Source organism: Alnus glutinosa, chromosome 11, assembly GCF_958979055.1.
Source record: "Alnus glutinosa chromosome 11, dhAlnGlut1.1, whole genome shotgun sequence".
NCBI classification, from domain to species: domain Eukaryota; kingdom Viridiplantae; phylum Streptophyta; class Magnoliopsida; order Fagales; family Betulaceae; genus Alnus; species Alnus glutinosa.
The window spans coordinates 16665454-16737542 of NC_084896.1; the positions used below are offsets into that span (position 1 = coordinate 16665454).

The following is a 72089-nucleotide window of genomic DNA, read 5'->3' on the forward strand; positions in this document are numbered from 1 at the left end:
CAGCGGAATAATTTCTATCATTTTTTTATTTTTGTTTTTAAAAAAAAGAAAAAAAAAATGATGTTCAATAAATTGAGGGTGTGTTTGGTAAACTCTTTGTAGTTTTTTTTTTTTTTTTTTTTTTTTTTTTTCCCCCTTCTTTTTTTGTGTTTTTTAATAGTAAAAAGAAAGTGATTAATGTGATATAAATTAAAAAGAAATTTTGAGTTTTTAAAAAGTAATTGATGCGATATAAAAAAAAAAAAAAATTATTAAAAAATAATTGATGTGTTATAAAAAAATAAAAAAAAAGAAAAAAAGAAAAGAAAAGAATAGAAGTGAGGAAGGGTGTTTTATTTCTTATAAATTAGGTAGAGAGGAAAAGGACATGAGGTCTGCCCTCAATTTCATGTTTTTGGCCTGTGGATGATCATCCCATGCACCTATTAGCGAGAATGTCATGGGAAGTCGTTTCTGTCCGCTTCCTTCCCTCTTATCTACTATGCTTTTAAATGCTCTCCACAGCAAAACAAAAACATCATGCCCCAATATCTATATAACCTTCTCCATCATGTATAAATTGAAAAAGGTGGTTCACCAAAAAAAGATACGTGATCATATCATAATCTGGCCCTTTGTTGACCATTTTGAACCACCTTTTTTTCCTTTTTCTCTTTTTTCTAATTTTTTTGAACCTCCCTAGCCTTGATCACTAGAGAATCAAACATTAAATTTGAAAGATGGACTTACATCTGCTTAGATTTGATTTGTTTTTCTTTTTTAGGCAATGAAGCTCTCACAATTTAATCTCTTGATAGGAATTATCGATTTGATTTGTTTTTCTTTTTTTAGGCAATGGAGCCTTTACGGTTTAACCTCTTGATAAGAATCGATAATTCTTCTCAAGGAAACGAAAATGAAAAATGAAAGAAAATGAGTTTATGCCTTTTTTTTTTTTTTTTTTTTTTTTATAAAAATAAAAAAGTTTTGAAGTGACATAAAAGTGATTATTTTTTAATGTGTTTTTTAGAGTGTTTTGTGTATATTTGTGTATATTTGTTAGGGTTAATGTCTTTTTTAGTAAATGTGGTAAAAATCTATTACAGGCAGTGCATCTATATACATATAATAAATTCTGAAAGTACTTACGTCCAAGTTTCATCCAATATTTTAACGACATGCCACATCAAACCAATTAGCAACTAATATTTGTCTCATATTAACATTAAAAAATTAAAAAAGCTAAAAAAAAATAGAAAAAAGAAAAAATGTGGGTAGTTTTGAGCACCCCCATTTGGCCATTCAGGAGTGGCTGAACCACACCCAATAGCCATGAAGAAGTTCAGCCACCCCTGGCTTGCCAAAGGGGGGGCTCCTAGATTATTTTTTATTTTTTTAAAAAAATTTATACTTTTATTTAAATTTATTTAAATAATATTAATACGACATATGGGACATGTATCACATTCTGAAAGGTGTTGACATGGATCGCCATCAATTTTAGGTGTTGAAATTGCTCAGTTTAATAATGGGCCTTACAACATGTTTCTTACATGCATTTAACCCTATTTGCTAATGTTTATTTTTATTTTGAGAAAGAGAAAACAAAATATAAAAAATAAAAAATTTAACCAACAGAAATTGCTTAGTGTCTTTTGAACAGTAACGCGACATTAAACAGTTTGTGTCGTTCATTGTTCAAGCGACATTAATCTGAATAATTAATTAAAAAAAATTCGATGAAGAAGAGAAATTGGTTTGGATGAGCCAAAAGCGAACAATATTATGTCATTGAAGGTGGGTTGTTACAAATGTTTTCAGAGCCATTACTCAGCCTGAGATTGGGGAACGTACACAAGCCGTTGAAACTGGTGTTTTGATTTTGAATAGTTGTGATTATTGATGATCGATGAAAATGTAAATTGTTGTGATTGTTAATGAATTGATGGAAATGTAAATTGTCTATCAGGTTAACTGCCAAAAATTTAAAAAATATATTCAGCAGAGCAAAATAATAATAATAATAATAATTTTTGCTAAATTTAGTGTCGTGTCATATTTTGACACATCATTAAATTTAGTGACGTGGCAGTTTTTGTCATATCACTAATTTGGTGACGTGCCAAACCAAATCCCTTGTAGTGAGGAGCAGATTCTTCATGTGGGAGACACATCATTATTGACATGCACGTAACTAAAATTTAATGACGTGTCAGACCTCCTGACACGTCACTAAAAAAAAATATATTTGTAGTGCCATAATACGTAACATTGGATATTTCTTTTTCTTTGTATTTTTTTGGAAAATGCCTCAATCCATTAGGGATTTCTAGTCCTGTGCAGATCGGCCGCCTGCCGCCCACCGGCCGCCCACTGTCCGTCACCGCACCGACACCAAGCCGCCACCGACAACTGGCGGCCGGAAGGCGATACTAATTTTACCTACCGACGTCGGTTCGGTCGGTAGGCGAAATAGATGCCGAGAGGTTGATTTTCGCACCGACCGAACCGACAATATTATTTCTGTAAAAAAAAATTATTATATAATAAAACCGACACCGTTTTGCATTTACAAAGAGTAAAACACACGCCTTCTGAGGACTAGAAGTTCTCATTGAACTGAATCAGAACTTTTCTCACTGTATTCGGCCTATATATTCATCACACTTAGAAGTTAGAAAAAACTCAAAAACCTAACCTAACCTGAAACTTTTATAAACACGCCTTCTTCGTTCTTTCATTCTCTCTTGCGGTTGCCAAACTCTGAAACTCATTCTCTCTCAGATCTCAATCTCTTGTCGAGCGGTGACGAAGTCTGAAGGTAACAAAAGCCTTCTTTTATGCATGCTTTATTTCCTCTTCTTCTTCTTTTTGTTTTTTTTTTTTTTGAAGTTTTATGTCTTATTTTTTATTAACTTAAAACACACTTACACACGTCTTCATAGGCTCATAGCTGTTGCCACACTTTTTAAGACTGACAAGCCTTATGCATAGGAGTTGAACTTTCCAATCTAACTTTTTCTTTGTTATTGTCTCATTCACAGTACAAAGTAATGTTACTTTAAAAACCAAAAAAAAAAAAGAAAAAGAAAGGAAAACTATGCAGCAAAGTGACTTTATTAATGGTGAACAAAGGAAAACTATGCACACTTTTTAAGCTGCCAGCAATGTTTGACTCGTCAAGACCATGACTCTAAAAACTTTCTAGTCTTTTACTTTTCTTTTCTTTTCTTTTAATAATACATTAACATTGATCATCATACACAAGACTCCCACGCCATCCTCTTTGGGGTTGTGCGACGTGGTCGACTCTGGACACATGCAAGTCTCAAAATTTTTTTACTTTTCACGCAATGCCAATCCCTCATGCAGTGTGTCAAATTGTCAATTTTAATTTTAATTTTTTTTTTTCTTTTTTTGGTCATGAATTAACTATGAACTAACTATGACTTTGTGTTAAAAAGCTTAAAGCCGTACATATTGTGATATTGTATTAAAAGGCTTAAATATTTTAAATTTATTGTTAACCCATGACTTTGTGTTAAACCAGTACGACATGTTTTAACAGTAAATATTGTTAATCAATATTGATCTAATGATTTTTTATTTTTATTTAGCTTGTATTTTATATAGCTTTTATTATTATTATTATTTTTTATATTTTTTATATTGCTTATTTTAATGATTTTCTAGTGCATCATCTTTCCTTATGTACTTAACTGCGCTTTACATTTTTTAATGATATTTTTCTTACTTACAAAAAAAAAAATGTGTATTAGGTTTGTTCACCGTAATAAAAAATACTATTAATTTTTAGTTGTTAATCAATTACAGATGGATTCACCTCTAGGCACACCTTCATTGGATAGTGCTTCTTGTCATTTATCTTCTCCTTTGAACACTCCAGTGACTCACATAGAGATTGACGACACTCCAATGACTCCAATAGAGATTGGGGATGTAGAAACATCTGCTACTGAATCTATGCCAGTTGGTGGTCATGGTCGTGGTGAACGACCACCACTCCCTAGGAAAAAAAGAAATGTTTCAAATATATCTGCAGCATGGGACCATTTCACTAGAGATAAAAGTACCCCTGATGATGATCTCGTGGCACATTGCAATTATTGTGGGACTTCCTATAAATGTCTTCCAAAAATCAATGGCACCTCATCTATGCTGTATCATGTGAACTCATGCCAAAAGTACAAGAGCCTAAAATCTAAACAGGATAGGTCTCAATCTAAGTTCACTTTTGGGGCTGGGCAGGGTGGTAGTGGTAACAACCTCATGATTGCCAAGTATTCTGAAAAGGTTATTAGGGAGGCACTTTGTGAAATGATTATTATTGATGAAATGCCTTTCATGACCGTGGAGGGAAAGGGATTTCAGAAATTACTCAGGATTCTTGAGCCTCGATTTAAGGTTTCTTCTCGATACACAGTGATGAAGGATTGTGTCAAACTGTATATGAAGGATAAAAATATACTGAAGAACACGTTTTTTACAACTGGTCAAAGGGTTTGCTTGACCACTGACGCATGGACTTCAATTCAGAATATGAATTATATGTGTATCACTGGACATTTCATTGATACTAATTGAAAATATCACAAAAGGATATTAGCATTTCGTCAAGTGGCAGATCATAAGGGGCAAACAATCGCAAGAGAATTAGAAGAGTGTTTGGTTGAATGGGGTATTCATAGGATATTGACAATATCAGTTGACAATGCAAGTGCTAATGATACTGCAATTGATTGGTTTAAAAAAAGAACTATGGCCAATAAGGAAGTTGTTTGTCGTCATGAATTTATTCATGTGAGGTGTTCTGCACATATTCTTAATCTAATTGTGCATGAGGGTCTGAAAAACGTTGACGATTCAATCATAAAGATCCGAAATATGGTAAAGTATGTGAAGTCCTCCCCCCAAAGATTGGCCCTCTTTAAGTCTTGTGCAGAAAGAAAAAATGTTGAGTGCAATGCTTCCTTGACACTTGATGTTCCCACTAGATGGAACTCTACTTATACCATGTTGGAGGTGGCAGAGAAGTACCAAAGGGCATTTGAACTTATGATAGACGAAGATGGGCATTTTTTAAACTATTTGTACGAGGATGGTGCAGAAAAAGGGGATTGGGTTCTCCGACAGATGATGATTGGTATAATATTCGTCATTTTATTAAGTTCTTGCAAGTGTTTTATGATGTCACAATGCAAATCTCTAGTTCCTTGCATTCAACTTCCAACTTATATTTCGATATACTTTGTTCTATTTATTCATGTTTGACAGAATATTCTGAAAGTAGTGATCCGTTGTTGAATACCATGGCGAACAGAATGAAAATGGAGTATGATAAATATTGGGGAGATGTTGAAAAGATTAACTCGTTGTTATTTGTGGCTAGTTTGCTTGATCCACGTTACAAGATGGCTGGTTTGGAATATTGGTTCCGGCTTAGTTTTGGGGCTGAGAAAGCGGAAAGAATTGATTCTCAATTGAAGTGGGTATTGGGTCGGTTATATAAGCACTACGCATGTGGTTCTAAAAATGTTGGAAGTGGATCTATATTATTAAATGATGAAGTGCGAAGTGGTACAACATTAGTTGGTAGTTCTAGGTCTAGAACTACTTTTTTACAGAATTTTCATTCATTTCGGGCATCTCGAAATTTGATGCAATGTAAGACAGAAATAGAACAATATTTTTTGGAGGATGTTGAGACACCTAGTGAAAGCTTTGATATTTTAATGTGGTGGAAGGTAAATTCGACAAAGTTTCCAATCCTCGCTGAGATAGCGCGAGATGTATTAGCAATTCCAATTACCACGGTTGCTTCTGAGTCAGCATTTAGCACTGGGGGTCGCGTGATAGATCCTTATCGGAGTTCCTTGGCTCCAAAAACAGTTGAAGCTCTTGTATGTACTCAAAATTGGTTAAGATCTTCTCCCATTAGTGCACATGAATCATATTTGTCTAACGTTGAAGATGAAGAGAGCTACAAACTTGATTCAGGTAATGGTAACAAAATAAATTTCATATTTTGTTAATTGTTTCAATTATTCATTGATTTTATTAATTCTTTAAATAATTTATTGTGGTAGAAATAATGTCAAATTCCATCACATATGACGCGGATTAAGGGCTTGGAAGATGTACTTTGTCGAATGATGTCTTTTTTTAGGTAATGGTATTTTTTTTTCTTCCATATTTTTATTTTACTTAATATTTAGTTTGTAGTATTTTTTGATTGATCACTATGCTTATGTTTTGATTTTTTTATAATTGCATGTATCAATTGAAAGGAAATAAGGAATAGAATGTTGTTTAGTTTAATTTGAAAATTGAAGTGATCAAATCGAATGTTGCTATTTACTATTTAATATGGGCACTAAAGTATTTATTTTATGTTTTGAGAAGTATGGATATTAAAGTTAAGTTTAATTGTTATATAGTATCTTTTGTATTATTTAGAATGTGTTTTTAATTTTTATTTTAATTATTATTATTTTTTAAAGTTTTTTTTTTTTTTTTTTTTTTCATGATAACTGTATATACATGGTTAGTTGGATAAAACCAAGTTTGGTTTGACTCTTTGCCCTCTTGTTTGTTGAGTCTTATATCCACCTAGTGATATTTGTATTTTTCTTGTTGTGAATACAAGCTCTCTTCCAAAAAAAAAACTTTTTCATGTTTTTGTTCATGACAACCGTGTATGGCTTGGTTATTTTTTTTCTTCATGTTTTTATTTTTATGACAAGAGATGGAAAAATCTTTTGTTTAGGAAAAAAACCCTTTTTAGCTAGCTGTACCTAATCCTGTCAATTGCCCATTATCACGAACGTATTTGCTTGTCAAGATCCAGCAGGTTGAAGATATAAATGAGTCTGCAATTTTCCACAATCCAAGCAACAACCTACTTTTCTCCATGATTACCTATAAAAACTAGCTACAGCCTACTTTAAAAATAAATTATAAAAATTTGTACTCGACCTGCTGGCTGCTGCATGTGTCTTTGTCTTGACTCTTGAGCCCAGATTAAAAAATTTCATACCCATTTTGCCCTTAAACCTTCATGAGCAGTTCATGCCGATTTTGCTTGTCCAAGGGTATTTGAGGGAGGCAAAGAAGCTTCTCGAAATGTGGAAATTGCAGACTCAGTCGTCTTGCATTTTCACTTGCCAAACAGAAGTACAAAACCAGTTCTCACTTCGTCTTCCTCATTTTCGTCTTTCTCATTTGCTCTTTTCAAGCAATAATCAGATCAACGAGCCGCTGCCAGTGCCAGTTCACCGCCACCGTTGCCACCACTACGTTCAGAACTAGCGACGTGGAAGCCATTTTTCTCGTCGATCTAACAGTAAAGCCTCCCTCATTTTCGTCTAGCTCTGTAACCGGTTACCGACCGTTACCTTCGCCGATTAACCGGCGACGGTAGCAGTCGAAATAGACCATGTCGGAAAGAAGTCGGTGAAATTACCGACTTCCCCGACAAGGTCGGGACGGTAGGCGAAAAACCCCCTACCGTCCCCGATTTCCCTAATACCCACCCCTAGGGATTTCTTATAAACTGAATAATTGGATCTGAATAACCTAGAGTTGTAAATTTAAGACAATGCTTACAGTGCAAACGTTAATTTTTTTATTTTTTTTTCTTGCTAAATAATTGATTAGAAGGAGATCGAATATTTGATGTTATATCTTCACCTAGGTGAAGATACCATGCATTATGGCTGTGTAAAAATCTCTAATTCTGATTCCCTTGTCGCGCGCAGGAAGGACAAAACTTCAAATTGAGAAAGAATCGGCTATTTCTCCCTTTCTTCCACTGCGTCGAAGACGGGCAGAAAGTTGCCTTTATAGCACATAAAAAATAGAATTGTATTACGTGCTGCTTGGCATGATCTTTTGCAGGAAAAGAGCTCTCATCAAACAACATTCCTAGAGAGAAAAACTCTATCAGTAACAATGTCTAGACACCTATAGCCAGCATTATTGTATCCTAAAAATATGCAGGATTTTGATCTAAATTCCAATTTATGGACTGTATAGGGACGAAGTAAGGGGAAACATTTACATCCTAAGACCCTTAGAGATTTGTAGTCTGGAGGATTATTGAACAGCTTCGGAAAAGGAGAGAAGCTTAGTTATCCTTAGTTATCCTCTTGTTTGTAATTCAAACTTAGTTATCATCCTGTGTAATTCAGATTAGGTGGTTTTACTTTCAAATGTGCAGTATTAGAGTTCAACATAAACTCTTGTAAACATCTCTATATATACAACATTAACATTTAGGTATTAACTTGAAATGAATTGAATTCAACACACCAACCCGTTTTGCTAGCCTTGGCTGTGGGTGAGTCACTACCAAAAAATCACCTTTTCTTGAAGAATTATACTTTTACAAACGGTTTTATCAAAACCGTCTGTAAATTTAGAGACGGTTTTATAAAACCGTCTAAAAATTAATTTGCAGACGGTAAAAAAACCGTCTGCAAATTTAGAGACGGTAATTTTCAGACGGTTTTATCAAAACCGTCTGTAAATTTAGAGACGGTTTTATAAAACCATCTAGAAATTATATCCAAATTAATTTAGAGACGATTTTTTTCTCTAACCGTCTGTAAGTCATAGACAGGTTACAGACGATTTCTTTGAAACCGTCTGTAACATATTTTTTTTCTTTTCCTTTTTCTGTTTTCTTTTTGTTTTTTCTTTTCTTTTTCCTGTTTCTTTCTTTTTAAAACTCATCGTTCTTTTCTTTTCCTGCTGTTTCTTGCTTCCTCTGCGTTCTTCTTCGTGCTTCTCCGAAAAAACCCATCTCTCTCTCAGAGCTCTTGTCGTTCTTCTTCCTCTCTCCGGCCAGCGATTGAAGACGGACGTCGACGGCACCTGGACTGTTGGTGGGAACGGGACGCGCGACGGCATCTGGACGGTTGACTGGAACGGGACGCGCGACGAGATCATGCTACGGTTTTCGGCCGGATCTGTCGAAGGTACGCCGGTGTATGTGCGTGGGTTTGACAGATCCGGCCGGATTCGGCTGAAACCAACGCTCGGTCGGATCTGTGGTCGGAATACAGAGAGAGATCCTGCCAGAATACGTGGATTTCCGGCCGACTCTCTCTTCCTCTCTCTTTTTCTCCACCCTCCGGCCCCTCCTCGTCACCACTCTCTTCCAAACCACTGGATGGATCTAAGTGTGCTCATAACAATCTTTGGTTTTTTTTGTTGGGTTTGGATTGTGTTTGTTTTACATTTTTTGTATTTGTTTTTGGTTTGGAGTTTATGTTTGATGGGTAGTGCGAGAGGTGCGGTGGAGAAGAAGCTGATGGAGATGGAGATCGCATACGTGCGACTGTGACGACCTTCCGGTGGTCCCTTTAGCCGGCCAGATGGTGGAGATATGCAACTTGACAACCTTCCGGTGGTCTTTCAGCCGGATGGACAAAAATAGTTATAATTATAATTATATTAGAACATAATAATGATTATAATTAAATTTTTTTTTTTTTTTTTTTTAAAACAAAAAATTATTTCCTTCAAATTTTATTTTTGTCTTATACCAACACAACAATAAGACAAAAATAAAATTTCATAGCACCAAAATAGCATAAAATAGCAATCACATGATAACAGCTAATGCCAGAACCTTCATTTCGTTTCCATTGGACAACCTAACAAACAAAAAAAGTAGGTTTGTAAAGGGCTTACACTTAAACTGAATCATATAACCAATTCCAATTTATTAAAATATTACCCATATGAGATCCAGTCCAGTCTGATTTTGATATATATATATATATATATATACAAGTTGGGATGGCACATGCAATGCACGTGCTTGGTTCCCGGTGTTATGTTTCACTATAATTATTAACACTCACACCATCTTTCATTCCAAACACATCAAAAGGCATTGTAAAAGTAACTTAGAAATAACAACCTATAATGCAAATTATAGCAACCAACATACATCATTAGCATAAAAAATGATTAAGTAAAACATATTTGTTCCTAATTAACATATTCTTCTTCATTTCTAACTTGTATGCAATTGTCCAACCTTGACTATTCAAAATCCAAAGCCTCTTCTCTAGCTTGTAAGATCCACAATCATTTAGCAAGCAACAATCAGAGACCAAAAGAGGGAAACATAGCCAGACTCCAATATAAGCAAGAGTACAATCCTCTTCAACACCAGAGATGGATATTCAGTGCCAAAATTGTCATCAAATGCAAAGCCAGCCAGCAATTTAGCTTTGCAATCTGAAAGAAAAATTAATCCCAGTTAGCACAAAGAAATGTTTGGCAAGAACTATATAATGTTTCCAAGGTCCTGCTATTTCAAATTATGTGTTGGAGTACTCCTGTAAAATTGGATACAACCTGATTTTGTGCAAAGTTGATTCCAACAATATGAAAATTGAAGGAAAGCTTCTCAATGAAACTTAGATAGTTTGAACATTTCTTCTGATCCTACAACATTTCATGTAAATTTGGCTTATTCTAATGGCCATCAAAGTCACTTTTCCTCAATGATGTCTCCATGCACCTCCTAATGCAATAGCTTCTTTGAAAAAACCAATAAACAAGATTCTCTATAATTATGGCTAGAAGAGAAGGAAAAAAAGGGGGGGGGGGGGGGGGGGGGGGCTACCTCCAATCCCCTTTAGAGTGCTGCTTTGATAAGTAGATTCTAGGTCCTCCTCTTAAAGGATCATTAAACACTAACATTCATTTTCTAAACCCATCTTAGCAGCGTGTCTCACAAAATTCAGTGGTATCACCTCCATGACACAGCATTTCTATTTTCATGATTATGGCAACCGAGAGAAAGAAAAAGAAAAAAAAAATTGCAATCTAACCTATAGAATGCACAGACAGGTGCTGTACAAGAACAAACCCAATCAATTTCTACAAGGATAGATTTAAGTTTCCTATTAGTTAATGACAAATCAAAGAAACCAACTTCACTGAGCCAAATATATATATTTTAAAAAGTTTTCTTACCCTTGAATCAGCTAGTACAAGCCTCTGATATTTATTAGGGCTGTGCATTGCAGTGCGTGTCATCATTTTTTCAGCAACCACCACTTTGACCCTCCATTCTCTTGTTTTTGGAGTAATCTCCCCTAAAGAGTCGTAAAGTGTTCACATTTTACTTTGTTGAACACAAAGGAAAAAATGGACAAGTTATATTATCTATTGCAATTTGTAAAAATAATAATATGCATCTACAATAGATATTATCATGGGGAGGCATAATAAGCATTGCTCTCATAAAACCAATTCCAGAGCAATTTGTGGCATGTGCACACACATATATGACAACTGCAGTGTGTATTGAAAAAATGAAGACAACCAGATAATTTTTTTTATAACTAATAGAAGACAACCAGATAATAAGAAAGCAAGTTCTAACAACATGAAATTATCAGAAAATATCAAAGTGTAGCTTATATATAAATTTCTAGTCGTGTTCAAAGTATTCTACAAGGGATAAATGAAATCATTCACATAACAGAAAAATAAATGAAATAGGTATTTCATTTGCATGATTTTAGAAAATACCTGTATTCGCCGCCACCTTAATGTTTGAGGATTGGACAGAAATGTGTATTTCGATTATTTTGGTCTCTGTTAGAAACAAAACGAAAATCATTGACAAACAGAGAAAAAAAAAAAGAAAAAAGAGAGAGAGAGAGAGAGAGAGAGAGAGAGAGAGAGAGAGAGAGAGAGAGAGAGAGAGAGAGAGAGAGAGAGAGAGAGAGAGAGATGGACGGGCATGAGCTTTCTTCATTCACCTGGCCTTTAAATCCTTTGTTTTCAACCTCAGATGGATAATGTTTTTGAACTGCTGCCAAATCAAGATCAGGAGAGAGACCTGAGAAGGTTACCCAGGAAAAAATACTCAATCATTAAATAAGTGGTTATCTTTAAGAGAGGAAAGAGAGAATCCAAAAACCACCGCCTCACGCTAAAAATCTAAAAAACACATCAAGGATTAAGATTTAAGTGTTACCTTGAAAAACTCTTTTCTTCCTATTTCTTCTTCCCTCTCTCTCTCTCTCTCTCTCTCTCTCTCTCTCTCTCTCTCTCTCTCTCTCTCTCTCTCTCTCTCTCTCTCTCGCTGGATCTCTGTTTAGTCTCTGAAAAAAAAAAAACCGGGAAAAAGGGCAACAAGAAGAATGGGAGAAAGTGAGAAGAGGGGCGGGAGATTAAAAAAAAAATTGTGCGAAAATTTCACCTCTCGCTTATTATTTGGACAAAAAAACGATACCGTTTTATATCAGCAGAGACTTGTGTCGCCGCTAATAATCATGAATAAAATTTAGTCTAATCAAATTTATTTTAAAAAAATTAAAAAAATTAAAAATTTTAATTAAAACCTATACAAAAAAGAAGGGTTAAATATTATTTAGCCTTATAAACTAACAACCATTTTTTATGAAGCACCACGAACTAACAAGTATCATGATTCGGCCCTTCAAACTGTCAATCTGTTGATTTAACCTCATCCATCAGTCTTGCTGTTATGTTTAATATAAAATTAAAATTGACCAAAATGTTCCGAAAATACCTTTACTTTGACAATTGACAAATCAAAATTACCCTTTTATTTATTAATTAGTAGAAAAAGACAAATGGTAATTTTGGTTTTTAAATGGTCAAACTAATGATATTTTTCGAAACATTTTGGTCAAATTTGAAATGTTGCCACTGATAAGTAGTCAATAGTAGCGACATTTTGGGTCACCGTTATTGACCATGAAAAAAAAAAATATTAACAAACTAGTTCGATAAAATTATATTAAAAAAAATGGTTAAATATCCTATTGGAACTTGAGTTTTAAGCATTTTTAAATTTAGGTAGTACTTGAGTTAGGGGTAAAAATTCATTTAGTACCTCTGTTAGATTTTCTGTCCTAAAATTAATAGTTTGCCACGTGTCAACCGTTGAGGTTGACACATGGCACTATATAAAAAATTTAAATTTTAAAAATAAAAATCTTTAAAAAATTATATAAAAATAATACAATTTTTTTTTTATTTTTTTTTAAAAAGTGATGACAATTTAGGATCGATAGATCATCCAATCGATCATGATAGATCCATAGGATTGATAGATCATCCGATTGATCATGATAGATCAATAGAATCGATAGATCATCCGATCAATCATGATAGATCAATATGATTGATAGATTAATATGATCGATGGATCAATATGATCGATAGATCATCCGATTAATCATGGTAGATCATTCGATCGACATAATAGATCATCCGATCGACATAATAGATCATCCGATCGATCATGATATATCTATAGGATATATCGATCCTATAGATCGATCGGATGATCTATCGATCTTATTGGCCAATCAAGATCAATCGAATGATCTATCCATCCTATTGATCGATCACGATCGATTGCATGATCTATCGATCTTATTGATTGATCAAGGACGATCTAATGATCTATTGGTCTTATTGATCCATCACGATCGATCGGATGATTTATCGATCCTATTGATCAATTACGATCAATCAGATGATCTATCGATCCTATTGATCTATCACGATCGATCAGATGATTTATCGGTCATATTGATCAATCACGATCGATTGGATGATCTATGGATCCTATTAGTCTATCAAGATCGATCAATAGGATCGATAGATCATTCGATCGATCAATAGGACCAATAGATCATTAAATCGATTGTGATCGATTCATAGGATCGATAGATCCACTGATCGATCAATAGGATCGATAGATCATCCGATCGATCTTGATAGACCAATAGGATCGATATATCATTTGATCGATCGATATATCATCTGATCGATCGATAGATCATTCGATCGATCTTGATAGACCAATAGAATCGATAAATCATCTGATCGATCAATAGATCATCCGATCGATCTTGAGAGACCTATAGGATCGATAGATCAATCTTGAGAGACCTATAGGATCGATCGATCCTATAGGTCTATCAAGATCGATCGGATGATCTATGGATCGATCGCGATAGATCAATAGGATTGATAAATAGTTCAATCGATCAATAGGATCGATAGATCATTCGATCGATCTTGATAGACCAATTCGATCTTGATAGACGTATAGGATCGATAGATCATCCAATCGATCTTGATAGACCTATAGGATTGATAGATCATCCAATCGATCGTGATAGATCATTCGATCGATCATGATCGATTAATAGAATTGATAGATCATCCGATCGATCTTGATAGACCAATAGGATCGATAGATCATCCGATCGACCGTGATCGATCAATAGGACCGATAGATCATCCGATCGATCATGATCAATCAATAGAACCGATAAATCATTCGATCGATCTTGATAGACTAATAGGATCGATAGGACTGATAGATTATTCGATCGATCTTGATCAATCAATAGAACCAATAGATCATCCGATCGATTGTGATCGACTTGTATGATCGATAGATCATTCGATCGATCTTGATAGACCAATAGGATCGATAGATCATTTGATCGATCGTGATAGAGTTCGACTGATCAGACTTCACACAATGAAGGTTTGATCGATTAATATGATTGATAAACCATCTGATCGATTATAGTGCATTAATTATGAAAACAATTTTTTTAAAAAACAAAAAAAAAAGAAAAAAGAAAAAAGAAAAACTAGTTTTGTATTTAATTTTTTTAAAAAAAGAAAAAGAACGATTTTTTTTTTGTTGAAAGAAAAACCAAAAATTAACTTATTTATTTTTTTAAAAAAAAAACCAATTTTTCGAAAAGAATAATATTTTTTACAAACAAATTAAAAAAATTAAAGAAAAACAAAAAAAAAATGAAAAAGATTTTTTGTTTTTTGGTTTTTTTTTTTTTTTAAAAAAAAAAAACTGAAAATTTTGAAAACATTAAAAAAAAAAAGAAACCAAAAAAAGTAAAAATATTATTAGCGGCCATATAAAAAAGTGGCCGCTAATAATCAATTATTAGCGGCCACTTTTTTGGCCGTTAATAGTTTTATTATTAGCAGCGACTAATGTCACCGCCAATAACTTCCCGAAATTTTTCGCAACTCGCTGCCAAGTTATTAGCGGCCACTTATTAGCGGTGACTCAAATTTCGATGCTAATATTAATAGTTTTATGTATTAGCGGCCACAATTAGGTGGCCGCTAATAGTTTACAAATAGCGGCAACTATTAGCGACTAGTTGTGTTTAGCCGCTAATAATATGATCATTAGTGGCCACTATGCGCTGGCTGCTAATAATGTGGCCGCTAATGATCAAATTTCTTGTAGTGACTAGATTATCATTTGAATCATGCATCTTGATCTCTCCGAATCACAAGGGTGTGATGTATGCATATCTTATGTAATTGTAAGAGGCAGGATTCTTTCGCTCAAGGCATTAGAGATCCTATCTTTTCTCTTTCTTTCACATTTTTCCTCATGTTTGGTGACTGATTAGTATGGTTGGATAGTTAAAATGAAGGAGAATCATGAAGGCAAGGTCTTGAAAGACATCCTTGGTGATTATTTATGTTTTGAAATGTTTTATCATGTTAGCTATTAATACCAAGTTTTAAGTTATGAATGTTGTAAAAAAAAAAAAAAAAAAAAAAAAAAAAAAAACTTAAGGTTTAATTTGAACAAAAAAAAAAGTATTTTGGTGTAATGAATTTTCTATACAATGATCTTATTTGGTCAACACATGTTTTGTTGTAATTTATTATGCAATGATGCAGAAAAATGGACAAAATGATGCACTGGATCGCAACCATCTACATATATAATTCAATTAAACAAATATGTTGATATCACTTCATGACCACAAAATAATTATTAATTTGAAAACAAACTATTATGTACAGAGCATATATATATAGAACTCTATTGGTTGAAATGTAAACACTCAACGGATGCTCAAACACATAGACTTCCCACAAATTTTATTGTTGAAATATCATAAACAACTTACAAAGTTGAAGATTACAAGCCATATATAAAGACGGGTAGGATATCACAAGCTAAATAGGATTACAAAGTTCAGATGCCATGCATCCATTGCAACTAAAAGAAAAGCACTCCAAAACGAACACTAAACCATACATACTTCGAATCTACTCGTCGACAAGAGACCTAATGAAACTCCAGAGAGTGAAACCCAGGACAATAAGTCCAACAATAGTTGCTGTGCCTCTAAAAACATTGGTGCAATACTCTTTTTTCAGGGTTGCCAAGAAACGGTTCAAAGGGAACTCATAGTGGTCATTAAGCTTTTGAGCGATATTCTCAAAATAAGAGGGTGTAGGTGCCACGAATATCTGATCTCCGAGTTTGTTAATTAGAGTCGCCACTTCAGTGTTGCTACCGAGGCGGTGAGCAATGACCTTGTTATCAACAAGCAAATCCACATCTTTTTCAGTGTCAATAAGACGGTTCAATAGCAAAACATAACTGCAGATATAAGTTTTAGATGGATAATGACACTGCTCCAGGGCCATGAGGTTTCGGAAAATAGCTTCAGTACCGTAGTCTATCACAAGTTGTGGGACTTCTAAGATATGCATAGGAAACCACCCAAGTAAGCTTGTCAAGGATTGAAAGCCCATCAAGCAGGGTAAGCAAGCAAAGAGGCATAAGCTCGGAAAGCTTCCCGAGCACTTCCATGGTAAGCAAGCAATGAAGCACGGAAAGCGTTCCCAACACCTAAGGAGTGTTATGTCAAGTAAGCATGTATCATCTTTAACTTTAAATTTCAATCGTGCGTCGTCAAGCTTTGTGGCACAAAATTGAGTACCAGAGTTCCTTTTTTTGTTTTGTTCGCATGAATCCTGACATCCTTCTTTAGTACTGCTCCACTATACCATTTTTTTCTTCTATTCTGCTTCCTTGTGTGGTGGACAGAACAAATATCTCAGCAGATCTGTGAAATGTTTTACTTCCTCACCGATGGACTTTTGCTTTTGCTTTTGTTTTTTTTTTTTTTTCTCTGTTGAATAGGGGCTTTCGCTTTTGTTCTTTTTTTTTTTTTTTTGATGAATATGGACTTTCGCTTTTGATCATAGTAAGTAAAGTAATTGCAGAAAAGCTTGACAAAGGGAGCATCCTTTTTCCCTTCCAGGTCCTTTTTGTGTTCTGCAATTGACTTTCCTTTTTCACGATGGTTGCAACTCAAATGTAAATAGTTCTTGCAGGCGAACATATATAGTTTCTCAAGAACAAAAAAAGGAAGCTGATTCTCAAGCAATAGCAAGTCATGATATATACCATTTGCCAGCTATATTTTACGTAGAATATAATCTTCTTCTTTCGCTTTTTTAAAGATCATCTGACTCTTTTCTCCAACCTTTAAGAAGAGCTCAATTATAAAGATGGCATCTAATAGAATCATTTTTACAAAATCTCTACTATTGAGGCGACAAGCTTCTGAATAGCAAAGACGAATATCTTTTTCGTTGTCTTCAATGATCTTTCGAAGATCCTCCTGGCTCTTCTTAGTTCGATCCAAGAAATCCCTAAAATATCTCTCTTTGTGAATTTCCATGTCCCTCAATTCTTCTCGGTTGTTATGAAAGGGGCCTATTGAGATTAGCTTAGGGGTGTAGGCTTCTTCATTTACCTTGCGCAGTAGCTTGAGAACCCTGTAGATACAGCATTCGGGCCAATCCGGAGCGCGCAATTTGGTTGAAGTGTCAATTAGGGGAATGTCAATGATAATTTCTTCACCAACTGGAGGGTCGGCCATGATCTTTCGACCCCTCAAGTTTCTTTTCCTGGTGACAAATAAGCAACAATCATTGGCAATATACACTACAAAAAAACACCGTCGTTACTGACCTTTATTTTGGTTCGAACAACAAATCTCACTAATTCTACAAAAAAAAAAAAAAAAAAATACAGATGAGAAAGAAAAAGATTCTTATCCCAACTCCCTCGATCACCCGTTTATAAAAATGGACGCAACTTCTTTTTCTTTTTCTTCACACCTCTCGTCTTGCAAATATACCGCAGAGCACACGTACGTACAGCCCCTCCCTTGATTTTCTTGAGGCGTGGAGGAGAGGAACAAAAAGGAAGTGGGATCGATCATTACATTTAGACTGTCTTTTGAGTTTTGATTGTGGGTTGATTTGTTTTTGTATGGGTAATTGACGTCCGAATAGGTATGATATTTACTAGAGATCGAGGAGGTTGGGCTGTGATGAGTGTAATTGGGAAATTTGATAGTGATTAGTGGATAAAAATATTAGAGTGAGAAAATGGGTCTAGAGAGAGAAATGGGCTGAGTACGTAGGAGAGTGAGTTTGAGAGAAGGGTGAGGTTGCAGTAGAATAAATGAGGCGTGGAGAAAAAGATGAGAAAAATAAAGAAGAAGGGAGAAAAAGAAAGGGAGAACCTGAACGTGTTTGTGAGAGGGGGAGAGAAGAAGGGAGAAATGTAAAGGGAAAAGAAAAAAATAAATAAATAGAAAAAGAAAAAGAAAGGTAGATAAATAAATAATTGAGAGATTTATAGTAAAGAAAGAAATTAAGGGATGCAAATTTTTAAAAGGGATTTGGCGTATTAAACTTAATTAAAGAGTCAGGTTTTAGAATTTTTTTTTTTTTTTTTTTCTTTCGAAATTATAGTATAGTTTCGTTTCTATTCGAGCGATGCTAAAAATTTAGTGATGTTTAGTCCCAAACGACACAATTTGGCGTCGTTTGAACAGTAAATGTTGCGAATGAAAAATTTTGATCCCATATTTAACGATGTTTAACAAACATCATAAAACGGTTAGTGACCTGTTTTAAGCTTTAAAACGTCACTAAACAACATTTTTTTTAATAAAGAAAATAGGGGTATTTTTGGAAGAATGACAAAAGAAAATGACTTATTTGTAATAAAATGGTAGTTTGATGTATTAATGTGTCACACTTGTCGGGCCTTTTGTTTTAAATGGTTCGTAGTTCAGAATAACAAAAATAAGACAAAAATAGACAAAAAGACAATAAATTGTCTCCCTAAAGCCAACAAAAAGATAAAAATAACCTTAAAAAAGTTTTAATAAGACAAATATATCCTTATAAAATCATTTTTTTTTTCTCTCATTGTGATTTAATTTCCATTTGTAATTCATAAGAATCTTAAATATATACAAAAGTGAATTGACACGCTTGAGTTATGCACATATAATATGTCATAAATTCTGAGATAGATAGATTATGTAAAGGTTCTATTTGCAGATCATAGATCAAATTTAACTTTATATATATATATATATATATATGTTATTTTGAGAATAAAATAAAAAGGAAACTGCACTTAGTCCACTCAAATTTACACCTTATTTGCAATCACTCACAAACTTTAAAAAGTTATAATCTACCCCTTCAAATTACCAGCTCCATTTACATTGCACCCTCTATCAGCATTTTTCATTAACATGACGGGAAATAAGTCATGTGATCTTCACGCGGCTCAAATTATCCATTATAAGTTTATAGATTAAAAAAGTAAATAAAATTAAAAAATACCATCACAAATATTAGTAAAAGGTGATAGATTATAATTAACTTTTAAAAATTTGTAAAACATCACAAATATAGAGTAAGCTGGAAGGGGTAAGTGTAGTTTTCCAAAAACAAGACAGATTTATTGTTCTATAGTACAATGCAGACGTACAATTGGAATAAATTAAACAACACAAATGGCTTGGCACTTGGCAGCTCTATCTTTAGGATAACACAGTAAATACTAAACGACACATCACATACACTAGGTGCATGGGATATATATAGGGAAATGATAGGCAGGGGACACTCATCCGTCCCCTGTCCTACATATAATAATAAAATAATATATTATATAAACAAAAAATGAAAATAAAAAAGAATAAATAAAAAAAAATATAATATATTATTTTATTATTATATGTAGGACAGGGGACGGATGAGTGTCCCCTGCCTATCATTTCCCATATATATATCATAGGAAATCTTCTGCAATGGCATGAATCACTTCAAAGAAAACAAAAATTTTGTACCTCAGCCAAATAAGTATATGCTGATAAAATTCATCTCTAATAAATCTAAATATTTTATAATATAAATATTGAAATAACAAATGAATATGTATATTATTTTTTGTGAACTAGTGAATAGTACCTGAATGTATTTTATTATTTTTTAACAATGAATTCTATACTGATCAATGTATTAACAAACTTAACTGAATCTAAAAACTTTTTAATGAAAAAGTATATAATAAAGTGAAAGGAGCTAGAAAGTAAGAACCTGCAAAATTGGTTTGCAGGAAAAGCTGTATTATTGGATATATAGCACTAAATTCTTCTTCTAATTAGTTGCCAACACTCGGGGTTTCTTTCTATTTTTTCTTAGATACGTACCGATGATGCATCCACTCTTCTTCTTGCACTTGTATATATACTACTTGTGGTTTGTGCCTGTCAATATCAAGCCTCTTTAATCTCTCTCTTCCGATGACAAAAAAATAGGGCCAAAAATGTAAAATTAGTCACTAAAATTTTAGTATGATGCAATTAGCTTCATAGGGCATTTTATTTTAATTTACTCTTTTAGTGTCTACAGTAACTACCGTAGCAAAATGAAAGATGAATTTCTTACAAATAATTTAGTTGTCTACATTAAAAGGGAAATTTTTGAGACCTTCCATCTATTCAGATTTAATACTCAATAATTTTGTTTCTCTAATACCACATAGGATGCAATTTTAGATATTTTTATATTTTGAATTTTTCTTTATTTTTGTATTAGTGCCTACATAATAACCACTTACATATACACACATACACACATGTTATTCATATCATCAACCAAAAAAAGATACGTGATTCATATCATAATTTGACACTGTTGACCAATGTGAACCACCTTTTTCTTTTATTTTTTATTTTTTTTTTTATTTTTTTCTAATTTTTGTGAACCACACTTGATCACTAAAGAATTGAACATTAAATGTGAAAGATGGGCTTACATCTTCTTAGATTTGATTTGTTTTTCTTTTTCTAAGCAATGTAGTTCTCACAATTTAATCTCTTGACAAGAATTGATAATTCTTCTTTTTTCAAAATATAGAAGTATCAATAACCTAATAAATCATTGTTTTGAATTTTTTTTTTAATACAAGTAACGCACCATGTATATATATTAGACTTTCAAGGAAACAAAAATGAAGAATTATTGGACTTCTTTTTCTTTTTTATTTATTTATTTTATTTTATTTATTTATGTGTTTTTTTAAAGTGTTTTGATTATTTTTTTAATGTGTTTTTTAGAGTCTTTTGTGCATATTTGTTTTCTTTGTTAGGATTAAGGTCTTTCTTAGTATATGTGGCCATTATCAAATGGCCATATCGGTTTCAAAAACTATTACAGGTAGCACATTTGTATACATCTAATAAATCCAGAAAGTACTTATGTCCAAGTTTCATTCAATATTTTAACGGCATGCCACATAAAACCAATCAACAACTAATATTTGTCTCATATTAACATTTGAAAATTAAAAAAGAAAAAATGGGGATAGTTTTGAGCACCCCCATTTGGCTATTTGGAGGTGGCTGAACCACACCCAATAGTGCACCTTGGGGAGCTTGGCTACCCGGCCCCTAGCTTGCCAAAGGGGGGGCTCCTAGATTATTATTGTTTTTTAAATTATTATTTAGATTTATTTAAATAATATTAATAAGACATATGAGACATCAATTTATCACGTTCTGAAAGGCGTTGACGTGGATTGCCATCAATTTTAATGACGGAACTTGGACAGAAGTAATATATACATTTATGATGTACATATACAAGTACCACCTACGATAGTTTTTGAAATCGATCAATTTAATATATAATGGGCCTTACAACATGTTTCTCACATGCATTTGACCCTATTTGCTAATGTTTATTTTTATTTTGAGAAAGAGAAAACAAAATATAGAAAATAAAAACCTTAACCAACGGAAATTGCTTTAAGTGAGAAGGGATATTTTGAACCATTCATGTTGTGTGAGAATTCACACTGACCGTGCTTCAATCTCTCATGGCTCTTCTCTTTTTTACCATGCTTGAAATCCTTCGGTTGCTTTAACAATGTACTATGTTTCTTGAAAGTCCCACAACTTGAGATAGACGACCAAACGGAAGCTCTTTTTCGAAACCTCATGCCCTAAAGCAGTGTCTTTATACGTATATCTGCAATTTTGTTTTGCTGTTGTAGATTCTCGATCTTCTCACCAGTAAAGCAGATATGTGCGTTTGCTTGTTGAAAAGAAGGTCATTACTATTGTTGGACTCGTTGTCCTGGCTATTACTTTCTGGCCAGGATTTCCTTTGGCCTTCTGTGATATACAAATTGGAGTGCTTTGCTTTTTAGCTCTAATAGGTTGCATCTCAACTTTGTAATCCTTTTAGCTTGTGATCGCATGCTCTTGTCTTAATAGGTTTTACCAAATATTTTGGAAAGAATTTTCTTATAACCTCTGATCGTTCATCATTTTTTAAAAAGAGTACTTAAATTTTAAAAAGTATTAATTTAATTAGGGTATCAATCTTTTATTTTTTTATTTTTTTTTCCAGTTTTAACTCTTCATTAGAATTTTCAGTTAAATCCTATAAAAATTTTCAAAATATACCGTGTTTATTTTTCTAAAAAAAAAAATTTATACAAATTTTCAAAGATTCAGGCATGAGTTTTTTGCAAATTCCTTTAAAGTTTGACAAACACCTAAATCATAGCAATTTTTTTTTTCCTTTCCCCCAAAAAAAGCAGAAATGTTTTGAAAATTTTGACATGATTTAACGAAAAATTCTAACGAATAGTTGAAACTAAAAAATTGAAAAAAAAAAAGAAAAAAAAGAAAAAAAAAAGATAGATACCATAAATTGACATACACTTTTTAAAGTTTAGGTACATTTTTTCAAAAGCGATGAAAGATTAAGGGTTGTAAGTGAAGTTCTCTCAAATATTTTTATTTATTTTAGAATCCGTGGTCTTTATTTCAGTAATTAGAATTTTATGCTCTATTATTAGCATTTAGTACTAATTAGTGGCGTGTCAAAAAGTTATTGTAGACACATCACTAATGTATGGTTTTTTGTAGTGGTTGTATGTTAGATTATTAATTAAATAAATAAATTCGATTTAAATTTTTAAAATAAATAATAATTTAATATCCTGATTTCTAACACAAATGAGATAGCCACAACAATTGGCCAAGTCCTTGTTCTTTAATTTGGATCAGCCTCATTTATGAGGATGCTTATGCTGGTGTTGAAATAACTCTCTCTAAGAAATCCTCCATGCATGAGCGAATAGAAATGCCTAGCATGATGTGATGTTTATTCTTAATCTTATCTCTTTGGCATGTATAAGCTTGTGACCGGTGCAAGTGTGCGACGATGCGATACGCGTGTGTGCGAGTTGTCAGTGCTTTGCACCGGGTAAGACATCTAACATCTGTGTACCCAAAATTCATTCTAAAATAAGAGTATGATAAAGCACACATAAATCTTACACTCAATATGGGACAACGTAAAAAAGAAAAGTTGAAATATTATAATTAAAAGAAAATTAAAATTTTCATAAAATAATTTTCGACAATAATCAGGATATGAACCGAGAAGACTTTGATCAAGGACGAAATAAGAAAGAGTGGGACAAGCCCCCTAATTTTGAAATTTGGAAACATACCAGTAGAAAAATTAAATGCCTGGGTGATTGCAGTATGAAAAGGGACATTTCGTGCAATAGTAGATGCTGAGTTAGGTTAGATAATTAATAAGTTCAGAAAGATGACAATTCAAATTAAATGCCATAGATTTCATGTGAGAGACATCGATCAACCAATTAAATGTGGTTCATGGCTTTTCACCGTTGATGGAAGTATCTTTAAGAAACACTGTAACAAGGAATAGTTTAAGTACTAAAATTATTGAGTTCTATACAATTAATTAATGGTTTTTTTTTTTTTTTCAGACCAAGAACATGCATCTAGGAGCGAACCACAAATTGAAGGAAAGGATAATTTTTTTTTTTCAGACCAAGAACATGCATCTAGAAGCGAACCACAAATTGAAGGAAAGGATAAAAACAAAAAATATTTTCTAAAAAATATTTTCTGAAAAATATTTTTAGTATTTTTCGGTATTAGGTGCAATCGAAAATGATGGTCAACAGAAATCATTTTCAGTTTGATCGAAAAAACCTATTTAATTTTCGGAAAACGATTTATGGTTTTAAAAACCATAAATTGTTTTCTGAATTTAAACTCTTCATTCTTGCATGCACGTTCATGGGAATTCGCTACCACCGAACATTGGAGTTTGTTAACGGCCTGAATTTGCTCTAAAGGTTTCCAGATTTTGGGATCCAGGCACTGAAATCCGGCGACACTGTCTGCCGGATTTTGGCTACTATCGCCAGAATCTAGCAATAGTAGTTGGATTCTGGCGATTCAGGCCAATAAGCCAGATTTTGGCCAGTTGCTAGAATTCAGCTGTACTGTGCTAGATTCTAGCAAAAGTGGTCAGAATCTGACCATTTGCGTCAGATTCTGGCCCCATCACCTGAATCTGGCAATAGTAATTGGAATTCAGTTGCATTGTGCCAAATTCCAGTGAAATTGGGCGGAATTTTGCCGGTCGGTGACGGAATCCGACCAATGTTATCAGATTATCGGTGAATTTTTGTCGTTGATAATTTTTTTGTACAAGTCAAACATTCAAAAATATTTTGCATCAAAACAAACGGAGCATTATAAAAATTTTATATGCACCATCAGCAAAAAAAAGCCGACATCGGCATAGATGTGACAGAATTGAGTAGTACTTAAATAGAAAGCATAGAACTCTATTGGCCGTAGATACGTACAGACACTCCGCGGATGCTAATACACGGACTTTTTACCTTTTTTTCTTTTTGCTGAAATATCATAAACCACTTACAAAGTTCAGGATTTTACAAGCTATTAAGACGGGCCGGGGAGGAGTACAAAAGCAAAGCAAAGCACTCCAACGAAGGCTAAACCACACATACTGCAAATCTAATTTTAAAAAAAATTATAGAAGTAAAATTGTTGTGCATAAAATGGAAAAAGTGCCCAAGCCTTAATGTAGTGCAAAAACAAGGGTTTCAAAAAAAACAGACTTGAAAGCGTACTTCCAAGCAGGGTATAGTATTCCATATATAGGGATTACAAGCGTGTGCTTTACAAGGGAAGAAAACGTCTACAACTATGCTATACAATCAAATAAAGCTAAATTAGGAGAATATCATCTAAGAGAGGAAAGAAGACTAAGTGGTGAAGGAAAGATTATACAAGTATGGTAAGTGGACGTTGGTAGCAGTAGGTCTGCGTATCTGCATGATTACAAGGATGTGATCATGTTTGATTATTGCTGATAGCTTGATGCAGGGGATCGTGATCATCTGCAGGATCTTTGGGATCCTTATGGTCTATTGTCTTAACATGTAGTACATACAAAATTGAAACCTAGGACAACAAGTCCAACAACAGTCGTATTGCCTCTTTAAAAATCAAGGAAATACACAATCTGATCTTTTGAGTCATTTCATAGTAACAGCATCCAGTTTCCACAATCTGATCCTCGAGTTTGTTAAATAGAGTCGCCACTGCAGCGTTGCTACCAAGCTGGTTAACAAATGACCTTCTTATCTACAAGCAAATCCACAATATTAGCATCCATTTCTGTGTGGCACCTGTCAGGCCTCTCCCCCCCCCCCCCCCCCCCCCACATACTTCTTATCGGGTATTAATTTTTTACAAACACGCTTCAATAGGTAAATCATTCATACCTAGAAGATATTTAAAAGAGAAAGTTTTTGATATTTTAATTGGTCATGGATGGAGCAATTTGATTATAATTTTGTATAGCTGCATATGTGGCACAAGTTCACTTTTATGTTTTGTATTTATTTTTAAGTATTTCTGATTATAGGTAATGTGTTTATTCATGAGTTTTTCTGAGCAAAAATCGTAGATAAATGTTTACAATACGTTTGATACGTTAGACATCATTTTGCTGTACATTTTCAGTCATTCTCTTTTGCAAATTTACTATTGGATTTGTGAAACTCTACCAGTAAATTTTCAGCGGATTAATTTCTATCATTTTTCTATTTTTGTTTTCTAAAATAAAGAAAAAAAACATGTTGTGCAAGAAATTGAGGGTGTGTTTGGTAAACTCTTTGTAATTTTTTTTTTTGTTTAATAGTAAAAAGAAAGTGATGAATGTGATATAAATTAGAAAGAAATTATGAATTTTTATAAAGTAATTGATGCAATATAAAAAATTATTAAAAAAAAAAATTAATGTGAAATAAAAAAAAAATATATATATATATATATATTTTTTTTTTTCAAGGACTGGGGAGGGGTGTTTCATTTCTTATAAATAAGGTAGAGAGCAAAAGGACATGAGGACTGCCCTCAATTTCATGTTTTTGGCCTCAGGATGATCCCATCCATGCACCTATTAGCGGGAATCTCTTCAGAAGCCGTTTCTGTCCGCTTGGTTCCCTCTACTATGTTTTTAAATGCTCTCCACATCAAAACAAAGACATCATGTCCCAATATCTATCTAACCTTCTCCATCACGTATAAATTAAATAAAGGTGGTTCGACAAAAAAAAAATAATAAATAAAAAAAAATTGTGATTCATATCATAATCTGGCCTTCTGTTGACCATTTTGAGCCACTTTTTTTTTTTTTTTTCCCTAATTTTTGTGAACCACCCAGATAATCAAACATTAAATGTGAAAGATGGACTTGCATCTATTTAGATTTGATTTGTTTTTCTTTTTCTAGGCAATGGAGCTCTCACAATTTAATCTTTTGATAGGAATTATCGATTTGATTTGTTTTTCCTTTTTTAGGAAATGGAGCTCTCACAGTTTAATCTCTCGACAGAAATTGATAATTCTTCTTTTTACAAAATATAGAAGTATCAGTAAACTAGTAAATCCTTGTTTTGTATTTCTTTTAATACAAGTAACACACCTTGTATATATATTGGACTTTGAAGGAAACGTAAATGAAAAATGAAATAAAATGAGTTTATGCTTTGTTTTTTGTTTTTTTTTTTGTTTTTTTTTTTTTTAAAAAAAAAAGAAAGAAAAGAAAAGAAGTTTTGATGCGGCATAAAAGTGATTATTTTTTAATGCGTTTTTTTAGAGTGTTTTGTGTATATTTGTTTTATTTGTTAGGGTTAATATATTTTTTAGGAAATGTGGTAAGGTTCATTATCAAATGGCTATATTGGTTTCAAAAACTATTGCAGGTAGTGCACTTGTATACATCTAATAAATCCAGAAAGTACTTACGTCCAAGTTTCTTCCAATATTTTAACAGCATGTCACATCAAACCAATTAGCAACTAATATTTGTCTCATATTAACATTAAAATTTTGAAAAAGATAAAAAAGAAAAAATTGGGATAGTTTTGAGCACCTCCATTTGGCCATTTGGGGGTACTGGCCGAACCAAATCCGATAGCCTTGGAGTAGTTTGATCACCTCTAGCTTCCTAAAGGGTGGGCTCCTAGATTATTATTATTTTTTTAAAAAAAATTTAATTTTTATTTAAATAATATTAATAAGACATTGCTGTCCGCTTGCTTCCCTCTACTATGCTTTTAAATGCTCTCCACATCAAAACAAAAACATCATGTCCCAATATCTACCTAACCTTCTCCATCACGTATAAATTAAATAAAGGTGGTTCGACAAAAAAAAAAAAAAAAAATTGTGATTCATATGATAATTTGGTCCTCTGTTGACCATTTTGAGCTACTTTTCTTTTTGTCTTTTTTCCTAATTTTTGTGAACCACCCAGATAATCAAACATTAAATGTAAAAGATGGACTTGCATTTATTTAGATTTGATTTGTTTTTCTTTTTCTAGGCAAGGGAGCTCTCACAATTTAATCTCTTGACATGAATTATCGATTTGATTTGTTTTTCCTTTTTTAGGAAATGGAGCTCTCACAATTTAATCTCTTGACAGAAATTGATAATTCTTTTTTTTTTACAAAATATAAAAGTATCAGTAAACTAGTAAATCCTTCTTTTGTATTTCTTTTAATACAAGTAACACACCTTGTATATATATTGGGCTTTCAAGGAAACGTAAATGAAAAATGAAATAAAATGAGTTTACGCTCTTTTATTTTTAATTTTTTTAAAAAAGAAAAGAAGTTTTGATGTGGCATAAAAGTGATTATTTTTTAATGTGTTCTTTAAAGAATACTCTAAATTTAGAGTGTTTTGTGTATATTTGTTTTATTTGTTAGGTTAATATTTTTTTTAGGAAATGCGGTAAGGTTCATTATCAAATGGCCACTTGGTTTCAAAAACTATTGCAAGTAGCACACCTGTATACATCTAATAAATCCAAAAAGTACTTGCATCCAAGTTTCGTCCAATATTTTAACGGTATGTCACATCAAACCAATTAGCAACTAATATTTGTCTCATATTAACATTAAAATTTTGCAAAAGATAAAAAAGAAAAATTTGGGGTAGTTTTGAGCACCTCCATTTAGCCATTTGAGAGTACTGGCTGAACCAAATCCAATAGCCTTGGAGTAGTTCGATCACCTCTGGCTTGCTAAAGGGTGGGCTGCTAGATTATTATTATTTTTTTTAAAAAAAATTAATTTTTATTTAAATTTATTTAAATAATATTAATAAGACATAAGACAGAATTATGTTCTGAAAGGTGTTGTTGTGGATTGCCATCAATTTTAAGGAACTTGGATGGAATTAAGTACTATATAAAAGTACCACTTATGACAGTTTTTGAAATCGGTCAGTTTAATAATGAGCCTTACAACATGTTTCTCACAAGCATTAAACCCTATTTGCTAATGTTTATTTTTATTCTGGAAAAGAGAAAACAAAACATAGAAAATAAAAAATTTAACCGATGGAAATTGCTTAGTGTTGCTTGAATAGTAAAGTGACAATAAATAGTTAGTGTCTTTTATTGTTCAAGCGACGTTAATTTGAATAATTAATTAAAAATAATAATTATGAAGAAGAGAAATGAAGAAAAAAAAAAAGAAAAAAGAAAAAGAAAAGAAGGATGATATAATTGAGTAGTAATTAACTAGAAATCATAGAACTCTATTGGCTGTAAACACAGACACTACTCCACGGATGTTAAAACGAAGACTTTTTACCTTTTTTCTTTTTTGTGAAAGAGTAATGATTCAATGACACCCAAAGATACAACTTTTCACCACCTTACCTATGTGGCAAGGTGGTTCCCCCTACCTTTTTAATTTTTTAATTTTTTAAAAATAAATTAAGGTGAGGGACCACCTTGCCACATAAGGAAGATGGTAAAAAGTTGTATATTTAGGTGGTAGTCAATCATTACTCTTTGTGAAATATCATAAGCCACTTACAAAGTTTCGGATTTTATAAGTTATATATTAAGACGGGGAAGAGTACAAATTTGAGATGTCATTCATATCTAAAAGATATTTAAAAAAGAAATTAAACGTTTTTGATATTTCAATTGGTCATGGATGGAGCAATTTGATTATAATTTTGGTATAGCTGCATATGTGGCACAGGTTCAATTTTCTGTTTTGTATTTATTTTTCCGTATTGCTGATTATGGGTAGTGTGTTTATTCAGTTTATCTGAGCAAATGTCGTAGATAAATGTTGACATTACGTTTGATATGTTAGACATCATTTTGCTGTACATTCACGGTCCTTCTCTTTTGCAAATCTACCTTTGGATTTGTGGAACACTACCAATGAATTTTCAGCAGAATAATTTTTATCATTTTTCTAGTTTTGTTTTTAAAAATAAAGAAAAAAAAAAAAAAAAAAACACATGATGTGCAAGAAATTGAGGGTGTGTTTGGTAAACTCTTTGTAGTTCTTTTTTATATATATAATAGTAAAAATAAACTAATTAATGTGATATAAATTGAAAAGAAATTTTGAAATTTTAAAAAGTAATTGATGCGATATATATATTAAAAAATAATTTATGTGATATAAAAATGATTTTTTATTTTTATTTTTTAAAGGAGTGGGATGGAGTGTTTCATGAGGGCTGCCCTCAATTTCATGTTTTTGGCCTCTAGATGATCCCATGCACCTATTAGCGAGAATGTTTTGGGAAGTCGTTTCTGTCCGCTTCCTTCCCTCTACTACGCTTTTAAATCCTCTCCACAGCAAAACAAAAACACCATGCCCCAATATCTACCTAACCTTCTTCATCATGTATAAATTAAAAAAGGTGGTCCACAAAAAATAATATGTGATCCATATCATAATCTGGCCCTAGCTCTGTTGAGCATTGTGAGCAAAATTTCTATTTTTGTTTTTTTTTTTTTCCTAATTTTTGTGAACCACCTTTGATCACTAAAGAATCAAACATTAAATATGAAAGATGGACTTACATCTGCTTAGATTTGATTTGTTTTTCTTTTTCTAGGTAATGGAGCTCTCACAAATTAATCTCTTGACAAGAATTAACAATTTGATTTGTTTTTCTTTTTCCAGGCAATGGAGCTCTCACAATTTAATCTCATGAAAAGAATTGACAATTCTTCTTTTTACAAAATATAGAAGTATCAGTAACCTAATAAATTATCGTTTTGTATTTCTTTTAATACAAGTAACGCACCTTGTATGTATATTGGACTTTCAAGGAAATGAAAATGAAAAATGAAATAAAATGAGGTTTTTTTTTTTTCTAAATTTTGTGAACCACCCTTGATCACTAGAGAATCAAACATTAAATGTGAAAGATAGACTTACATCTGCTTAGATTTGATTTGGTTTTCATTTTCTAGATGGTGGAGCTCTCACAATTTAATCTCTTAACAAAAATTGATAATTCTTCTTTTTACAAAATATAGAAGTATCTGTAACCTCGTAAATCCTCGTTTTGTATTTCTTTTAATACAAGTAACGCACCTTGTATATATGTTGGACTTTCAAGGAAACAAAAATGAAAAATGAAATAAAATGAGTTTATGCTCTTTTTTTTTTTTTTTTTTTTTTTTTTTTTTTTTTTTTGTTTTTTTTCTAATTTTTGTGAACCACCCTTGATCATTAGAGAATTAAACATTAAATGTGAAAGATGGACTTACATCTTCTTAGATTTGATTTGTTTTTCATTTTCTAGGCAATGGAGCTCTCACAATTTAATCACTTGACAGGAATTATTAATTTGATTTTTTCTTTTTCTTTTTCTAGGCAATGGAGCTTTCACAATTTAATCTCTTGACAGGAATTGATAATTTTTCGTTTTACAAAATATAGAAGTATCAGTAACCTGTAAGATATTATCTCCATATATAGCCTATATGCCACATATACGGTATTTATTATACTTATTGTAAATATAATATACGGTATTATGGTTATGTTAATTTCTATTAATTTAGATTACCATAATGGAATCATTTAATTGATTTAAAATCAATTAATAATATTGTTTCCTTGATGAGAGGAACAATACGGTATTTACCATATTTGAGGGTCCCTGACCTAGACTATAAATTAATAGCCTGTGTACACCATCAGTACGGCAATTCAGTCATAGGCATAGGTTAGAAGATCCCTCAGATAACTTTTCTTGTTCTTCAAATGGATCGTAGAAACGCTTGAGCAAATATGACTAGAGGTAAGCCTAGATCCCTATTTTATTTATTTCCACTGCGCATGTTAGTTTAAACAATATGTTGAATATTTCTAACATGTGGTATCAGAGCCACCTCTATGCTATTTTTGCTTGGCGATAAGTTTTTGTTGAATCCATAATTTCTGTGAACATAGTTTGTTTTTTTTTATTATTATTGTTCACGTTCTATTGTTAAATCATAGTTTTGTGAACTTTTTTTTTGTTCAATCCTGTAGATGTTTTGTGAATACAATTAAATTTGTTGTTTACATATGTTTGAAAACCCATAAATTTGATATGACTATTTTTTTTATTATCACTATTATGTGTATTGTGATATATTGCCTATTTTTTGAGTTGCCGAAATCTTGATATGGGTATTTTCATAAAGGGGTGGTGGCTAGGGTTTCTTTTTCAGGTTTTAGGGTTTTTAACTCATTTAGATAATAACGGGTCGGGTCGGGTTGTGCATCGGGTTGGGTTTAAAACCCATGGCCCAACCTAATATCAAGTGGGTTGACCCATTTGGGTCAGCCCAATTCAGGAATTGACCCATTTGGATGAGCCCATAAAGGACCTATTCAGTTTAGTAATAATAATAATAAAAAAAAAAGGCCCATTTAAATGGGTTTGACCTAGCCCTATAAAGAGACTCATAAGCCTAATACAGTGACCCGTTTTGAATTTTGTGGAAAAAAAAAAAAAAAAGATAAAATTGGGCTTAAATGAGGATTTGAACTTGGGACATTTGAGTCCATTAAGTGACAAGTTTCAAACCATCAAGCTACACCTAATTTTATGCTTTCACACTAAAGTTTTATTCTCTTTATTATTTACACTGTTTTGTATTTCCTTAATACATGATCTTGGGAATATTTTAATTGTTTAATTTATATTATTTATAAATTGCTTGATGCCTAGACCTAAGAATAATTAACAATACCATATATGCTGGTATGTTTACAGTAATATCCAAGAATGCAATGTCTAGAAAAGTTCTAGTTAAGAAAGTCTTGAGATTTAAGTGTGTCCAAGTGACCCCCCTCACTTTCCTGGGAACGAACCTGGTTGCACATTGAAAAATGCTGTTTACCCCATTTAGGTATTGGTTTATTATATTCCTGGGGCTATTAAGGGGGCATCTATAAAGTTGTTAGATGTTAATGAAGTCGCAATTATCATAATGATTTTGAGGAGCCACAACATCCCAAATTTTAATGTTAATTACATTAGGATTACACGCATGAACCTCATAAAGAATTTTATTAGATGTTCATGAATTGCAGCGTGATTATTATGATTTTGGGAGAGCCACAGCATCTCGATTTTATAATAATTGCATAAAGATCATACACATGAACTTTATATAGAAAAATTAACATTGTCTTGTAATTAATTCATAAATTTAATTACTTATCCTCACTGGGAAGTTTTTGTTTTTATGACTTAATTAGAATAAGATAACAAATTTAGTGTTGAAAGTAAAATTTCTCTCGGTTGCCCATAGGTACAGAGAGTTTTATTTATCAATATTTAAATTTATTAGTCCTATTGATAAAGAGTAAATTTCATGCATGATGCAACATTTTCCCACAAGCAAGTTGAAATTTATTATTTAAATTGACATTGACTAATTTAAAATAAAGTTAACATCGTCTTGTAATTAATTTATAAATTTAATTACTTATCTCAACAGGTAAGTTTTTATTTTTATGACTTAATTAGAATAAAATAACAAATTTAGTATTGAAAATAAAATTTCTCACGGTTGCCCACAGGTATGGAGAATTTTATTTTTAATATTTAAATTTGCTTTAGTCTTATTAATAAAGAGTAAATTTCATGCGTGATGCAACCTTTGCCCACAGGTAGGTTGAAATTTACTATTTAAATTGGCATTGGCTAATTTAAAATGAAGTTACTTTATAGCATTAAAGTATTTTTTTTTTTTGTTTTTTTATTCTTGGTGATTGCAGCTATTCCTGTTACTCTACCTTTTGGTAGTTTTATATTCCAATACTTTATGGTAATATTTTTCTGACTGGAAAAAGATTAATAAGCTTTTTCATTTGAGTGTTTCTAATTCCATTATGGGAATGAAGGATATTTTAGTTTAGCTTAAGTCTCTAAAGATTGAGATTTTTAAGTCATTATTGGTCTATTTCAATTTTTGAATCCTCTCTTCTAAGTGTAGAATTTTATCTTGTAACACACGTAAGGATAAATGGTTAGTAAATAAACTTCTAACCATGTGTGTTCAAGGATATGAGAGAATTTATAAAGTGTTCACATGGTTACTCATGTCAAGGAAAGGACCGATAAATGCAATCATGTCCAACACTTAAAGCATGAGAATAAGGTGCCAATAAAGTATTATGGCAATCAAGATACCTATTTCTCATGCAATAAGGAAAATTAAGGTCATATAAAGAAAAATTGCATGAAGTAAAAGAAATGACTTAAAATAAAGATAATCTCATATATCTAGTGTGTCGTGAATCTCTTGTAGTGACTCATTCAAATATGTTGTGGATTGATTATGGTTTAACAATCCACATTGTCAATACAAATGCAGATCTTTTTAAAGTGAATAACACGTGTTTATAATTTGAGGTTGTTGGGATCTATAGGTTAATTTTGAGATTCAGTAATATTTTTTACCTCAAAAATTATTTATATTTCATAATCTTTTAGAAATTTATTTTCTAATTTGGTTTGTTAAAAATTTCAATTTTATTTTAAACTTGAAATTTTTCTTATTTTTGGGTGGAATATTGGTTGGGGTTTATTTAAAGTCTATTTAAAATTGACCTACATCCTAATTTTGAAACAAAATTATTTGTTTGGTTCTGCATACTGATGTTGACGTAAAGTAGAGTCTTTGAGAATTTAAAAATGCTCTTGTTATGGCTTTGGAGATTGAAATATATCTCCATACAGAAAATAAAAGTCTGTAATTTACTGACTTTGGTACCTTGTGTGGACTGCATAAGGGAAAGCATTCCAACAAGACCACTAGAGGTGCCAAAAAGAGCCTTTTGAGATTCTTGAGATCATGTACATTGAAAGGTGTTGACCTTTTCATATTCATTGCCTAAATGGTCATAGATATTTTTATCTCTTTTAGTGATGACCATATAAAGTTGATGTATTTCTATCTTCTAAATATTAAAGCTGGGGTATTGAATGCTTTCAATACCTATAAGGAAGAAGAAGAGAAACAATATGAAGATCATAAGATCTAATATAGGCATAGAGTATTAAGGTAGGTACATACAAAAGAGAAATGATTAGTAATACTAATCTGCTATTACCCTTATAAAGTAAAGCTTTGGAAACCGTTGTGTATATGTTAAACAAGATTTCATCTAAGGTTATTCTTAAGACACTTTTTAAAGTATGAAATAAATGGAAGCCAAGTTTAAATTATTTGCACATATGGGGTTGCCTTGCTAAAGAGGGGATTTATAATCCTTGCCTAAGGAAATTAGATTCAAGGACAACCAACGAATCTTTTATAAGCTATCTAGTAAACTTTAAGGGGTTTTAATGTTTTATTATCCTTCATATAATCCTAGAGTTGTTGATTGTAAAATTTCTAGAGGATGCGGAACCTAGTGGGAGTCCTCATTCACACAAATTGGAATTTGAGGAAGCACTAGAGTTGGCCAAATCTCCTCCTTATAGAGGATAATTGATTGTATTCAGGGAAAATCAGATTAATTATCCTGAGTCACAATCAGTTCTAGAACAACCAACTCATACAGAACAGGTTCAAAAGCTATTCTCCCATTGCAAAATGCAGAGGAAGTAGAATTGAGAAAATCCTATAGAATAAGGAGATTAACGATTCTTAGAGATCATGTTGTATATCTCTTAGAGTCTGATGTTAACATTGGACATAATGATGATCCAAAATTGTTTTCACATGCTATGAATGGAGAAAACTCCACATTGTGATTCAAGCCATAAAGCAAGAGATAAATCCATGGCTAAAAGGTCAAGCTAGACTCGTAGCCAATGGTTTTACTCATAAGGAAGGCATTGTTTATCGTGAAACATTCTCTCCAGTGTCTAAGAATGGTTCATCAAGATAATCATAGTATTAGTAGCTCATTTTGATCTAGAGTTACATCAAATGGATGTGAAAACATCTTTCCTGAATGGGGATCTTAAAGATGAGATTTACATGACACAACCTAAAGGTTTTATAAAATAACAGTCAGAAAGCTTGCAAATTAAAGAATTCTATTTATCTCTCATCGGTGATATACATTTTACAAGGTTATTGCTTCATTGTTTGTTGAAAACCTTGTTAATTAGTATATATACCTTAAGGTCAGTGGGAGTACAGTAATCTTTCTAGTCCTATATGTGGATATTATTTTTGCAAGTGGTGATTTAAGTTTGCTACATAAAGTTCATTTCACAAAACTTTGAAATGAAAGATTTGGGTGAAACCTCTTATGTCTTTTGACATAGAGATTCACAGAAACATAAAGAATATTAACATTGTCTCGGAAGGCCTACATTGAAAAAGTTTTGGGAAGATTTAGAATGAAGGATTATGCACCTTCAATAGCAATTAAGAGGGACCAATTAAATACAGATTAATGTTCCAAAAGGTATTGGAATAAGGGCAGATGAAAAAGTTTTTCTTTAAGCATCTGCATTATGCATAACCATATGATTGACAATAAGAATATTTGGTTAATAAAGTGCTGCAAATAAAGTCTTGCGGTATATGCAAGAAACCAAGAAGTACAACTTAACTTAAAGATACACTTTTCATTTGGAGGTGGTTAGTTGTTCAGAGATTTGAGTTTTGCTGATTGTGTAGATAGTAGAAAGTGTACTTTAGGGTATATATCTTTTTATTGAGAGATATATCTTAAAAATGCAATATGTAGACTATAGTTGCTACGTCTACCAAGAAAACTAAAAGTCTAGCGTGCTATGAATTTAGTACACAGGCATGATGGATGAGACATTTTGTTGAAAGTCTCAATATTGTCGATTTTACAGTTAGACCATAAAGATACTCTGCGGTAATTCTACAATAGTCTTATTTTACAAGAATAAAGAGTAGAAGCAGAAGTAAATCGACATCAAGTATCTCAGTACGAGAGATAACATTAAGAGGCATAAAGGGTCTATTGAGCATATAAATATTGAATTAATGATTGCGGATCCCATGACTTAAAGTTTACCGGTAAAGAAAGAATAAAATCATACGGAGTATATGAAACTCATTAATTCATTTTTGCTTGGTTAAATTGATTTGTCTCTTTTTTAGTCTATAGACATAAAGTTATTATAATAAAGATTTTGTGCACATTTGTTATTTTATTCATAAGGATAAATAAAGTTGGACCCGAATGACTTATAGGAAGTTCATTCATAAAGCTTGATTATCCATAAGGTACTCATATAAGGAGTGTTTTATATTGTGATACATGGAAGGGACGACCTAATTTTATAATGGTTCGTGTGAAACATTTCTTATCTGAGTTGGAGGATTCCATAAGTGATTCGTCAAACTAAAGAACCTAATACCATAAGGTCATGTGTTATAAAGGCCAAGTGGGAGAATGTAAGATATTATCTCCATATATGGCCTATATGCCACATATACGGTGTTTATTTTATTTATTGTAAATATAATATACGGTATTATGGTTGTGGTAATTTATATTAATTTAGATTACCATAATGGAATCGTTTAATTGATTTAAAATCAATTAATAATATTGTTTCCTTGATGGGAGGAACAATACGGCATTTATCATATTTGAGGGTCCCTGACTTAGCCTATAAATTAATAGCCTGTGTACACCATCAGTACGGCAATTCAGTCATAGGCATAGGTTAGAAGATCCCTCAGATAACTTTTCTTGTTCTTCAGATGGATCGTAGAAACGCTTGAGCAAATATGGCTAGAGGTAAGCCTAGATCCCTATTTTATTTATTTCCACTGCGCATGTTAGTTTAAACAATATGTTGAATATTTCTAACATAACCTAGTAAATCCTCGTTTTTTATTTTTATTTTTTTAATACAAGTAAAGCACCTTGTATATATATTGGACTATCAAGGAAACGAAAATGAAAAATGAAATAAAATGTGCTTATGCTCTTTTTTTTTTCTTTTTTTTCTTTTTTTCTTTTCTAATTTTTGTGAACCACCCTTGATCACTAGAGAATCAAACTTTAAATTTGAAAGATGGACTTACATCTGCTCAGATTTGACTTGTTTTTCTTTTTCTAGGTAATGGAACTCTCACAATTTAATCTCTTTACAGGAATTGATAATTCTTCTTTTTACAAAATATAAAAGTATCAATAACCTAGTAAATCCTCATTTTGTATTTTTTTTTTTTAATACAAGTAACGCACCTTGTATATATATTCGACTTTCAAGGAAACGAAATGAAAAATGAAATAAAATAAGTTTTTTTTTTTTTTTAATTTTTTTTTTGAACCACCCTTGATCATTAGAGAATCAAACATTAAATGTGAAAGATGGACTTACATCAGCTTAGATTTGATTTTTTTTTTTTTTTTCCTAGGCAATGGAGCTCTCACAATTTAACCTCTTAACAGTAGAAAAATCATTACCGACATCTCCTGCATCAATATCTGCAATCTGCTGCATGTGGTTTGATAGTCAAACCACAAGCAACAGATTGCAGATATTGATGCAGGAGATGTCGGTAATGACTTTGCTACTGTGGAATACGTTGAGGAGGACATTTACAAATTTTATAAACGAATTGAGGTAAATAGCTTCTTCCTCTTCAATTAAAAAAAAAACCCAAATTTCAAGAACAATCAACAAAGAAATTAAGCAAGAATAAACATGTCACATTGCTACAAGCAGTGAGGATCGAAGTAACAGCGGTTGCTTGCTTCGTCGACGTTCCTTCTCCATCCTTTTTCTTGTTGACATGATTTCTTGCCTAACTTTACCATCATCCTCTTGGGTATCCAGGTCTATGTCAACCACTTCCTTCGCCTTCGGCTTAACAATGGCTTTCTTTTGAGGTGGCTTGGGTGCTTTGGCTCTTTTTCAAGCAGCAACTCCATCAAAAAGAAGAGGGGCTCTATCCACATTAACACAGACTTGTTAGAAATCTCAACTTTTGGAGTTTGTTGTGAGATGCTTTTTATAAGAAAGCCATTGTTAAGCTGAAGGCGGAGGAAGTGCTCGAGATAAGCCTAGATACCCAAGAGGATGATGGTAAGGCTAGGCAAGAAATCCTGTCAACAAGAAAAAGGATGGAGAAGGAATGTCGAAGAAGAAAGCAACCGCTTCGACTTCGGTCCTCATTGCTCGTAGCAAGGTGACTTGTCTATTCTTATTTCATTTCTTTGTTGATTGTTTTTTTTTTTTTTTTTCTTTTTCTTTGGGTCTTCTTGTTATAAAATATAATTCTGTTTTGGTATGTTGCTTGTGGTCTGACTAACAAACCAAAGGAACAGATTGTAGATATTGATGCAGGAGACGTCGAAAATGACTTGGCTACTGTGGAACACGTTGAGGATGATATTTACAGGTTCTATAAACTAAATGAGGTAAATAACAAGTTAAATGGTTTAATCATTTATGAATGTAGTATTATTTTGGCTTTTTGTTATTGAGACTTCAGGGTATTTTGTTATAAGAAAGAGTCCACGCTTATTTTGCTAGTACTTTATACTAGTGTTTGTGATGCCATGATATCTTTAAGATTTCCATGCTTATATGTTTTTTATGAGATTCTTTAGTTGTTTTTGGGTAATAAGCACATCAGTCACATACACACACACACTTACTTACTTACTTACTTATATGCTTTTTATGAGATTCTTTTATATGCTTTTTATGAGATTCTTTAGTTGTTTTTGGGTAATAAGCACATCAGTCACACACACACACTTACTTACTAATATGCTTTTTATGAGATTCTTTTATATGCTTTTTATGAGATTCTTTAGTTGTTTTTGGGTAATAAGCACATCAGTCACACGCACACACACAATTTTCTTTTTAATTGAAGAGAAAGAAGCTATTTACCTCAATTCGTTCATAGAATTTGTAAATGTCCTCCTCAACGTATTCCACAGTAGCAAAGTCATTACCGACATCTCCTGCATCAATATCTGCAATCTGTTGCTTGTGGTTTGATTTACCTTCTTCCTCTTCAATTAAAAAAAAAAAACCCAAACTTCAAGAACAATCAACAAAGAAATTAAGCAAGAATAAACATGTCACCTTGCTACAAGCAGTGAGGATCGAAGTAACAGCGGTTGCTTGCTTCTTCGACGTTCCTTCTCCATCTTTTTTCTTGTTAACATGATTTCTTGCCTAGCTTTACCATCATCCTCTTGGGTATCCAGGTCTATCTCAACCACTTCCTTCGCCTTCGGCTTAGCAATGGCTTTCTTTTGAGGTGGCTTGGGTGCGCTGGCTATTTTTCGAGCAGCAACTCCATCAAAAAGAAGAGGGGCTCTATCCACATTAACACAGACTTGTTAGAAATCTCAACTTTTGGAGTTTGTTGTGAGATGCTTTTTATAAGAAAGCCATTGTTAAGCTGAAGGCGGAGGAAGTGCTCAAGATAAGCCTGGATACCCAAGAGGATGATGGTAAGGCTAGGCAAGAAATCCTGTCAATAAGAAAAAGGATGGAGAAGGAATGTCGAAGAAGAAAGCAACCGCTTCGACTTCGGTCCTCATTGCTCGTAGCAAGGTGACTTGTCTATTCTTGTTTCATTTCTTTGTTGATTGTTTTTTTTTTTTTTTTTTTTTTTTTTTTTTTTTTTTTTTTCTTTGGGTCTTCTTGTTATAAAATATAATCCTATTTTGGTATGTTGCTTGTGGTCTAACTAACAAACCAAAGGAACAGATTGTAGATATTGATGCAGGAGACGTCGAAAATGACTTGGCTACTGTGGAACACGTTGAGGATGACATTTACAGGTTCTATAAACTAAATAAGGTAAATAACTTCTTCCTCTTCAATTTAACTCTCTCTCTCTCTCTCTCTCTCTCTCTCTCTCTCTCTTTGTGTGGTTAATTGCGATTTGCTGAGATTTGTGCATTTAAGCTTTAATCTGGCGGTTCTCGTTTTCGATTTACTGTTCTTCGTCAATGATATCTTGGAACCCTAATTTTATTTCGACACCCTAATTCTTTTTTATCGAGGACCAAATGTATGTGGTTTGGTGCGTTTGGTAGTGATGATAGTGGGATGAGTCGAGTTGATGATTAGGGATTTTAGGATAGTGGCTACTACAATTAGCGTTCTTGAAACCCTAATTGATTTTTTTTTTCCTAATATCTTCTTTTTTGAGATTTGATTTTGGTCTGTTACATTTGCTAGGTGATTGCGAGAAAAATGATGATTGGGTGATTACGGCCTTAGAGAGATATATTGTTGAAGAGGTGGCCGTTAGTCATGCCTGAGATGAGGAGATGAACTTGAACTTGGAGTAGATGAGGCAATTTTCGTCAAGTCAGGACCAAAAATCAAACGTACACCGCCCGTGTGGTGATTTCTGTCAGGGAAGATAGAATTAGCTAACGGAATGGCTACATTGCAAATTTTTGAAACTTTGTTGGGGTTGATTGTAACTTTCTTCACCTTGGAGGCAAAATTGTAATTTGGGTGAAACTTCAGGGGATAAAGTGTAATTTTTCCTATTTTAATTATTATCATTATTTAATTGGTATATATTTTGAAAATGGAGAGAGAAAAGGTCACGGGATGCCAGAATCTTACTACCTTTTATTAATGCGCCTCTTGCTCTTTGTACTCAAAGCGGTCTTTAGTCTTGACCTTTTCAAATCTCTCTCATCATCAATTTTAAGATAATGAATTTTTACTACTTAGGTGACAGTCTACGCCCTCTCGCTTAAATTACTTACCAAAGCTAATGGACTCTTTCTATTTTGGGAAGGTTCTTTGCGAGGCCACTGTTTTTTTTTTACGTGATTGTTAGATATCGAATAGAGGTCTACATAGGTTTCCATTTGCATGATATTTTGCTACATTTAAAGAAAGTTATGTCAGTTAGCACATGTTAATATTTCACGTGGGTGCTAACTGACATAAGTTTCCTTTTAAGTTGTTGATTGACAATCGCCAAGTTTGAATGTACCAAAACATCATGCAAATCTATGTAGACCTCTATTTGATATCTAACAATCTCATAAAAAAAACAAAGTAATGGTCCCGCGGAGAACCTTCCCAAAATGGATAGAGTCTATTACCTTTGGTGTGTAATTAAAGCGAGAAGGCATAGACTGTCACCTGAGTAGTAAGAATTCATTAGCTTAAAATTGATGATGAGGGAGACTTGAAAAGGTCAATATTGAAGATCGCTTTGAGTACAAAGAGCAAGAGGCGCATTAATAAAGGGCAGTAAGATTCTGGCATCACGTGACCTTTTCTCTCTCCATTTTCAAAATACATACTAGTTAAATAATGATAATAAATTAAAGGGGAAAATATACTTTACCCCCATGATGTATCCACCTATTGGCAATTTGACGCCCAATGTTTAATTTTTGGTAGATGACCCCCCTAACGTTTACTACGTGTGTCAATTTGGACCTTCCGTCCACTAAGTCCGTGAAAAGTGACAGAAAAGATGTCACGTGCGTTGCACTGACATTTTAAAGCCCGTCTTTCCAAAAATTGCCCCAGATCAAAACGGTAAGTTTCACAAAGTTAACGTCAACATCATTCCTTGAAATTTCGACAATTGAAAGAGCCAAAAGAAAATCTCAATTCATAAAGTTAAACATAGATCTATCTGGTATGAAAACTGTACGTAGGGGCTATCTATTATGGGTTTTAGGGTCTCACCAGGCGGCCTATCCTCCACGGCGAAGCCAATGCTGGAGACCAACTCCTGTTGCTTCTCTCTCACGCCGTCATCGACAGCTAAGCAAACGAAGCCGCTTAGCCCCCCGCGGCGAATTATCCTCTGCGAAGCACCGAATCCCATCCTCGCTCTCCTGGAATTGTTCACTCGTAGAGAACGAAGATAGGCGCTTCAAGTAACAACAACCGTTGAGCTGCAAGTGAGGGACCAGAGCTCTACTCGTGCTCCCCATCTTTCTTGTGGTTCTTGGGTCCAACGAAAAAAATCAGGAGGAGCTCACGCTTGCTGGTGGCCTTTGTTGAATGATTGGTTCCTAATTGCGCTCAGTCCTCAGGCCCACATCAACAATTTCTGCGTGTACCTAGTTGGTGACAGTTGTGTCTCTATCAACAACAGGACATGCACAAGACACGTCGTGCATGTCCTGGATGAATCAAGAACAGGACTCCGACACCTCAGAGCAGTGACTACACTGTCAGTGAATACCTAGATGCCAAAACTGACCAAACCCTGAGAGCAAAGCACCAAAAGGAAAATTCTTGATTCTTCCATTTTTATTTTTGACAAGGAAAATTCTGCATGATTTGCGGGCTTCAATGGACGAGTATCTTGGACAGCATCATGGTATGCGTGGCTGTGTGCATGAGCATCACTAGGAACATGGACAGTAGGTTGGTGTGCGTGGCTGTGCATGTGCATGTGCATGAGCGCCACTAGGAACGTGGACAGTAGCTACGTGGACAACAAATTCTAGTGTACCTAATGAATGGGCAAAACGCGTACTGGAATTGAGGAGGATATCAAATACGTCCTGTTGGCCAGCTTCCATAGCGGAATCTCTGCGGAGAGGTTGGACGGTGAGAGGGCGTTCCAAGCCCAAGTGCATGCAATATGGTCCGGCCCGTGTCGCCATCCCTGGACTCATAAAGTGTCAGACTAGCAGTAACAACTAACAGAAAACGAATAGCCTTTCTCACCAGGCCGTTGGTGGCGAACTTAAGAAGCAAGCAAGCAACGGTGGATCCAAGGAGCTGGGTGATCCAGTAGAGGATGCCACGGAGGAGGGTGATGTTACCACCGACGAAGGCGCCGAAGGTGACAGTTGGGTTCACATGGCTGCCGGAGATGTTGGCGGCGACGGATACGGCGACAAAAAGACCAAAAGCGTGTGCCAGGGCAGCCGCCACGAGCCTTGCTGAGGTTGTGGAGCCGTTGTCAGTGAGCTTGTTGAAGGCCATGCCGGAGCCCTCCCCAGCAAACACGAATGTGAGAGTAGATATGAACTCCACCAACGCCGACTTCAGGGCATATGGGTGAGCCGCCTCCTCCGGCCTTCCGACGGCAGTATTCCTAAACGGCATGGTCGTCGTCGGATGAGTGTTGTAGCTACTAGTTCACTAAACACTTACAGTCATTGCGTTTAGCTTGGTTTTAGGTACTGCTCTCCGCTTCTCAGCTGGTGCGTTTATATTGAACGTGAAAAGAGCAAATGCACCGGCTGCAGCCAATTTTCCACATGTCGCTATCTTACTTCTCACCACATGTCGCTATCTTACTTCTCAGAATGTTCTTGTGGGGACCAGTCACCATCGCACAGAGAAGACCAGCACCATCAATGTTCTTCTCTTCCTCGTCTTTCTTCAAATACAGGTACAGGAACAACAACAACAACAACAACAACGGGGACGGGAACGAGAGCTATGAAAAAGAAGAAGAAGAAGCTGAGTTATGGTAGTAAGAGAGGTGTGGTGGTGTTTGATTGGTTGTTGTTCAGGCAAGTGGAGGCAGCTTAGTCCTTGATTTGTGGGCCTCCAAGTTGCCTAGTGATTCTCTGTTTTCTTTTTCTTTCTTTCTTTCTTTCATTCTTTCTTTCTTTTTTTTTTCTTTTTTTTTTTTTTTTTTTCTCTTTGTATACTCAATTTACTGGTTTAAGTTTTCACTTTTAAGGATGCCGTACAAGCTAAAACAATACGAATTTTTAAAATAAAGCATTATAGTGAATCTCAGCAACTATAGGAACATAAATATTAAAGAAATATTTCCAAATTAATTTTCTATATAAGCAGATGGGATATACTGTTGTTTTTGTTGCTTGAGACTTGAGAGCGTGCTACGTGAAAAGCTCGGAGACAAAGGCAGAGCCTTTCGTATCATCATCATCATCGATTCATCTAGTTTGCCCTCAATTTACAGGAATAGCAACAACAACTGGTTTTTTTGTTTGATTGGTTGTTGTTCAGGCAAGTGGAGGCAGCTTAGTCCACGTACACAATGTCCACTTTCCACTTCTTCTAGCGTCTTCTTTCCTTTTCTATCTTCTGTAGCTTCCACTAGATGGATTCGAGCTCGTTCTCGTAGTACAGACGCCCGATAAGTGCCATGATCGGAGGGATACAGAACAGGTCGTATGAGTTGGTGAAGAGGCCCATGCTGGTGAGCGTCCAGTGAAGACGGAGCCTCGGTGTACGTGTTGGGAAAGAGTGGTTTTGAAACGACACAGTTTAATCGGGGCAATTTTAGAATGAAATGTGCTTAAACGGTCCCTTACGTTGCACGTGACCTCTTTTTCGTCCAAAATGACGGGTAAATGGACGGAAGGTCTACATTGACACACGTAGCTAAGATTAGGGGGGTCATCTACCAAAAATTAAACATTGGGCGTCAAATTGCCAATAGGTGGATACATCAGGGGGGTAAAGTGTACTTTCCCCTAAATTAAAATAGACAAAATAACACTTTACCCCTGAAGTTTTACCCAAATTACAATTTTGCCTACAAAGAGAAGAAAGTTACAATCGACCCCACAAAGTTTCAAAAATTTACAATGTAGCATTTCATTAGCTGATTTTGTCTTCCTTGATGGAAATTGTCACATGTACGGTGCATGTTTGATTTTTGGTCCTGACTTGATGAAAATGCCCTCATTTACTCCAAGTTCAAGTTCATCTCCTCATCTCAGGCATGACTAACGGCCACCACTTCAACAATATATCTCTCGGAGCTATAATCACCAAGTCATCATTTTCCTAGCAATCACCCAGCAGCAAATAATAATAATAATAATAATAATAATAATAATAATAATAATAATTATGGTTTCAAGAACACCAATTTTAGCAGCCACTGTCCCAAAATCCATAATCATCAACTCGACTCATCCTAGTATCATCGCTACCAAACGCACCAAACAACATACATTTGGTCCTCGATAAAAAAGAATTATGGCGTCGAAATGAAATTAGGGTTCCAAAATATCATTGATGAAAAACAATAAATCGAAAACGAGAACCGCTAGATTAAGCTTACATGCACAAATCTAAGCAAATCGCAATTAGCCACAGAGAGAGAGAGAGAGAGAGAGAGGGGGGGGGGGGGGGTTCCATAATGGACACAAGCATCAAGGTGTGAAATCTTTGATTCTTGTTATCCCAGCACATTTCTAGAAATTAATAGTTCCATATTTTATAAAAATGTTTTACTCCAAAAAAAAATGATTGAGCAACCCAGCCCCTGGGGCGTCTTGACCTGGGCAAACTATTAACAGTTTTTTCAGTAATGTTAGGTGATTCCATGCAACCATGCACTTCAACACTACAAAAAACACTGCAAATCGCCGCGTGTCTACAGTACCGGTTACTGTAGACACGCGGCCATATGCGGCGTGGAAACAATTGGCCGCGTGTATAAATTACACGCGGTCAACTGGCCGCGTGTAATTTACACACGCGGCCAATTGGCCGCGTGTAATTAATACACGCGGCCAATTGGCCGCGTGTAATTTATACACGCTGTCAACTGGCCGCGTGTAATTATACACGCTGCCAATTGGCCACGTGTATTTATACACGCGGCCAATTGGCAGCGTGTATAAATTACACGTGGCATTCTGTTGGACACGTGTATAAAAATACACGTGGCCAACTGGTGTTTTTTGAAATTCTTTTTTTTAAAAAAAAAAAAAAAAAAAAAAAAAAAACAAACAAACAAATAGTATGTACATGATAATATTACTATGTACCCTATACCAAATTAGAGTTTATAAACTAATTAGTTTTGTACAATACTTGTATTTAAATTTTTTTGAATTTATTTTTATAAAAAATTCTTCTTATATACCCCAACAATAAATTTGTGCTATATTTAATTATGGTTTATAATTATATATAGTATGTATTGTACTTATGGTTATGTTTTAGTGTTTACATGCAGGTTGAGTTTCATGAATGCGTTAGGACTTAATTTATGGTATGTGTATTTTAATACTCTCAGGGTTAGGGTTCGTAGAACATCCATCTGAATGTGTTGCCCTTGTGGTCCTGATCATTATAGCATACCTTACACAAGTATAAAATTGCATGCCTCTATCATTTGATCCAGTTCAATGTTCAAAACTTGGTCGAACTATCATTTGATCCTAGAGTTAGGGTTTATAACTATATATATAGTATATATATTTAGGGTTAGGGTTTATAGCTATATATAGTACATACACTTAAGATTAGGGTTAAGGTTAGGGTTTATGGCTTACCTATAGTACATACACTTAAGATTAGAGTTAAGATTATGGGTTTTAGGGTTCAATTTTATGGTCAGGGTTTAGTATAGTATATATATATATATACTTAGTGGTAGGGTTTAAATTTAGGATTAGGATTTAGTTTTAATTTATAGTTTACGGTTTAGTTTTATGGCTTAGGGTTTATCAATGTATACAGTACATACACTTAGGGTTGCATGTGTTTGTGTTTGTGTTTGTATTTGTATTTCAAAACGATCTTGTCATATTTGTATATACATATATATAATATATGCAAGCATGCATGCATGCATGTAAACGGCGTGTCGAAACTATATACATTTATAGTTACTTGTATATACCCTAACATTGGGGTTTATGGCTATATATATATATATAGTATACTTATATAGCTATATATAGTATATACACTTAGGGTTAGGGTTTATAGATATATATAATATGTATATACACTTAGTGTTAAGGTTTATGTTTATATAGAGTACTATATGCATAATTATACGGCGAGGAACAAAAAAAAAAATATGCAACATAACAAAGTACATAAACTTAGGGTTAGGGTTTATGGCTATATATAGTATATAGACATAGGGTTAGGGTTTATGGCTATATATAGTATATAGACATAGGGTTAGGGGTTATGGGCTACGTGCAATATGTTTATAGTATATTTACGTTTTATGTGTTGAGTACTTTACATATATATGGTATACTTATAAGTAAACCTTAACTCTAATTAGGATTTGCGTTAATGGAATACTAATCTAATAAAACCCTAACCCTAAGTGTTTAGGGTTTAGTTTTATGGGATACTAATCTAATATTATACAGTATTCACGTCATGAATTTTATATACACATACTTAGGGTTTAAGAATTAGTTTTAGGGTTATCGTTTAGGGTTTAGTTTTATGGGTTAGAGTTTACGTAAACCTTAACACCATATATATATATATATATATATATATATATATATATATATATATATATATATCTATATATTACAAATACAAATATATATTTTTATAATTGTTCATTTTTTTTAAAAAAAAAAAAAACAGATAGAGACGTGTATTAGTATACACGTCTCTAATTGGCCGCATGGCATTACGCCACGCGGCCAATTTTTGGCCAGGTGACCTGCGCGGGACAATTCCCACGCACCACCTGGCCTATTTTTTAAATAAAAAAAATTTAATAAAAAAAAAAAGGGTAGCTTCCAGAGGAAGCTACCCTCGATCCACTCATCTCTCTCACTCAGCTCTCTCTCTCTCACTCAGCTCTCTCTCTCTCTCTCTCTCTCTCTCTCTCCCTCTCCGTCTCCGTCGATCACGGACGTCCGCACCGACCACCGACCACCGCCCTCCGCTGTCTTCTCCGGCCAGCTCCCTCTCTGGCCGTCACTGCACCACGCGTGCACCAACCTATAGGTGCATGCTCTCTCTCTCTCTCTCTATATCTCTGTCTCTCTCTCTAGCTCTCTCTCTCTCTCTCTCTCTCTCTAACCGAACCAGGAACCCTAACCCTAGGTCCGGACCTCTCTCTCTCTACAGCCGTCTCTCTGTCTCTATCTCTCTCTACATCTCCCTCTCTCTCTCTGTCTCTCTCTCTATCTCTCTGTCTCTCTCTCTAGCTCTCTCTCTCTCTAGCTCTCTCTCTCTATCTCTCTCTCTCTCTAACCGAACCACAGTAGGAACCCTAACCATAGGTCCGGACCTCTCTCTCTCTACATCCATCTCTTTGTCTCTATCTCTCTCTGCATCTCTCTCTCTCTCTACATCTCTCTCTCTCTCTCTCTCTCTCTGAAACCCCTCCCGGTCTGTCTGTCTCTCTCTCTCTCTCTCTCTCTGCCTTGTACGTGATTGCTATTTTGGGACTAATATGTTTTAATGCAGGTACATTTTGGCTAAGGAGCATAAAATACACCTAAAAAAAATATTTGTGAGTAATTTTAGCATTAATTTTTTTTCTTTATTTTTGGCTATAATAAATTTGGTGCATTTAAATTAATTTGTTTAAAATCTGTTTATAATTGTTTTAATAGTTTCATATAATAATTGTGGATTTAGCAATTAATAATGGTCTATGCAATGCTGTTAATTTTGTTGGGTTTGAATATCTATTGTTGTGTAATTTTATGTGTAACAACCCGCTTTTTACAAAAGAGCGTAAGTAATTATATCTGGATAATCACGTGTCGTTAACCTTTCAGAGGCGATAAATCTCGCAGCGGAAAATACGAATATCTTTTTTTTTTTTTTTTTAAACATCACCGATAGGGACAATTCCCTTTCAACACATATAGAGCTTTAATTGAAATACCTCAACTTACATTAAAATAATAATAAAAGGTCTTACAAATAAATACACACAAAAGCAATAACATAAGGGCCACCACGGCTCACGTCCTATGTAATAGTAGTCATATTACAAACCATAACATAAAGCATAAGATGTCTAGAAAGTACATAAAATAAAACCTAGTAACGACATGGAAGATAAACTGTTCAGCAAGTCTATCATAAAAAGGAGACTTTAGACAGTCTCATCTATGAAACCAGGATCATCATAAGGCTCCTGATAATCCTGATACTCGTCAGTGTCTGTGCCTGCACAGTCATCTATGAGAAGGTGGTTATAACCACAATCCCATAGTTCCATAAGTGAGCTAACTGTCATTCAACAACATAATGGTTTATGCATTATTTAAGGAACAGAGATATGACATAATGATGTAGTGATAGTTTTCATGCAAAGTTTAACAGTTCAATATAGTCATTGCACTCCTCTCTTGTAAGGGCCGTTCCCCCGATTAACGTCTTTCTCGAGGCCGTTCCCTCTACATTACATTTTAATTAGCTTTGTTTTCGCACTATTAGAGACCTCCCTCCTCTAGTACTTTGAAAGCCGTTCCAATCAATATGATTATTATGGTTTCCGGTTTCAGGCATACTTACCATCCTGAACCTTTGGGAGACGTTGCGCCCAATATTAATAGGTTGATTATTAACAGTATGCAATAATCAGTCACACGCATCCAATTAAAATAAAACATAAACACAACATTATTGAAATCCAGTACTACCCTCAGTAAGTATAAAAATACTTACAGTCCTTTTGTGCTGTCTCAATTCATCATCTGCATCAAACACATATACATGTGCATACAAGGTCAATATCATTACTTTCTAGAAACTCATGCCTCAACATGAATTCTATTTTTATACATAGACACATACATAGAAGCGATCATCTATTAATTGGAAAATCACTTACATTTATGAACACTCAACATGGTTAAAACTTAATATTTACTTAATCAATTAGCAAATCAATACTTTGGAATAACATCTAATCTAGGTCTCAAGTAATCACTCGAGTACAATCTAAAATTCTTAATATCATTCTCTATAGCATAGAGAAATCAACCAACAAGAAACCTATGTATTTTTCTAACAAAACCTAATCACTTTTAGGGAACATCAATCCAATTACCAAACCAATTAACAAAACATATTAACAATTATTTCAACCAATATATTTGAGAAATCATAATAATACAGCATGCTCAATTTCCATAACACTCAATTTCTAAAACAATGCATTACATGATTAAACTCATGAAATCATTCTTTAATTCTAGAGTTTTACAATTAATCAAGCCCTTAGTTTAAACAACATCACTCATTAATTATTAATAATCAAACACAATCAATACCTTAGAGTATTATACAACTCTAGGTTTCAATGATACATATCAATCGTCAATAATAAGACACAAGCTCATTTAATCAAACCTAAAACTACGGTCAATACCCAATACATAGTATTTCTCACAATATCTCATAATTGATCGAGGTATTGTCTAAGATATCACACAGTCAATAAAAGAACCTTAAACTTAATCTCGTGGCAGTAATTAAAGTTAGGAAAATAATCAAGTTTAGACTATATAGATTTAGCAACCACCAAAATATAAATAATTTAAAATAACTTTGTTCTTTATTAAATTAAGTAGAATAACGACATATATATATTAACTATATATAATGGCATAACATGGTTTTTGGTATATATATATATATATATATATATATATGTAGTATTATAAGATAATATATATGTACCGAATATATGTATATATATATATATATATATATATAGACCTATATGCATATATCTATATAGAGAAGGGTTTGGATCTATATATATATATATATAACATATATGCACCGAGTGTATATTCTATATATTTATATAAGTATGCAAACAGGAGAGTCCGGGTTTCACCTCCGGCACACGTCCACGAGTCGAGCTCGGCTGGGTCACGGGTTTCTTTTGCTGAGCTACAGGTTGCTGGAATGGTGCGGCATGGGTCACGGTGGTGCTGTTTTGGTTAAAACAGGTTACAAGCGGCGTCGGGTTTGACTGGAATATGGGTCTCCTGAGTCTTCTTGGTTCCATCTCTCTCACTCGGTTTGTGTTCGGGAAGGAGAAACGAAGAACTCCAAGAAGAGAGAAAGAAGAAGAAATAATATAAGGAAGAAAAGTTATATTCTATCATCATGATGTTATTCCTTGTGATCATTGTGTTTCCCACTATCATGTTAGTAAATAATATATATTTCCTCCTGACTCAATAAGCTAGCACACCTTCATTCACGCACAAGCTGTCCTTCATAATTACAAGTACACCAATTGCAATTATATACATGTATTATTAGTGAAGAGCTGGAAAGAAGAAGAAGGAATAGGGGGAAGAAGGTGCGGTAGGTTGGGATGTTTATTAAAAGTATATATATATAATAATAATAAAAGTAAGTGGGATATTATTATATATATATATTATTATTATAACCGTAAGTGGAATATATATATATATATATATATATATATATATATATATATATATATATATATATATATATATATATATATATATTATTAAATGGAATAAAACGCAGGAAGGTAATAATTCTCCTGCAGATTGGTTAATCTATAGGTATTTTTACACTAGGTCTTTATCAAATTTAATAGATCACTAGAGTAACATTTTAAACCCGTTTTGAGTCTAGTTCGTTTCATAAATGAAAACATTTTATTACGAAGTTTAATAGACATAGTATTTTATTATACTAAATAATAAAGTGTCAAAATAATATTTTGCACAACTATAAAATAAAGATAATTAATCTAATGATTAATCATTTATCTATTTTAACTCGGTAATATTCGGTTATAAATTAATTATCAGTTTTACTAAAACACAGTTCGTTAAATCAATTGAAAATATTCATAAAACAATTTATAACACGAATGATAGATAATCATTATTTTATTCCTTAACCTTATTATTCTATAAAATGTGTTTTAAAATCTGGGGCGCTACATCCCTCCCCCCTTAATGGAATTTCGTCCCCGAAATTTCGTAAACTATGCTTCGCATAAAGTTTACATTAAGGGAAGATTTAGATTCCTAAATTTTAAGTCTAGTAATGCAGATTTTATATGAAGCATCTAATTAAGAAAAATAAACAAGCACTCAACACTGTATAAATTAAGCCGAGGTGTAAGTTGTAGAAAAGGAAAAGTTTATTTCTCATTATAGGAAAATTTCTTGTACAACAAATCTCTCTTGTGATGGTGTTTTCTAATAATTTCGCTGGAAAGCTTGCCAAACAAGAACATGGAAGCCTCGAAGGTGAGGAAGGTGGGGAAGGTGAAGAAAGCAAAGAAGTCAAGGCAAGCAATCAGGAAAGGATATGAGCGCGGTACTCATATCGTGGTGCCCTCTCTCTTCTGTCACAGATCGCCATCACCGGATTGTGGATGGATGCGAGGAGAGTCCAGGTTGATATGGCGGAAGAGAAGGTCTTGCATGATCAAGGATAATCTTGCTTCTGGATAGTATGATCAAGAATAATCTTGCTTCTGTGTTTATGAATCTGTTTGTGATGCTGCATTTTTCTAACTATAGGTTTGGAAATTTGGTTATGGAACTACATCTTCTTTCGTAGAAGGCGAGGATAAGTTCAGACTAGAAGGAAAATTTGGCTCTCAAAGTGTGAAGGGTTGAGAGCTCAAGGTGTGCTTTGCAAGAGGGAAGACGAGTGAATTTATAGAGGAGATTTGAGAGGAAACGGTGCAAGTGGTACCGACAGTGGATCGTAAAATCTCCATCCTTTCCTCGGAATGCTCTTCCACGTCTGCTAGGTACGAAAAGTGCGGCGCGAAATCCGGAAAAGTCTTGGGTAAATTCGAAATTCGAGAAGGTGAAAATGGTGAAAGTTGAAGAGAGCTCGTGATTCGAGAGCTGTCTACTAGTGTAGTGGCAGCTGCGCTCAGAATGACGTTGATTAGACTGCGTCTCGTTCACTGATTAAGTTCTCTTTTCTTCCTTCAGATCTTTCGAATAACCGCTTCATTTCTATCTTTTCTCCTTCAGGTTCTTTGAGGAGTATCATCATTTCCTTAGTTTTTCCAAAAATGGCTTCCTCATCCTCTCAAAATAATTTTGATCTAAATACTGCGCCTGTAGTACCAGAAATTTGGCGTCCATTGTTCCTATCTCAGAGAGGTCCTCTTCTGACTAATGACTCTGTGATGCTGAGTGATGCAGTAGCTGCATCCGTAGCTCAAGGCATCATGACTCCTCGAGATGAAAAGTTGTTGGCAGATAGGACCGATGCCCAAGCCATCAATGATTCTTTAGCATTCAGTATTCAGGGTGCTTCTTCGGTTTCCAATATGGCTCGCCGTCTGCAAGCTCGAGGGAACGAAATTCAAGCGTTGAAAGCTCAAAATTTGACTTTGCAGCGAATGTATATGGACTTTAGGCGAAGGAATCGGGTTCTACAGCAAGAAAATAGAAAGCTGAAGCAGGTGGTAGATTCCTATGCGAATGATTTGGGAAAGAGGTATGCTGACTTGGAGCAGAACACCAATCGTCTCCAAGGACAACACCAGGATCTCTTGCGTGCAGTCCAAAATCTTAGGGTTTTCCGCCCTGAGGTTTAGCCAGGTATTCTATTTGATCTAGCAGTTCTTTACTAATAAAAGTAAATAACTAACTGTAGTACAATAAAACGTAGGTATAAGCATACCAGTATTCTCCGGGAATGGTGCAGAAAAGGTCCGATTTTGCAAGTCTATGTTTTCTTTAAATCTAAAGTGGTTCATCTTGTAAGACAATAATTATTCTCTACATACCGTTCTTATTCTCTAATATGTCTGTAATCTTTTTGAACTATGATCCTAAACTAGGGTAAAATCCTTATGGTACTATGTTCTTCTTTCTATTTCTGCATAATTACTATCATCCTCAAATATCATTAGATTGAATCCTTAGTATTACTCTAATTTAGTTATGCAGTCGATCAATACTCAGATTTGCTAAAAGCTTATCCGTCAAGCAGGGATATCTAAGAGAATCAATAGATCGTATGATCAATATTTTATTTAACTTAAGCTCTAGAAAGACCTCAAATATATATAAACTTCTCCAAAGTTCGTCAGATGCATAGGGAAAATAATCTCTCCAAAAATCATCAAATCTTTTGATCAAATCAGTTATATCAATTCACTTAAGCTTTAGAAAACCTCAACAATTTATCAATCCATAAATTTCTAACTTCTCCAGAGTTTATCAAATGCATAAAAAGACAATATCTCCAAGTGTCATTAAATTATTTAATCAATTCCCTTCCCTATAGATCATCGAATATATATATTCCGATAAATTAGCAATCTATAATTTATGCACCTATCTCCAAAAGATATCATATACAAGATGACAGATATTTGTTAATCATAACATATCTAAATGACATACTTATTTATCCTCAAAATTCACATGGTCCATCAATCTACTAATTATATACCTATCTTCAAAAGGTACCATAGATGCTCGTAATACAACAAGCCATGAATCATTAATCCTTAAGATTTATCTTTTCCTTACTCTCTAAGGTTAATTAGGTGTACCTCAAAATCTCAATATATGTTCTTTTGATTCCAAGGTTAACCTTATCATGATCATAGGACAACTATCAATTCTAAGTACATCAATAAAGTGCTATATCAATCTATCAACTTAATATTCATAAATCTGTAAAGATATCCAGTATCAAGATTATGCAAGTTATATCTCCAAAGAGCATTTCAAGATTATGTCTCACAATAATACTAAGTATTATTCAGCCTAATTATAAGATCAATTATACTTCCATACCTCAAATCTCATGTATATCATAGACACTCTGCTGCCTAATGCCATAACTAAGAATCTTATCATCATGATGCTGAGATCATGATCATGGTAAAATCCTTCTGTACATAAAACATCCAAATTGTTAACCTCAAATAAGGCATATCTATTCGACTCTACACTAGACAAATAATAATTCAAACATTTATCGATAGCTTTAAAGTATTCACACTTAGTGTTACAAAGCTACTGATGACTTAGAGATCATACAAAAAAACTAAATAAATAAATTTAAAGGTATGATCGATTTATCGATAGTAGTGTTGTGTACTATTTTATCAAATATACACCACTATACATATTCTAGCATACTCATTATCAATAAGCATTTCCAAAATATTTTACTTCTTTGTAACGGAATCTCATGGTTTTTTCAAAAATCTTTGAAATCAATTTAATAACAAATGAATGAGTATTAATTCTCATTCTAGAATAAGAGTTTAGTTTCTACTTATTCAATGAATTATAGACATTAAAGTTTCACACATGAATACCACATAAAAACGTTTGTCATTTTCACAAAATTCAAATCTTAAGATGTTTTCATCACATCTAAACTTTTATTTTGTAAACCTTACACCAATGTTGAAAGCTCATATTTAATTTTGTTCAAAATTATTCCTTAATCAAAAATGGTTTCATATTCCCCATTTGGTAATACAATTCTGACTTAGTATATTATTCATGTCAACATGTTATCTAACATGCGGTAAAACTATATCATGCCTATGGTCATGTTTCATCAAGGATATGTAGTATACATCATTCAACATCTATAGAGGCATGGATAATCATGCTATACAAGTTCTATTTGTACGCAATGGTTAATAATGTTATTCTTATGTACAATCATAGCCCATTCTTATTTAACATGCATTTCTACTAATTCATATCAATATGTTTTCTAAATTGCATAGTAAGTAAAACATGTCACCATAGGAATCATACCATGCATACATTCTCATAGGCATAGAAATCCTAACCGTAAATGATAGTTACTGTTCTCTTATGTTGCTTAACTTCATACAAAAGCTTTTAAGGAGTTTATAAAAAGTTCATTTTCCTATAGCTCTTGTGTTAACACTTAGACTTCTATGGTCAAGTCTGATAGTCCTCAGAGCAAACTGCTCTGATACCATACTGTAACGACCCGCTTTTTACAAAAGAGCGTAAGTAATTATATCTGGATAATCACGTGTCGTTAACCTTTCAGAGGCGATAAATCTCGCAGCGGAAAATACGAATATCTTTTTTTTTTTTTTTTTTTAAACATCACCGATAGGGACAATTCCCTTTCAACACATATAGAGCTTTAATTGAAATACCTCAACTTACATTAAAATAATAATAAAAGGTCTTACAAATAAATACACACAAAAGCAATAACATAAGGGCCACCACGGCTCACGTCCTATGTAATAGTAGTCATATTACAAACCATAACATAAAGCATAAGATGTCTAGAAAGTACATAAAATAAAACCTAGTAACGACATGGAAGATAAACTGTTCAGCAAGTCTATCATAAAAAGGAGACTTTAGACAGTCTCATCTATGAAACCAGGATCATCATAAGGCTCCTGATAATCCTGATACTCGTCAGTGTCTGTGCCTGCACAGTCATCTATGAGAAGGTGGTTATAACCACAATCCCATAGTTCCATAAGTGAGCTAACTGTCATTCAACAACATAATGGTTTATGCATTATTTAAGGAACAGAGATATGACATAATGATGTAGTGATAGTTTTCATGCAAAGTTTAACAGTTCAATATAGTCATTGCACTCCTCTCTTGTAAGGGCCGTTCCCCCGATTAACGTCTTTCTCGAGGCCGTTCCCTCTACATTACATTTTAATTAGCTTTGTTTTCGCACTATTAGAGACCTCCCTCCTCTAGTACTTTGAAAGCCGTTCCAATCAATATGATTATTATGGTTTCCGGTTTCAGGCATACTTACCATCCTGAACCTTTGGGAGACGTTGCGCCCAATATTAATAGGTTGATTATTAACAGTATGCAATAATCAGTCACACGCATCCAATTAAAATAAAACATAAACACAACATTATTGAAATCCAGTACTACCCTCAGTAAGTATAAAAATACTTACAGTCCTTTTGTGCTGTCTCAATTCATCATCTGCATCAAACACATATACATGTGCATACAAGGTCAATATCATTACTTTCTAGAAACTCATGCCTCAACATGAATTCTATTTTTATACATAGACACATACATAGAAGCGATCATCTATTAATTGGAAAATCACTTACATTTATGAACACTCAACATGGTTAAAACTTAATATTTACTTAATCAATTAGCAAATCAATACTTTGGAATAACATCTAATCTAGGTCTCAAGTAATCACTCGAGTACAATCTAAAATTCTTAATATCATTCTCTATAGCATAGAGAAATCAACCAACAAGAAACCTATGTATTTTTCTAACAAAACCTAATCACTTTTAGGGAACATCAATCCAATTACCAAACCAATTAACAAAACATATTAACAATTATTTCAACCAATATATTTGAGAAATCATAATAATACAGCATGCTCAATTTCCATAACACTCAATTTCTAAAACAATGCATTACATGATTAAACTCATGAAATCATTCTTTAATTCTAGAGTTTTACAATTAATCAAGCCCTTAGTTTAAACAACATCACTCATTAATTATTAATAATCAAACACAATCAATACCTTAGAGTATTATACAACTCTAGGTTTCAATGATACATATCAATCGTCAATAATAAGACACAAGCTCATTTAATCAAACCTAAAACTACGGTCAATACCCAATACATAGTATTTCTCACAATATCTCATAATTGATCGAGGTATTGTCTAAGATATCACACAGTCAATAAAAGAACCTTAAACTTAATCTCGTGGCAGTAATTAAAGTTAGGAAAATAATCAAGTTTAGACTATATAGATTTAGCAACCACCAAAATATAAATAATTTAAAATAACTTTGTTCTTTATTAAATTAAGTAGAATAACGACATATATATATTAACTATATATAATGGCATAACATGGTTTTTGGTATATATATATATATATATATATATATATATATATATATATATAGAACAGTACGGTATTTTGATATATATATATATATATATATATATATATATATATATATATATATATATATATATATATATATGTAGTATTATAAGATAATATATATGTACCGAATATATGTATATATATATATATATATATATATAGACCTATATGCATATATCTATATAGAGAAGGGTTTGGATCTATATATATATATATATAACATATATGCACCGAGTGTATATTCTATATATTTATATAAGTATGCAAACAGGAGAGTCCGGGTTTCACCTCCGGCACACGTCCACGAGTCGAGCTCGGCTGGGTCACGGGTTTCTTTTGCTGAGCTACAGGTTGCTGGAATGGTGCGGCATGGGTCACGGTGGTGCTGTTTTGGTTAAAACAGGTTACAAGCGGCGTCGGGTTTGACTGGAATATGGGTCTCCTGAGTCTTCTTGGTTCCATCTCTCTCACTCGGTTTGTGTTCGGGAAGGAGAAACGAAGAACTCCAAGAAGAGAGAAAGAAGAAGAAATAATATAAGGAAGAAAAGTTATATTCTATCATCATGATGTTATTCCTTGTGATCATTGTGTTTCCCACTATCATGTTAGTAAATAATATATATTTCCTCCTGACTCAATAAGCTAGCACACCTTCATTCACGCACAAGCTGTCCTTCATAATTGCAAGTACACCAATTGCAATTATATACATGTATTATTAGTGAAGAGCTGGAAAGAAGAAGAAGGAATAGGGGGAAGAAGGTGCGGTAGGTTGGGATGTTTATTAAAAGTATATATATATAATAATAATAAAAGTAAGTGGGATATTATTATATATATATATTATTATTATAACCGTAAGTGGAATATATATATATATATATATATATATATATATATATATATATTATTAAATGGAATAAAACGCAGGAAGGTAATAATTCTCCTGCAGATTGGTTAATCTATAGGTATTTTTACACTAGGTCTTTATCAAATTTAATAGATCACTAGAGTAACATTTTAAACCCGTTTTGAGTCTAGTTCGTTTCATAAATGAAAACATTTTATTACGAAGTTTAATAGACATAGTATTTTATTATACTAAATAATAAAGTGTCAAAATAATATTTTGCACAACTATAAAATAAAGATAATTAATCTAATGATTAATCATTTATCTATTTTAACTCGGTAATATTTGGTTATAAATTAATTATCAGTTTTACTAAAACACAGTTCGTTAAATCAATTGAAAATATTCATAAAACAATTTATAACACGAATGATAGATAATCATTATTTTATTCCTTAACCTTATTATTCTATAAAATGTGTTTTAAAATCTGGGGCGCTACACAACCTAAACCCTAAACCCTAAAACCTAAACTCTAACCTTAAAACCCTAACCCTAAAAACTAAACCCTAAAAACCTAAACCCTAACCTTAAAACCCTAAAACCTAAACCCTAAACCCTAACCTTAAAACCTTAACCCTAACCCTAAAAACCTAACCCTTAACCTTTTTAACCCTAACCCTAAAAACTAAACCTTCAAACCCTAAACCCTAACCTTAAAACCCTAACCCTTAAAACCTAAACCCTAACCTTAAAACCCTAAAACCTAAACTAAACCCTAAAAACCTAAACCCTAACCTTAAAACCCTAAACCCTAAAAATAGAAAGAAGAATATTAAAAAACATAAAAGGAAAAAGAGACAGATCTTTTTTTTTTTTTTTTTTTTAACTTTTTTATGGTGAGGTCAACCCTAAACCCTAACCTTAAAACCCTAACCCTAAAAACTAAACCCTTAAAACCTAAACCCTAATCTTAAAACCCTAAAACCTAAACTAAACCCTAAAAACCTAAACCCTAACCTTAAAACCCTACACCCTAAAAATAGAAAGAAGAATATTAAAAAACATAAAAGAAAAAAGAGACAGATCTTTTTTTTTTTATAACTTTTTTATGGTGAGGTAAACCCTAAACCCTAACCTTAAAACCCTAACCCTAAAAACTAAACCCTAAACCCTAAACCCTAAACCCTAACCTTAAAACCCTAACCCTAGAAACCTAAACCCTAACCCTAAAAACTAAACCCTAACCTTAAAACACTAAAACCTAAACTAAACCCTAAAAACCTAAACCCTAACCTTAAAACCCTAAACCCTAAAAATAGAAAGAAGAATATTAAAAAACATAAAAGACAAAAGAGACATATCTTTTTTTTTTTTATATAACTTTTTTATGGTGAGGTAAACCCTAAATCCTAACCTTAAAACCCTAACCCTAAAAACTAAACCCTAAACCCTAAACCCTAACCTTAAAACCCTAACCCTAAAAACCTAAACCCTAACCTTTTTAACCCTAACCTTAAAACCCAAACCCTAACCTTTTTAACCCTAACCCTAAAAACTAAACCCTAACAACCTAAACCCTAACCTTAAAACCCAAACCCTAAAAACTAGAACCCTAAAAACCTAAACCCTAACCTTTTTAACCCTAACCCTAAAAACTAAACCCTAACCTTAAAACCCTAACCCTAAAAACTAAACCTTAAAAACCTAAACCCTAACCTTTTTAACCCTAAACCCTAAAAAAAGAAACCTTAAAACCCTAAACCCTAAATAAAGAAAGAAGAATATTAAAAAAGAAAAAAATAAAAATGAGAGAGATCTCTTTTTTTGTAATTACTTTTTTATGCTGAGGTAAACCCAAACCCTAACCCTAAAAACTAAACCCTAAAAACCTAAAACCCTAAACCCTTAAAAAAAAAAAAAAAACAAAAACCCTAAACCCTAAAAAAAGAATGAAGAATATTAAAAAATATAAAAGAAAAAGGTTCGAGATCTCTTTTTTTTTTTTATTATTATTATTACTATTTTATTTTAGTTAAACCCTAAACCCTAAAACCCTACACCCTAAAAACTCTAAACCCTACAAATATTAAAACCTAAACCCTAAACCCTAACCCTAAAAACTAAACCCTTAAAAACCTAAACCCTAACCTTAAAACCTAAAAAGAAAAAAACCCTAAACCCTAAAAAAAATATGAAAAAACGATACTTTGGGTTAACTGTTTAAAACAAACATTAGACAAACAAGCACTTTATTTGCTGTAATCAAATAACATATTTCGTTTCAGACTGTTAACTCACGTACAGAGGAATATGGACAAGTCGTGGATGTCAGCACCTAGGGGTACGACACAGTATAACGACGGGTGTAGAGCGTTCGTAGCATTCGCCGTTCGTAACTGTAGGGCTGCTGATGGCAAAATTTACTGCCCATGTAAGTACTGCCGGAATAACCAGCGGCACCCCCCAGATTACGTTCTTGCCCACCTGACAGGGGGGAAGGGAATGTCCACGGGATACGGTTTCTGGTATATGCACGGTGAGACTACCCTAAACCCTGCTGCTCCTGTTCGGGGTCACGACCATCCCAATGTCATAGATACGGCTGCCCGTGGCATTAAACATGTAGAAGTCACAGAACAAGGCGGAGACCTGGAACAAGGTGGTGACATGCACGCCATGTTGCGTGACGCCTTCGGCGTGCACGAAGTAGGTGAAACCGATCATGTTGGCCAGCCCGGAGAAGTAAATGAAGGAACCTCTGCAAGGGACACATTGAAGTACGTTGAGTTGTTGAAGACTGCCGACAAGCCACTTCACCCCGGTACAAAGCACAGTAAATTGAGTGCAACTGTACATTTCTACAACTTGAAGTGCATTGGAGGTATTAGTAATAAGATTTTTTCTGATATTCTTGAGCTTGTTAGTCAGTTATTGCCTCCTTGCGATGAGGCCTTGCCGGTTAATACGTACGAGGCTAAGAAATTCCTCAGTTCCATGGGTCTCGGGTATGAGAAGATTCCGGCGTGCCATAATGATTGTATGTTATTCTGGAAAGACAATAAAGACCTAGATACCTGCACTGTATGTGGAGAATCTAAGTGGATGGCTGATATACATTTAGATCAGGATGGTGAGGTAATATCGTCGAGGAAAAAACGTCCAGTGAAGGTGTTGAGATGGTTTCCACTCATCCCACGGCTACAGAGGTTATTCATGTCGGAGCACACTGAGCACAATATGAGATGGCATGCAAAAGGCCGCACTAGGGACGGCGTATTGAGGCACCCCGCGGACAGTGAGGCATGGAGATCGTTCTACACTCTACATCCGGATTTTATGGCAGACAGTAGGAACGTGCGGCTTGGACTGACAGCAGATGGATTCAATCCATTTGGGAACATGAGTACATCCCACAGCACATGGCCCGTATTGCTTGTACCGTACAATTTGCCTCCTTGGATGTGGATGAAACAGACGTCGTTCATCCTGTCACTGGTTATCCCCGGACCGAGCTCACTTGGTATGGATATCGACGTCTACCTTCAGCCACTGATTGATGAGCTGTTGGAGCTGTGGGATGTAGGGGTACGAACACTAGATGCTGCGAAGATGGAGAATTTCAATATGCGAGCTCAGTTGATGTGGACAATAAACGACTTTCCGGCGTATGCAGATTTATCCGGTTGGCCTAACAAAGGTGTGAAGGCATGTCCTTGTTGCATGTATTCGACACGTTCTAAACATTTGAAGAACGGTTGTAAATTTTGTTACATGGGACACAGGAGGTACTTGCCAACTGAACATCTGTTGGGGCTGAACAGAAGAACGTTTGATGGGACTGAGGAGTTAGAATGTGCTCCTGATGTGCCTTGCGGGGACGAGATCCTCCAACAGTTGGACGGAGTTGCATTTGGGGATGAGAACGCGGGTAAGACGAGACGGAAGAAGCGGAAGACGGGTGCACGGGGTGCTGATGATGTTATGTGGAAGAAGAAAAGTATTTTCTTCAGATTGCCGTACTGGAAGGACAATTTGCTTCGGCACAATCTTGATGTCATGCACATAGAGAAAAATGTCATGGACAATATACTTGGCACTATTTTGGACATCAAAGGGAAAACGAAGGACAACTTGGCAGCTCGGCTGGATTTGCAGGAGATGGAGTTGAGACCTAAATTGCATCCGTTCACCGCCGCAAATGGTAAAACATATATACCCGCAGCTTGTCACACGATGTCCAGGGAGGATAAAGAAAGCTTTTTAAAGGTTCTTCGAAATGTGAGAGTTCCAGACGGATATGCCTCGAACATTTCACGGTGTGTTCGGATGAAGGACCGTACAATTTCAGGGTTAAAAAGTCATGACAGCCACATACTGATGCAGCAGCTTCTACCAATTGCATTGCGTCAGTCACTGCCAGACAAAGTGGTCAGACCTATCGTTGAGATGTCAGCATTTTTCAGAGGCATATGCTCGACCAAGCTATGCAAGCTAGAACAGGTATTTCCTCCTGGGTTTTTTACTAGCATGGTCCACTTGGTCGTGCATCTTGTGCGCGAGTGCAGACTCGGCGGACCCGTTCAATATAGGTGGATGTACCCGGCAGAGAGGTAAAATTTCGCAGAAAAAAAAAATATATATATATATATATATATATATATATATATATATATATCGTGGCATTAAACGGGGACAAGCCCTTAATGTTTATGTGTGTGCACCAGGAGTCTTAGGGGTTTCAAGTCGAATGTGCGCAACAAAGCGGCTCCTGAGGGGTGCATTGCAGAAGGTTACATAGCGACCGAGCTAGTAACGTTCTGTTCGAGATATCTAGAAAATGCACCAACCTTTCACAATAGACCTTTGAGAAATCCGGATGGTTCTAAGGGGGCGGGAACGCGAGTTAGGTTGAACTGGTTGACGATGCATCAGATTCATCGTTATATTGTGTTCAACTCTGAAGAGTTTCTCAATTTGCGGATGTAAGTAGTGTTTACATATTGAACCGGATTCAAATGATATAATTGATAATAATTAGTTTTTTAATTATATCCGCTGAATGTAGGATGCACAAAGACGCTATTAGGCGATCATGCGTTAGGGGTCGCATCATGGACGCTCTAATTGAAGCCCGACATCATGAGCAGTTCTGCGAGTGGTACCGCGCATATGTAAGGAAATAGTGGTATTTTGATATATAATATTTACCTATGTTCAGTGTCATTTTAAGATAGGGTTCGACAATATGCCGCTATTAACCGATGTATTCTTCTAATATATGAAATGATAACATAGGTTGATGGCCTTGACGATCAACGTAGGGAGGAATTGGGGCAGAAATTGGTTATGCGCAGTAGAGGGTTAAAGGAGACAGTAGTGAAGTATAACAGGTACGTGGTAAACAGGAAACTGTTCCGCACGCTAGCCCATGATGTGGGACAGAGGACTCAGAACAGCGGCGTATGTGTGCCAACCGTTGAATGCGAAACCTACTACGGGCAATTAACCGATGTAGTTGAGGTCGAGTACTACGATAGGACTACATACGTCCTATTTAAGTGCAATTGGGCGGACCCCACGATGGACAGAGGATTCAGAGTCGACGATTATGGCCTAGCGTTTGTCAACTTCACTCACCTCGTCCACAGGCGAGAACTGCTTACTGACGAGCCTTACGTGCTTACATCTCAGGTAGACCAAGTGTTTTATGTCAAGGATGGAAGGAACCCAAACTGGGTTTGTGCCGTGAGGACTAAACCGCGCAACGTGTACGATGTTGGTCAGGGGGAAGGGAGTAGTGATGCAGATAATGCATATCACGAGTGTGTACCGCTCGTACTACCCACTGATGACCTGCATGATATGAATGATGAATTCGATCACGACAGGCCCGACATTGATCCGATTGAAGCTCCTGTTATACAATGATTGCTATATTTATTGTTGGTACAATTCGTTTAAACTCAAAATACTTTCTTATTTTGCATAGAGCTCATTGTATAATATGCATATTCTTTTTTAATATCAAAACTAATACGAATTTCAAATAATTTGTCTACATTTTTGTTCGCAGGTTTCGATGGACCAAAGTCCCCCTACTTGCGCACATCGTGCACCACGCCTACCCGTGCCTTGCACGACTACATCCACACCGGCGATGTCAGCGGCACTACATACCATACCCTGGCCACACCACCCGGACGCCGTTTATAGACCATTGCCCCCGGGTACGGCGGGGATGAGCTCGTCAGATCCCGGGCAGACGAGCGCAGCTGGATATTCTCCTTCTCCATACCCGCCTACGTCCACACCGGCGATGTCAGAGGCACTACATACTACACCGTGGCCACACCACCCAGACGCCGTTTATAGACCATTGCCCCCAGGTACGGCGGGGATGAGCAAGTCAGATCCCGGCCAGACGAGCTCAGCTGGATATTCTCCTTCTCCATATACGACGTTCTCGCAGTTGGGGATCACCACACCGGGTCATATTGATCGATGGTGGGCGCGAGAGTGTCATGATCTGAGCAGATTCCCGTTGTACTATCCATACCCCCTTACACCACCTATGCTAGTCAACCCTGATAGTGAGACTCAGGATGACAGATTCCCGCTGTCACAGAGGGGGGAGATGCCTATGCCGGCTATGCGATCAGGATAGATGTCGGCACCGGCTGGGGGCCAGGGCCCGGCACCTGGGGAGAGTCAGGTGCCTGTTTATGGACAGAGCCAGTTGCCGCTTTCTAGGGAGAGTCAGGACCCAAATGTGGGGGAGAGCCAGATGCCCCATGAGGGGGACGATGTGATGCTGGGTCTTGATCAATTGGCCCATGATGTCCCCCAGGATATGTCTTCGGATGACGATCATCATGATGAGCCTCACCCGGCAGATGAGGTAGGCGAGGAGCATGCTAGCGACCCAGCGAAGCGACCGATCATATTTGGCTGATGGGTAAGTACATTTTTATACATCATTATATCTTAATTTAGTAAGTTCGTATAATATTTAAATTTCATTTTTAATTTATTGATATATTAATATAATTAAGTTATTTAGTGTTAATATATTAACGTTTTATATTTATTGACTATGGTATAACCCAGACGGGAGCATCTATTTTGAGGTGATTAAGGACCCAGAGAGAAATTGGGTGCTCCCGAGGGGGAAGAAAGTTGTGTTGCAGTACAATGCTGCAACACAACCCGTGGGACGCGCATGCAATCGTTATAGACGGGCTGCGGGCAAGCTTTTACGGAGCGGGTCCCACATTCACTTGCGGGACTAATGGGCAAAGGTAGATAAGCAGATTAAGCGGGCAATGTGGGATGCCATAATGGTATGTGTATGAAACTAATATATGTGTTTAGTGAAATTAAAGTTAAGATTAAGTTTTTGTTGAACTGCTAAAATTAATCCTTAAATTGAATGTGCAGCAAGAATTTTTTGTACCCATATCCGTAGACCAGCTTCTCGCACAGAATGAATTCTGGGGTGATATGGGCCGTAAGCACCGTTCGTGGAAGTCGAAGTTGAGGACCCAGCTACATATTCGAGACGGTGACACGCCATTGACAATACGTGCGAGAATGCCATATACGTTTTTTGATAAGTATGACCGAACGGATGTGGAGGATGTACTGCACGAGTGGTGCACAAAAAGAAATCAGGTATTTAGGTCTTTGAATGTATTACTATAATGTTGTATTTTTTTAATAAACTGTTCATTTAATCATAGCACATAAGTAATTAAGTGTGTCAATTCTTACATTTTTTTTTCGGAATGTTCAATGCAAAGGCGAGGTCTGAACGAATGAAGCGGCTGCGGGAGCAGAATGACATCCCCCATAGTCTGGGGTCCAAAAGTTATGTCAGATTTAATCACGATGAGGTATGAAACAATATGTAAATGTTTTAATTAAATTTGTGCGTAATTGTTCTTTCTTAACATTAAATGAATATCCAATGTTTGTTATATATTTATACTGTATGGCGACAGGCATCTACATCTGGCACGCCCCCCACTCGCACCGAGTCGTTTGTGAAGACGCACACATGGAAAGACGGCACTTATCTGAACGAGCGGACACGGACCTATGTGTATGCTACTGTTCTATGTTATTAATATTTATTAGTTATGCGTGTGATAAAGTATTTATTAATTACCAGTGTATTGTATGTTGATGACGTACAGGAGCGGATGACACAGAGTTTGTCCACTGATCCTGCTGCTTCAGAGCCCGTCTCATCAGATTCGGTGCGTTGGGCACCTGGCGACGCGTACGAGCAAGCGGTTGGGCGACCCGAGTATGCGGGTAGGGTTCGGCAGGTTGGGCCGAACGTTACTCCTGTTCGCGGGACTTGTTTCTCGTATAGGGCCCGCACACGGGGGGGACCGGCCGAGGGCACGTCTCAGGATTGGGCTGCCCACAAAATTGCGGAGATGGATATCATGTTACGGGCCGAGAGAGAGAGGAATGACGGGTTGGAGGGCATAGTGCGGGCCGAGAGAGAGCGGGCTGACTGCATGGAGCAGCGCCTACGACAGTTTGATGCTATGGAGCAGTGCATGTGACAGGTTGAGGCCTTCATGTCCTCTACAGGATTATCGTTCGTATGCCCTGGTGCTCAGCAGTCTTCACCTGCACACGTAGGTAGTACGTCGTCTGTTAGTAGTGCGCCTGCAGGTATGGTTCATATTATGTATACACTTAGGTTTATTTTTAATTTGTTCTCATTACTTGTTTAAATTTGCATATAATATTATATAGGTTAATTATTTTTATTACTTGCAAGTAATGCGACAACGATTGGTCCGGTGTCGCCTGTTGGACAATTGCTGAGCCAACAATCCCCTCTCGGGACTCCATCGCCCGTTACACCATCTCTTGCGGGACAATCGCCGGTTGGCGAGTTCACGCCCGGGACTGCACCTCGTGATCCGCAGCGACGTCCTCCAGATTTGTAGATATTTTGTGTATTTTTTTTTTTTTTTAGTAACGAATAACTTTATTAGATCAAGATTTTCAAATTTGTTGATATTGTTGTGTAAGTATTTATTGTTAGTAATGAATACATTTATTAGTACATTGTATTCAAATTTTTAAATATTGTTGTTTTGATTAATTTGTGCAATTTGATTTTGTCATATTTTTGGATAAAATAAATTTGGAGAATTTTAGTAACATATATATATATATATATATATATATATATATATATATATATATATATATATATATATTAAATAAAAAGAAATTAAAAAACAGAATTAAATATTAACAAAATAAATTTCACAGTTAGCCGCGTGTATTAATGTACGCGCGGCCAGTTGGCCGCGTGTATTAATGTACACGCGGCCATCATCTGGCCGCGTGTATTAATGTACACGCGGCCAATTGGCCGCGTGTATTAAAATACACGCGGCCAATTGTGCAATTAGTGATAACCGGATCCACCGCGTGTATGTACGTGGCTACTTGCACGCAGCCAATAGTTCACCACGTGTACAGTGACCATACACGCGGCGAACTGCAAGTGGCGAAAATCAGTTTTTTTTGTAGTGCAAGCTGTTTTCAAACAGAAAATGTAAGCATGTGAACAGTCATATTTTAACAGTGTGAAACTCTAGGTCAAGTCATTTTTGGCACAAGGGAGGGGGGAGGGCAAAGGAGACTAGCACAATGGTTCATTAGATGCATTCAGTAAGATATTACATAAAGGATAAGTGAATTACAAGGCGGATATCAGATAAAGAACCCTTTCAAAGGGAAGCTGATGTGCCCGTGAAATCAAGAACATCATCTATCAATTGATATGCCAATCCCTGTGAAAAAAAGAAAAAGAAAAAGAAATTAGATCAACAGTCAGCTCTAAAGATATATAGAGAAAATGATTCATCTTTAACATTTCCAAAGAGCAAGGGAAGGAGGAATCCGGTTCAGAATTATTTGCAGGCCTACATACATAACTGCATGCCAATCAAGGTACAAATGACCAGTGCTGTGATTTTAATATTAAAAAACCATGCTCTTTCACATAACAACAGCATTTTCCATCTACACTTGATTACTCCAATGGTTAGCAACAGAAGTTGGTAATTGCAACTAACTGCAATAGAAATGATGGAGCCAAACCCATCCACTTGATTACCACAACTAAGTTGAAACATAGTTCAACATAAGTTGGGAATAAAACAATGCTGATCATTATACTTAAGGGACAACTACAGCCTGAAATCAGCTCAAAATCTTCTACATAGTTCATTTCTACAGCCATTTTTGGTCTGTATGAGAATATCTTCTACATAGTTTGACTTTATTTTTTCATCTTTGGTTTTAATTTTTTAGGGTATATTTGTATTGACATATGGGATCTATTAGAAAATAGATGGAATAGATGGAAAATAGGATATGATGATTTATTTGAAAAATAGATAAAACGTATAATGGTGATTGTAAAAATTAGAATCTCAGGGAATAATTTTGGTACTAGTTAACTTAAAAGTCTATGTAGTAAATTGATATTTTTCATTATTTTACGAAAAAATATACATTTGGCCTTCCAGAAGTTGGATTGCTTTTTCGATTTTGCCTACAATTAATGTTAAAAATTGACAATGTATTCCCATGAAGTTTCTAACTTTTGCAATGTTACCCATCCGATAACTATTTCCATCCTCTTTAGCGGCAAATGACACATGTGCATCGCACATGGGTTTTTAGTTGATGAAAAGTCTAAAATACCCCCATTTTCCTTAAAGAAAAAAATATAAAAAAAGAAAAAAGAAAAAATAATAAAAATATGTGTGGTGGTTGAACCACCCCCATTCTAGTCACCCCCAAGTAGCCATATGTGGGTGGCTGAAATTAAACACCCCCTAATTTTATTTTATTTTTCTTTTATCATTTATTTTTTAGGGTAAAATGGAAGCATTTTGAAATTTTCATCTAATAAAAACCCACTTGCGTTGCACGTGGGTTGTTCTCCGTCAGAGGAGACAAAAATGGCTAACTGATGAGACACATTACAAAAGTCAGAAACTTCATAGGAATACATTCTCATCTTACATCTTTGAATGTACTTAGAAAAGTTTTTCCTTTGATGAACAATTTATATGATAGCATCAGAGCAGTTTTGTAAGATGACAAGTCAGACTTAGTGCACTAAATTTTCCATAGACAAGGACATTTTAAAGTTTCCTTCTTCTCCAAAACAGGTTGTAAAATATGGGGTTACTTTCATTCTTGTTGAATATGGATACATGATCATGTTGAGTCCCTTGGTGAAAAACAGAATTAAAAATAGAAATTGAGACTTTTTTTTTTAAAAAAAAAAAAACGTACAATATTTGATTTTCAAACTAGATTAAAAATATCATAATCTGTGAATCATCTTTGGAAGAGCTGTGATCTTAGGTTTTGCATACTGAATGCATCCCTTGAATAGAATATACTATATTTGATTTTCAAACTAGAATATACAATAATCTGCTTAATTATTCGAATTTATCCCCAAACTAGCTTTCACCTATAATATTTCCGTAATTAAACATCTCATTTCGATCTAACTCATCAAGAATTATCTCGAGTTTCTATGTCATTAAAAGATATGAGAAATATATATATATATATATATATATATATATATATATATATATATATATATATATATATATATATATATATATATGTTATGAATGCATTCATGCATTTGGTGGATGACCATTTAGTTTCATCTATTGGAATTCTACACATTCATGTCATCTTTTAGAATTCCATAACATTCATGTAATACATTGATGTAGCCTTTTAATTCATGTCCTATCCTTTCCTATTCTTTAACCTCCCACTATGATTCTATGTTTATAAAAGGGAGTATTGGGTACTTTGTAAAACACACAATTATAGAGAAGAATCATACATAGTTCCTGAAGAACTAGTTTCATATTTACAATCTCTTTATCTTGTCTTGTTATTTTCATTAATTTTACAACACGTTATCAGCACGAAGCTCTAGCCAGTTGTGTTCTTTTGATCTTCAACACCAAAAGCTATCCGTGGGATATTCTTCAATCATTGTAAGTCTCTTTAAGATTTAGTAATCTTATTATCTATTTTGTTAATTAACATTCTAACATATGCTTAGAAATTTTTATTGTTTTAAGAATCATATTAAAACATATGAATCTTATGATCCATGTGCGATTAATATGAACTAAAATATTATCATTTTATAATGCTATGAATATTGATGTTATGAATCTTGGAAATACACTATTAAGAATGAAAATCAAACATCCTAGCAGGATCGTGACAAAGCAATGAATGAAAATCAAGCATCCCAACAGGATCGCGCTAAAGCAATAATTTTTCTTCGTCATCATCTACATGATGAATTAAATAAAAATGAGTACCTTATAATAAAAGATTCATTGACCTTGTGGAATAATTTGAGGGAGAGATACAAGTACCAGAAGACAGTTATCCTCCCAAAAAGCTCATTATTGTTGGATGCACCTGAAGTTGCACTCTTTAAAATCAGCTCACAGTTAAAACTGTGCACTTATGATGATATATACCATATTTCATGCCTCGAATGTGCTACTGCAGCAGCAATATCGAGAATGTAATTTTACAAGATATTCTGAGCTAATATCTTGTCTTCTAGTGGCTAAGCAAAACAACGAGCTATTAATGAAAAATCACCAATCTCGTCCAACGAGTTCTACACCATTTCCTGAAGCAAATGGAACCTCATTT

The 72089-nt window shown here is 34.4% G+C and overlaps 2 protein-coding genes and 3 long non-coding RNA genes across 5 annotated transcripts; all 5 read right to left on the reverse strand.

Moving 5' to 3' along the window:
* Positions 1 to 11563: 11563 nt before the first annotated feature.
* On the reverse strand, positions 11564 to 12080 carry LOC133881665 (uncharacterized). Its single transcript, XR_009902567.1, has 3 exons — positions 12008 to 12080; positions 11790 to 11869; positions 11564 to 11622 (listed from the first exon to the last, which is right to left on the reverse strand). It is a non-coding gene; the product is annotated as an uncharacterized LOC133881665 (long non-coding RNA).
* A 4045-nt stretch (positions 12081 to 16125) lies between these two features.
* On the reverse strand, positions 16126 to 17771 carry LOC133881154 (UPF0481 protein At3g47200-like). Its single transcript, XM_062320108.1, has 3 exons — positions 17355 to 17771; positions 17056 to 17285; positions 16126 to 16714 (listed from the first exon to the last, which is right to left on the reverse strand). Exons 1-3 carry the CDS (start codon positions 17751 to 17753, stop codon positions 16126 to 16128), a joined length of 1218 nt encoding a protein of 405 aa, XP_062176092.1. The 5' UTR covers positions 17754 to 17771.
* A 25596-nt stretch (positions 17772 to 43367) lies between these two features.
* On the reverse strand, positions 43368 to 43928 carry LOC133881155 (aquaporin TIP1-1-like). Its single transcript, XM_062320109.1, has one exon. The coding sequence runs from the start codon at positions 43926 to 43928 to the stop codon at positions 43368 to 43370; it is 561 nt and encodes a 186-aa protein (XP_062176093.1).
* A 5483-nt stretch (positions 43929 to 49411) lies between these two features.
* LOC133882274 (uncharacterized) lies at positions 49412 to 51618 on the reverse strand. The gene is made up of 3 exons (XR_009902648.1): positions 51394 to 51618; positions 50214 to 50242; positions 49412 to 49724 (listed from the first exon to the last, which is right to left on the reverse strand). It is a non-coding gene; the product is annotated as an uncharacterized LOC133882274 (long non-coding RNA).
* A 5062-nt stretch (positions 51619 to 56680) lies between these two features.
* On the reverse strand, positions 56681 to 58983 carry LOC133882283 (uncharacterized). The gene is made up of 3 exons (XR_009902649.1): positions 58760 to 58983; positions 57483 to 57511; positions 56681 to 56993 (listed from the first exon to the last, which is right to left on the reverse strand). It is a non-coding gene; the product is annotated as an uncharacterized LOC133882283 (long non-coding RNA).
* Between the last annotated feature and the right edge of the window lie 13106 nt (positions 58984 to 72089).

Coding starts and splice junctions, on each gene's coding strand:
- LOC133881155 (XM_062320109.1), bottom strand. CDS start 43,928: ATGCCGTTTAGGAATACTGCCGTCGGAAGGCCGGAGGAGGCGGCTCAC.
- LOC133881154 (XM_062320108.1), bottom strand. CDS start 17,753: ATGGCCGACCCTCCAGTTGGTGAAGAAATTATCATTGACATTCCCCTA. Junction 17,286..17,354: donor TAATTGAGCTCTTCTTAAAG/GTTGGAGAAAAG, acceptor CGTAAAATATAG/CTGGCAAATGGTATATATCA. Junction 16,715..17,055: donor TACTATGATCAAAAGCGAAA/GTCCATATTCAT, acceptor AACACTCCTTAG/GTGTTGGGAACGCTTTCCGT.